Source organism: Bufo gargarizans, chromosome 1, assembly GCF_014858855.1.
Source record: "Bufo gargarizans isolate SCDJY-AF-19 chromosome 1, ASM1485885v1, whole genome shotgun sequence".
Taxonomy (NCBI): Eukaryota; Metazoa; Chordata; class Amphibia; order Anura; family Bufonidae; genus Bufo; species Bufo gargarizans.
Window position 1 is genome coordinate 629677591 of NC_058080.1, and position 72089 is coordinate 629749679.

Consider the following 72089-nt stretch of genomic DNA (forward strand, 5'->3'; position numbering starts at 1 on the left):
TCAGATGGAAAAAAAAAATGACGAATATTCTAAAAAACTAATATATAGCACTATATTCAATATAGTGCTATATATTTGTTTTTAGAATATTCGTCATTTTTTTTCCATCTTAAGTAATGCTTCCTCCCTGCTTAAGTTGCTTGTGGGCAAATGACTCATTGGCCCACAAGCAAGATGCAGGGGGAATTATGTGTTCAGATGGAAAAAATGACGAATATTCGATATAACGAATATATATAGCACTATTTGACGAATATTCTACAAAATATTTGAGAATTATCACAAATTTGAATATGACCCCTGTCGCTCATCACTACTGAGGCAGGGAACACCCGGGATGGAGTATGGGTATGACTTTCCCACCCAAGTTTTTCAGCAACAACTAAATCCCAGACCCAAAATCCAGTTCTAACATGTGGACTTTTTTAAATGTAATCTACTGTGACACCAGATATGAGTGGTGGCACTGTGCAGGCAACTGCAATGGAAGCCTCAGTGATACATACATGGAAGCCTCAGTGATACATACTTGCCATCAATTACCTTACCCCTTGAATGTACTATATATATATATATATACACACACACACACACACAGTACAGACCAAAAGTTTGGACACACCTTCTCATTCAAAGAGTTTTCTTTATTTTCATGATATGACTATGAAAATTGTAGATTCACACTGAAGGCATCACAACTATGAATTAACACATGTGGAATTATATACATAACAAAAAAGTGTAAAACAACTGAAAATATGTCATATTCTAGGTTCTTCAAAGTAGCCACCTTTTGCTTTGATTACTGCTTTGCACACTCTTGGCATTCTCTTGATGAACTTCAAGAGGTAGTCACCTGAAATGGTCTTCCAACAGTCTTGAAGGAGTTCCCAGAGATGCTTAGCACTTGTTGGCCCTTTTGCCTTCACTCTGCGGTCCAGCTCACCCCAAACCATCTCGATTGGGTTCAGGTCCGGTGACTGTGAGGGCCAGGTCATCTGGCGCAGCAACCCCATCACTCTCCTTCATGGTCAAATAGCCCTTACACAGCCTGGAGGTGTGTTTGGGGTCATTGTCCTGTTGAAAAATAAATGATGTTCCAACTAAACGCAAACCGGATGGGATAGCATGCCGCTGCAAGATGCTGTGGTAGCCATGCTGGTTCAGTATGCCTTCAATTTTTAATAAATCCCCAACAGTGTCACCAGCAAAGCACCCCCACACCATCACACCTCCTCCTCCATGCTTCACGGTGGGAACCAGGCATGTAGAGTCCATCCGTTCACCTTTTCTGCATCGCACAAAGACACGGTGGTTGGAACCAAAGATCTCAAATTTGGACTCATCAGACCAAAGCACAGATTTCCACTGGTCTAATGTCCATTCCTTGTGTTCTTTAGCCCAAATAAGTCTCTTCTGCTTGTTGCCTGTCCTTAGCAGTGGTTTCCTAGCAGATATTTTACCATGAAGGCCTGATTCACACAGTCTCCTCTTAACAGTTGTTCTAGAGATGTGTCTGCTGCTAGAACTCTGTGTGGCATTGACCTGATTTCTAATCTGAGCTGCTGTTAACCTGCGATTTCTGAGGCTGGTGTCTCGGATGAACTTATCTTCCGCAGCAGAGGTGACTTTTGGTCTTCCTTTCCTGGGGCGGTCCGCATGTGAGCCAGTTTCTTTGTAGCGCTTGATGGTGTTTGTGACTGCACTTGGGGACACTTTCAAAGTTTTCCCAATTTTTCAGACTGACTGACCTTCATTTCTTAAAGTAATGATGGCCACTCAGTTTTTCTTTATTTAGCTGTTTTTTTCTTGCCATAATACAAATTCTAACAGTCTATTCAGTAGGACTATCAGCTGTGTATCCACCTGACTTCTCCACAACGCAACTGATGGTCCCAACCCCATTTATAAGGCAAGAAATCCCACTTGTTAAACCTGACAGGGCACACCTGTGAAGTGAAAACCATTTCAGGTGACTACCTCTTGAAGCTCATCAAGAGAATGCCAAGAGTGTGCAAAGCAGTAATCAAAGCAAAAGGTGGCTACTTTGAAGAACCTAGAATATGACATATTTTCAGTTGTTTCACACTTTTTTGTTATGTATATAATTCCAAATGTGTTAATTCATAGTTTGGATGCCTTCAGTGTGAATCTACAATTTTCATAGTCATGAAAATAAAGAAAACTCTTTGAATCAGAAGGTGTGACCAAACTTTTGGTCTGTACTGTATATTTATATACAAAATGATTTGCTGTTACTTTACTATATATATATATATATATATATATATATATACACACACATACTGACCAAAAATATAAACGCAACACTTTCAGTTTTTCTCCCATTTTGCATGAGTTGAACTCAAAGATCTGAAACATTTTCTACATACACAAAAGACCCATTACTCTCAAATATTGTTCATAAATCTGTCTAAAATCTGTGTTAGTGAGCACTTCTCCTTTGCTGAGATAATCCATCCCAGCTCACAGGTGTGGCATATCAAGGTGCTGATTAGACAGCATGAATATTGCACAGGAGGGCCTTAGACTGCCCATGATAAAAGACCACTCTGAAATGTGCACCGTTTTGCCTTACTGGGGGGGAGGGGGGGGTCAGAAAACCAGTCAGTATCTGGTGTGGCCACCATTTGCCTCACGCAGTGCAACACATCTCTGTCGCATTGAGTTGTTGAGGTTGTTGATTGTGGCCTGTGGCATGTTGGTCCACTCCTCTTCAATAGCTGTGCGAAGTTGCAGAATATTGGCAGGAACTGGAACACGCTGTCGTATATGCCGATCCAGAGCATCCCATACATGCTCAATGGGTGATATGTCCGGTGAGTTTGCTGGACATGCAAGAAATGGAATGTTTTCAGCTTCCAGGAATTGTGTACAGATCCTTGCAATATGGGGCTGTGCATTATCATGCTGCAACATGAGGTAATGTTCTTGGATGAATGGCCTCATGATCTCGTCACGGTATCTGTATGCATTCAAAATGCCATCAATAAAATGCACCTCTGTTCGTTGTCCATAACATACGCCTGCCCATACCATAACCCCACCTCTACCATGGGCCACTCAATCCACAACATTGACGTCAGCAAACCGCTCACCCACACGACGCCACACACGCTGTCTGCCATCTGCCCTGAACAGTGAAAACCGTGACTCATCCGTGAACAGAACGCCTCTCCAATGTGCCAGACGCCATCGAATGTGAGCACTTGCCCACTCAAGTCGGCTACGACGATGAACTGCAGTCAGTTCCAGACCCCGATGAGGACGACGAGCATGCAGATGAGCTTCCCTGAGACGGTTTCTGATTGTTTGTGCAGAAATTCTTTGGTTATGCAAACCAATTGTTGCTGCATCTGTCCGGGTGGCTGGTCTCAGACGATCATGGAGGTGAACATGCTGGATGTGGAGGTCCTGGGCTGGTGTGGTTACACGTGGTCTCCGGTTGTGAGGCCGGTTGTAGGTACTGCCAAATTGTCTGAAAAACCTTTGGAGACGGCTTATGGTAGAGAAATGAACATTCATTGCACGGCAACAGCTCTGGTAGACATTCCTGCAGTTCAGCTCATGCAAAATGGGAGAAAAACCGAAAGTGTTGCATTTATATTTTTACTGAGTGTATATATATATATATATATATATATATATATCATAAGCCATTTAAGAATAGTATTTTCCTGGCGTAAAAATGTAAATACTGGAATTATTGCTAAGCTGCTCTTATGAAAAAGGACATATATTTTGCTAAGTGTGCAATATGTAAATACATGTGACTTAATTCATGAATCAGGACATATGGAGAGACAGCAGGACCTGTCATTGTCATTGCCTCAGGGCACACAAGAATAAAGGGCTGACACAAAACTGTCATTTATACAACAGGGACCAAGGAAATGCCCTTCAACACGGCACTGTGATACTCTGATAGAAAGTACATTTCTCTTTCTATTTATCTCTGTCAGCGTTATACTATATTATATTGTATCAGAACCAGAGATACACAAACTCCCATTGGAGTGTTTAAAAAGTTATATAGATTTGTCTAAAAGTTCTGTTCTCAAGGAATCAATCACTTGGAGTAAAGGCTTTTACAACTGAGCACTGAAGCAATACTGTCTAGAAAAGTTTTATGCTACATGCTAGCGTTCCTGTTAGGGTTAATGGTACGGCCACACGGTTAGGTTTCCTGATGCAATTTTGGAATCCATAAAAGGAGAGAAATTATAAAGGACAGATACAACTTCTCTGCGCATGTGACTGTACCCTAAGCCTGCTCCATTATACATGTAGTAATATCTGCAGGCAACACAAAGAGGAAGCTAAACAGATTTATATCTAGTTTTCAGTAAAAATGTGTAGCTTATTGATTACAATATGTGTTCTCTCTGTGCTTAGGAGTCCTATTCCCAGAATGAGAATTAAAGAACATCTGTCAGCATGATGAACCCTATTAAATCATACTGCCTTTTAGGGTTGATCTTGCTGAATTAAACAATCAACTTAAAGGAAACCTGTCATGTGGATATTTGATTATAATCTAACTAATTATATACAATAATTAACTACTAAAAAGTGCCTTAGATGTATTCACTTACTGGTGTGACAGATGGTAACCTCATAATATACACACAAAGATGCTGCATGCCGCATGCTAATGAGCTGATTTGAGTCCAGCGTGATGTCATTGAGTCCAGCATATATTTAATTCAGAACTATAGCCACTCCCCTGCCCACCTACTGCTGATTCATATGGAAAAAAAAACTGTCATTCAGCAGCAGGTGGGCGGGGAGAGTCAGGAGCTCATAAATATTCATGACTCATCATTATGAGCTGGAGCTTTTCAATACAAGATGTTGGCAGATTGACTGGGTCAATTAAAGAAAGTGACTCAGCATTTTGCTAAGCAAATCAGTCACTTATTTATGTTGCCCTTAGTTAGGACACCATAAAACTGGTGACAGGTTCCCTTTATTGGTTGAAATCAGTGGCTCCATTGTGGAGATATATGCATTTTCATTTATATGCTAATTAGGTATTCAGAGCACCGAAAGGCAGGCCTACCCCCTTAGAGCACTGCTTTACCACCACCTTTCCCCCTTAGCTGCTCTCTACGGCCCCTGGATTGACAGAGCCAGGCATCCTCACTGTTTTCCTGCCTGACCCCGTAATCCCACACATGTGCTGGTGAATTTTGAGCCAGCACATGTGTAATACCCCAGAGTTGTGGGTATTACGATTTTGTACTTGTTTACTGTATTGTACATATTTCTTAGGCAATGTGAATATAATGACATGTTATGCACTTGGTTCACCAGCAGATGGAGTATGGTTGGCAATGTTGTGGGGAGGAATGAAATTCCAGTTACCTTTCAGTAGAAGCAGGATAGGTCGATTTCCTGCTAAGGGTGGGGCTGAGATAGGGTGAGTCAGTCTAGAGTTGTAGTTAGGAAGAGAGGGGATGTTTGATGGCACGCTCCTGTCTGGGAGTGAGGAAGTGGTTCCTAGAGCACCCACTCCCCAGAACTGAAGTAGGACTAAAGTACAGTCTTGGAATCAGAGACAGCATGCTACATCCAGCTTCTGCTGACCCTGCTGTGAGGTGAGGGAAAATTGGCTGAAAGACACACTCAAACAACTAGCACTAGGCCAGTATCTAAGTAAGAGATAAATAAACCTAAGAGCTGAATCAACCAACCCCTCGAGGGGTAGGGAGGTACCTGAGCAATAAGGTCCCTAGTTTGTTAGTTCCTTGCAAAGGTGTTGTTACTGTTGTCTGCCCATGTACTGACCTCTGTCCATTTCTTAACTCTGACCCCCTGCTGCCTAACCAGACCGATGCCTGATTTACCGTACTGACCCTATGCCTGACCTGTGTTCTGTTTCATGTATTTGCGAGAACTTTGTCTTCCCTGACCTGGGCCTGTTACTGACTGTGAGTTTTGTCTGTCCCCTCAGTACTACACGCTAGTGTCTCTTGCCCCTTATGTCAGCAGCCAATAACATAGAGACTATTCCAAGAGGCAACAGCATAGTTGGTCCCCTGCAGCAAAGTCCAGATCCCTGTATAGGGATTAAAAAGTTAATACAAGCGACACCCAGGCAAAAACGCATTTAGGTTTAGCTCTAACACAAATTCAGTGGTTGGCACAGTGGTTCCACACCCGCTGCCATAACAAGCAGAATATAAAACTAAGTGAGTTGTCAGTCCCTCCCTCAAAACTATTTCACCTCCCTTTCTACTCCCTAATGCCTCATTCCCACATCAGTGTTCGGTCAGCGATTTCCATCAGTGATTTTGAGCCAAAACCAGGTGCAGCTCTAAACACAAAATAGGTGCAGATATTTTCTATATACCTTATGTCTGTGGAGGCTCCAATCCTGGTTTTGGCTCACAATCACTGACGGAAATCACTGACCAAAACACTGATGTGTGAATGAGGCTTAAGACTGTTGATCACAGTGATTAAGGAAAAAGCTGCTGGTAGAGTTTGACCCCCTTGGGTCCCAAAATGTTTGTGGGCACTACAGGTGTTGTGGGTGGAAACACTGCAGTTGCACCAAATTTGTCCTCCTCACTGAGAAACACAAGATTCTGGCAGCGCAAAAAAAAATCTTCTCTGAAAGCCCGGGACTGAATAAAGGCTATTTTCACACTAGCATTTTCATATCCGCTATTGAGATACATATAGGATCTCAATAGCGGAAGAAAACGCTTCTGTTTTGTCCCCATTCATTGTCAATGGGGACAAAACTGAACTGAACTTAACTGAACCAAAATGCATTCCATTCCGTTTGGTTGTGTCCCTAGTGTTTTTCTGTCCGCGATGGGGTGCGGAGCAAGACGGATCCGTCCTGGCACACAATGTAAGTCAATGGGGACAGATCCGTTTTCTCTGACACAATAGGAAATGGATCCATCCCCCATTGACTTTCAATGGTGTTCAAGATGGATCCGTCATGGCTATAGAAGACATAGTACAACCGGATCCGTTCATGACGGATACATGCGCTTGTATTATTGTAATGCAAGCGTTTTTTGCAGATCCATGACGGATCCGCAAAAAACACTAATGTGAAAGTAGCCTAAGGTGGGAAGGTTAGGACTTCCTGGTTCCCTAAGGAACCTCAAATGCAATTCAGAGCTATTCTTTGCAAAGTCTATGTATACACATCAAGGAGACATCATAGATTAGTGATATCATGGCTTGGGCAGAAAATGACATCACTACATGATTGCTGAGGGTGTCCACTGTGACAGTATGACAGGCATTTACTCATATATAGTACAGATTATATTAATGGTGATACCGTATATATGGTTCTATTCATGTGTGGTTTTCTTTATAGTGATGTGTCAGCAACAGTTGTCACCAGTGATTGTTAAATATTATGTTCTAACTGCTGAAGTCACTTATTTCCTGGATGCTTATGTAGCATATTGCCCATTTAAATTGTGAAAACTATGCTACAAAAAATATTACAAAATTGCATAAGAAGCAACTCCATAGCTTATACAGGGTGGCCCATGAAAAAGTAGCCCACTACCAGTGATAGTATCACAAGATGAACGAGCAAGTGGATTGTATTTTTAATTACCCACAAGTCCCAGAAGATGCTGAAAGTGGTCCCTGTTCACGTCTCTGCATCTTTGGGTGCATCGGAATATATTGACTGATACTGCTTGTGATGCTATGGATAGGGTTTGTGATGTTCTCTTTCAGTTCATCAAGGGGAGGTGGATTGCTAGCGGACACTTTTAGTTTTAAATTTCCCCACAGTTAAAAATCTTGTGGACAAGTCTGAGGAACACGGTGGTCATATCCCCTTACCCACAGTTTGCTTCTCCATAAACAGTTCATGAACCCACACCAGTGAGTTCCATGAGGTGTGGCATGTTGCCCCATCTTGTTGGAAAAACAGGACATATTTTCTTCTGCAGCATCACTGTTGTTAGGGAAATATCCCTTCACCTATAATTGTTGGCATCCAAATAAAATGGATACGAGCACTTGGGGAAACTGACACAGTCATTGGATAGAGCTGAATCAGATTTCTCTTCAATTCAAAGACAAGCTCACAATAATATAGGCTTGAAACAGAAAAAAATACCATATTAAGACAAAAATGACATTTGCGGTTATAAGATATAGATCATAAGACCATACGTAGGTTTCCATTTCCCCCCACCTCCCCCCGCACTTCTTGGGACACAGACTGATAGCTCTGCTAGAGAGGAAACTGTAGGGGGGGGGGGGTGCACCTTTTCATGCCTTGTTTTAGATTAACCCTGTAAGCTCCATTCAAGACACTGACCTCCATCTCCCACAAATCCCCCATTTTGAGATATCTTCAGTTCTGCAGCTGGCGCAGGACAGAAGATTTTCTCAATAGTCTCTATAATCTCTTCTCTTGGTACATACTTTGTTTGTGCACATAAACAGTAGCCTAAGCAATATATATGCTATAAGGATAACTATGGCGACTTTGACAATCGTGAAAGACTTTGAAAAATTCCCATGGACCACCCTCCCAAAGTTTTGAACCAGTTGGCAGGGTTGAGGAAGGAAAAGGTGCCTCCCCACCATGAATCTTTGCACTATTTTCCTGTAACCATTTGTCTCTCATGGCTTTCACCTTTTCTATTCCAGCTTTTACCTGTAGGTTACCTTGGGGATCTATATAATGGCAACAAGCAGGTCCTACAACGTGACGCATACCTTCTTCCTTTGCTGTCAGGTAGTCTAAAACCAAGGTGTGTTGATTGGTGACAATGATTATCTGGTTCTGGACAATGTTAGAGGTGTTCATGAGTCTTAACACCTCCCATATCTGATCACCCAAATAATCAGATGCCACCACTAGCTTGTCCCACATCTTCATTACCATGGGGCACACAAAGTACTATAAATCTTATTGGAGATGCTCATCTCTACTACGTGAGGTTTACCATTTGGTCTGGGTGTACTGTCCTTGGCCCTTCAATACAGAGTATGTTTAGGTACAGTGTTTATACTGTATCTATGTAGGAATTGGGTATTATAAAGGTAGCAGGAGCGAGCTGAACAATTGTACATAGACCAGTGACATTTCTGTGCAAACACTTGTATGCCTTATACCCACAGACCAGGAATATATCTTCTGGGATTGTAGCCACCGTACTATTATTATCAATTTTGCAAGTCGGACACCTTCTGCCAGTTTTGTCCCTTTTCCTGACCATCTGAGGAGTTAAAGGTTATTCCAGCAATTAAATCAACTAAAGTACGTTTGTTGCAGGCCAGATTCTTACCTTTTACAGGATCTATACCACTGCACCAGGTTGTTTGGGTTAGAGTCATTGCAGCCAAATTTGTTATGAGGACTAAAAGACATACCTTTCAACTGTATTTGCAAACAATAACAGAATAGCAGTGTGACCAACTTGGAAAGCATGACACATTGCACCACATGTTCTCGTTCCAGGGGGTAGAGCTATAATCAACTGGTGGTAAGGTTGCTTCCCTGTCTCTACTTTTAGACTTAACCTGCTTCATGCCTGAGAAAAAGATAGTAGATGTGGCCAGTTCAGTCAATTCAGAGAAATTCAGGGGCACGGCAAAATAGGGCATACTGGCTGAATCATTCAGTCCTTCAAACAGCACCTTATGGTGCCATATCAAAGCATTGTCCCATTCATCATTCATTTGTCACCACCCATACTCCGGGCTGCAAGCTGTGAGTTCCTTCTACTGAGTCAGGATCTGGAAGTGAAGCAAACACTTGTTTATGAGTACATTCAAGCCATTTTGTGAGGGCCTGGACATACCCAGCAAGATTGTCATTGCTCATCTGTAACTGCTGGGGAAAGTACAACCCAAGCCTGGGAGCACACCCAAACAAAATCTCAAAAGGAGACAGCCCTGTTTTTTCGTTGGGAGTGGACCTAACAGAATATAGGGCGAGGCGCAGGCATTCTGGCCAAGGTCCTTGGGTTTCCTGCATAGCTATCCTGATCTTTAACTTCAATGTGGCGTTGCTTTGGGGATGGTAGGCCGTGTGAAATGCTTGAGTGACCCCTCATTACTTCTCCTGTAAAATGGGACCCCCTATCTAACTCAATGACTTCAGGAATAGAGATGGCCTTGCGGTTCGCCCGGCGGTCATTTTGCGGCAAAGATTGCTCGTTCGCGATTCGCAGAATATGCGAACATATGGCGATATTCGCACACGCCATATTTTTTTGCATAGCGCCGAACTTTGACCCATGACACACCCATCAGGTTGGACAGGACAGCCAATTGAGACATTTCAGCACATGGACACCCCCCCAACCCTATAACAGAACCCGATCTGGCATCCATTTTACATTATGTGTTTTGCCAGTGTAGGGAGAGGTTGCATTTTGAAACAGGGACAGTTAGGGACACCAAACGCTAGCTAATATGGCCACAAAAGTCTTTTTAAGGACTGGTATAGTTGTGCTATCGATAGGTGTGATATACTTATAATATACTTTATAACATGCAAATTATATTATAGTGCAGAAGTTGTGTGCGGTTCTGCTGCGATACTGCAGCTATACAGAGGGACAAACGCTATTGGAGTAACTAATTGCAACGGGTGTGATATATCTATTGCCCCACAAAAAACTGCTTGAGGGCTGCAATATACCTTTTTCCACAAAATCCTGATTAAGGGGTGCTATATACCTGTTTCCGACAAATACTGATTGAGGAGTGCTATATACCAGTTTCCACCAAATACCGATTGAGGGCTGCGATACACCAGCTTCCACAAAATACTGATTGAGGTGTGCCATATACCTGTTTCTGCCAAATACTGATTGAGGGGTGCTATATACCTTCTTCCATAAAATTCTGATTGAGGGGTGCTATATACCCGTTTCTGCCAAATACTGTTCGAGGGGTGTTATATACCTTCTTCCACCAAATACTAATTGAGGGGTGCTATTGCTATATACCTTCTTCCACCAAATACTGATTGAGGGCTGCAATGCACCTGCTTCCACAAAATACTGATTAAGGCGTGCCATATACCTGTTTCCGCAAAATACTGATTGAAGAGTGCCATATACCTGTTTCCGCGAAATACTGATTGAGGGGTGCTATATACCTGTTTACGCCAAATAGAGATTGAGGGGTGCTATATACCAGTTTCCGCTGAATACTGATTTAGGGGTGCTATATACCTTCTTCCACAAAATACTAATTGATGGGTGCTATTGCTATATACCGTTTTCCACCAAATACTGATTCAAGGCTGTGATACAACTCCTTCCACAAAATACTGATTGAGGGGTGCTATTGCTATACACCTTCTTCCACAAAATACTTATTGGGGGCTGTGATACACCTGCTTCCAAAAAATACTGATTGAGGGGTGCCATATACCCTTTTCCGCCAAATACTAATTGAGGGGTGCCATATACCTGTTTCCGCCAAATACTAATTGAGGGGTGCCATATACCTGTTTCCGCCAAATACTAATTGAGGGGTGCTATATACCTTCTTCCACAAAATCCTGATTGACGGGTGCTATATACCTTTTTCTGCCAAATACTGATTGAGGGGTGCCATATACCTGTTTCCACCAAATACTGATTGAGGGGTTCTATATACCTGTTTCCGCCAAATACTGATTAAGGGGTGCTATATACCTGTTTCCGCCAAATACTGATTTAGGGGTGCCATATACCTTCTTCCACTAAATACTGATTGAGGGGTGCTATTGCTATATACCTTCTTTCACCAAAAACTGATTGAGGGATGCAATACACCTGCTTCCACAAAATACTGATTGAGGGGTGCCATATACCTGTTTCCACCAAATACTAATTGAGGGGCGCTATATACCTGTTTCCGCCAAATACTGATTGAGGGGTGCCATATACCTGTTTCCGCCAAATAGTGAATAAGAAGTGCTATATACCTTCTTCCACAAAATCCTGATTGAGGGGTGCTATATACCTGTTTCTGCCAAATACTGATTATGGGGTGCTATATACCAGTTTCCGACATACTGATTGAGGGGTGCTATTGCTATATACCTTCTTCCACCAAATACTGATTGGGGGCTGTGATACACCTGCTTCCACAAAATACTGATTTAGGGGTGCCATATACCTTCTTCCACTAAATACTGATTGAGGGGTGCTATTGCTATATACCTTCTTTCACCAAATACTGATTGGGGGCTGCAATATACCTGCTTCCACAAAATACTGATTGAGGGGTGCTATTGCTATATACCTTCTTCCCTAAATACTGATTGAGGGATGCAATACACCTGCTTCCACAAAATACTGATTGAGGGGTGCCATATACCTGTTTCTGCCAAATACTGATTAAGAGGTGCTATTTACCTGTTTCTGCCAAATACTGATTGAGGGGTGCCATATACTGTACCTTCTTCCACTAAATACTGATTGAGGGATGCTATTGCTATATACCTTCTTCCACCAAATACTGATTGAAGGCTGCAATACACCTGCTTCCACAAAATACTGATTGAGGGGTGCTATAACCTGTTTCCGCCAAATACTGATTGAGGGGTGCCATATATGTACCTTCTTCCACCAAATACTGATTGAGGGCTGCGATCAGTGGCGCACCGACAGGGGTGGTTCAGCAGGTCTGGACCCCCTTTTCCCAAAACAACAAGTGAATATATATATATTTTTTATCCCTCAGGGCCGCACCGCCGATCACCACAGGCCCTGTGGTCCTAGTTGCTGACGGCGGTGGGGGGGCAGTAGGAAATGAGAAGGGCTCATCTCCATATTGATTTGTATCGCCGTACTCAGGACAGCAATACAGATGGCTGTGCTGCAGCAGTGCAGGGGAGGGAGAGGCACCTCCCTTCCCTGTTCTTCAGATAGGCCGCAGGCACTAATGCCTGTGGCCTATTAGAGGCCAGCTCAGGCGGCGCGATTTTTTTTTTTTTTTTGAGGGGGGAGCTGACACTATGGGGGCATCTGGCATTTCTTACAGCCCCATTTTTTTGGGGGTGGCACTCTGGGGGCATTTATTTTTGCCCATTTTGGGGGAGGGCACTATGTTGGCATTTCTTACTTGCACATCATGGGGGGCACCATGGGGGAAAGGAGCACTATGGGGGCATCTGGGGGCTCTAAAGGGGCTTTTTTTGACACATTATGGGGGGCACTATAGGGGAGAGCGGCACTATGGGGCATCTGGTGGCACCATAGGGGCATTATTTGGGGGCGCTATGGGGAAGTGGGGGCTCTAAAGGGGTCTTATGCACATTATGGGGGGGCATTATGGCATCTGGTGGCACTAAGGGGGCATTTTTTATTGGCACATTATGGGAGGCACTATAGGGGAGAGCGGCACTATGGGGCATAATTTGGGGGCACTATGGGGGAGAGAAGCACTAATGGGGCATCTGGTGACACTAAGAAGGGGCATTTTTTACTGCCACATTATGGGGGAGAGGAGCACTATAGGGGCATCTGCTGGGGGCACTAAGAAGGGGCATTTTTTTTACTGGCATATTATGGCGGACACTATGGGGAAGGGGGTAGGAGCACTATGAGGGCATTTACTGGGGCACTATATAGGGGTATTTTATACTGGCATACATTATGGGGACATTAGCTCAACTGTGGGCACTAAGCGGGGGTATTTCATGTACTGTCATATTATAAGGAGAATTATTTCTACTAGGGGGTATTATGGGGAGCTTTACTACTACTGGGGGGCTATGAGGAACATGATTACTATAACAATAGCAAAGACAGGTGCACTCTGCGGTCTTACTAACCCTCATACTGGTGTAAAATTAAGAGATTAGCCAACATATCCTACTTGGAGGACATGTCTGAGCCCAAGCAACGTGCCAAGGTTTGTCAAGTAGCTCGGGACCTACCTGTGTCGTATGGGCAATACCAGGAGCCAGTGGGCGAATTACAGGAGCGCAAGGTCCGACTCACAGCAATCTCCCAGTGACCTCCAGCATGTGACCATGCATACAATGGGAGGAGGGAGAGACCTCTGAGCCCCACCCAAGACTGGCTGATATAGCCGGGCCTCACACCAGAATGCTGCCTGTGGATGGAAATAAAGAAATAAAGGCACATTCAGACTAGGAGTTTTTACACCTCCAAAAAATTCAATATACAAACTACAGATTGGCGTGGTATTAAAAAGCAGGAAGTGCTCAACCCCATATGCAGTGGTGCATCCATACATGCCGGGTGGGGCAGATCCTGCACTTGTGGTCTGCTGCTAGCACCAGTCTTTGTTAGTGTTATATTATTTTTACTGTTTATCACATCCACACATTTGTTATCCTGTATAGGATGTCCATTGTGGCACTTGTGGTCCGAATACAGGATCTGCCCCCCCCCCCCCCCCCCCCGGATAGATGCACCACTGCATATGGGGTTGAGCTCTTCCTGCTTTTTAATACCACGCCAATCTGTAGTTTTGAACATGATTACTAGTATGGGCACTATAGGGGCATTATTACAACTAAGTGTTGGACTGTTATCTTTATACTATTAGTGCCTGGACACAGTTATTTTTTAGAGCACTGTGTGCCAATAATTGTTGAAGTGGGCACTATCTGTGTGGTAGTAGTATTTCCAAGGGGACTGTTTCTGCAGTATAGTATTGAGTGTGGCAGGAAAGGGAGAAGATGAGGAAAGAGAACGTCTACAACAAAGGTGACATCACTGGATGTAAGAGGTATGTGGCGCTATGTAGGAGAGGAGATGCTCTGGCTCCCCCCCTTCCATTTTCAGAAGGAGGATTAAGAGCTGGGTGAGGACAGCCAAGGTGGGCAGAAGCCCACGGGCGGGTGGCAGATGGTGGGGGGAACCACAGGCCTTGAGCAGAATCTGGGGAGGGAGGGGAGCGGAGGAGCTTCCTGGCTGTAGACTGCTGTTGTTTATTGTATAATGTGAAGCAGGCAGTGCACCCAGGACAGGGGTTCCCCTCTCCGTATGAGACAGGCCTCAACAATAGAATTTCAGTTGTACAGTGTATGCAGTAGGGGCTTTTAATAATGGGCGGGGCTACACGCGTCACATTTTTAAATATGACGGGAACTTTGAAAAATGGGCGGGCAAAAGAATTGGCACAGCACACTACACATGCAACTTTTTTTTGCCTTTCAGACCCACCCTAGACAAAATTCCTGGGTGCTCCCCTGGCTGCGATATACCTTCTTCCACAAATACTACTCTTCTCTACGGACTTAGGCAGAGGGTCATTTAGAAAATGACAGGCAGAGGAAGAGGCAGACCATTCCGCAGGGATGGTAGGGGTCTGTTAGGTGCCCCAGGCCGGAGCCTAAGTGGGAATTTAGAGAAGGCGCATGCGATTACTTCAAAGGACGCACCTGAGTTGGTTGAGTGGCTCATTCCGCTTCTGCACCCTCCTCATCTTCTGTATCTGCACCCTCCTCACTCTCTGCTGTGTGCACCCCCAAAGACACCACCACCATATCCCCTCCACTCAAGTCAGAGGAATTATTTTTCCATCCATTCCCAGACCTTACCGATGCACAGCCATTCTTGGCATCGCTTAGGAAGAGGAGGTAGCAACGGCTGCCACCCAGCAGTCTGACGACAGTACCCAGATCAGCCCAAGGAAGGTGGTCCCTGCTGTTGCTGCCTACTCCGAGATCTCTAATGTCAGTGGTGGTGAAGGTGACGATGATGACGTGTCAATGGACATGGGTGCCCACAAGAAAGGAAGAGGAGGGGAGTTCAGAGACGGAACAGCAGATAGGGAGGAGAAGGAGGAGAAACAGGCAGAACTTGCAGTGCACAGCAAACTTCAAATGTGTCTGGAGCGATCTATCCACCATGTACAGTTACATCTTGCGCTCCCAGGACGCTGGCACATGGCTCCGCAGTGTGGGCTTTTTTTAATGTGTCAGTTGCTGACAATAGTGTTGCCATCTGCAGCCTGTGCTCTGCGCATAAGTTGCGGCAAGCCCAACACTCACCCAGGGAACTGCAACAGGATCGTGCTATGCTATGCCCCTGCATTTCAAAACAAAACAAACAAAAAGGTTTGCCATATTTTGGAATGCCCAGAGCGATGGCAGACCTTATGCACAGTTTCAAAGTATGAAAGTTACCGTATTAACAGCTTCTTCTGTAAGATGAAAGGGATCAGAAGACAAACAGTCATAGAGGGGCTGCATTAACATAGATGTGTGCCTTATCCAGGGACGGCAGTATGAGACAAGACCCCAAAATACTCTCAAGTTCTATGCTTCTTTGGGCAACTGTATCTTTTCCACTGCCTCTTTTTGTTCGGGGGTGAGGCCGGGCATCGTGTGACAGGCAGTGTCCAAGAAATATCACCTTGTCTTTACAAAAATGCAGTTTATGCCTAGAAGCTTAACACCCATTTTCTTGGAGAAAAACTAAGAGTGACAAAGTGGCAGCTTGACAGCTCGTCTCCATTTCAGCACACAATAGTAAGTCATCAACATATTGCAATAAGACCACAGTTCCAGGAGGGGACCAGTTGGCTAGAACAGACTGTAGGCCCTGACTGTACATGGTGGGCAAGTTCTGGGCCCCCTGGGGTAAAGAAGTCCATGTATACTGGTTCCCCTTGAAAGTGAAAACAAAAAGATACTGACAATCTGGATGCAGAGGTACACTGAAAAATGCATTTGCCAGGTCAATCACAGTGAAACAGGCAGCTGTGGACGAAACTTGGGACAGCAGAGCGTGTGGATTGGGCACTATTGGGGTTTGTAGGACTGTGACTTTGTTGACCTCTCGAAGACCATTTAATATGTGACTGGCTGACCCTTAATGGCCTTCTTCTTCACTGGAAATAGGGGAGTGTTTGCCGGGGACACAGTCTTGATGAGAAAACCTGCTCGGAGAAAATCATCTATTTGGTTGGACACTGCTATTTCCTGAGCGTGACTCAATTGGTACTGTTTAACTTGCGGGGGGTGACACCTGGGCTTTAGAGACACCATCACAGGGGACACAGGAAATTTGCCTGTGTCTGTCTTTGAGGTGGCCCAAAGGCTCTCGGGGAGACCTGGCTGAGTAGACTTTTTTCAGATTCTGTCCAATCAGGAAGGTTTATTTCAGCCACCGTTATAGGAGCCATCATTGGGCAGAGAACTTCTTCTGGGGCTACAAAGTCTACATGACCAGTCCCATCTGGGTGTAGATGGATACTGGCCCCGAGCGCTTGGAATACATCAGTTCCCAGAATAGGTTCAGGGAGATCATCTTTTACAAAAATTTGAGTGATAACAGTACTGTCTTTGATTTTTAGTTTGACTGGTTCAGACTCACCGAGAAACGCGGTTTCCCCAGTGAAACCCATGGCTGGGACATGGTATGGACTGAGTTGATAGGGTTTTAAAAAGTTATGGTCAACAACAATTTTGGCTGCCCCCGTGTCAACCAGGAATGGTACTGCCTTTTTATTTCCTAGGGATACCGGGATATGTATTTGGGGGCCCATGGACTCTACTTTTACAGGCAGAACCGTCACAGGGGTACTGGTATCCTAGTCCGAACACGGTGGTGATTGTGGACTAAATTGGCCACCGTTGTCTCTAGGTTTCCTGGGAGCCCTGCAATCTCTCTTCATGTGACCTGTTTTGCCGCAATTGTAACATCTAAAATCAAGTTTGGGTTTGGGACTGGTGCCCTGCCCCATGTATTTACCAGAGTAGGATTTTTCTTCATGTCTAGTTCTAACCCTTTCGCTGCAGCAATTATTTGGGTTAAAGGGGTTACATGCCATTCAGGTTTACAAGCTTTCAGCTTAGCCTGGACAGTGGGTCGAATCCTCTTGCTTGATCCCAACCCATGTCAGTCCAGATAGTCTTTATTCCGGCAGCATAAGTCTCCTGAGGACCCTGTATTACATCTTTAACACTTTGGGCACTTTCTTCACCCTTGTACATGCCCATTCTGTAAAGACCCTGACAAATTCAGTCCCACACTGTAAAGTCTTGACCCAGTCTCTAGTCATAATATCCATGGGGACATATCTGTGTTCGTTCATATAGTCATTTACCATTAGATGTTGTGACTCGCCCATCTTCAGCAACATCAGATCCTTCAAGTCAGTCCACTTTGCCCCATAAGTCACCTGTATCTGTTCAAGAGTCCTAGAAGTAGGCATAGGTCTTGTCAGAGGGTCGGGCAGTAAGGTCAAAAGTCAGAGTTGGTCCAGGGGTGGTACTCAGTCACACTGGCGTGAAGAAATTCAGGTTCCTGATTCCGACTGGTCGCTCCAATAATCTGTCCGTGTGGTCCTGAGGTTGTATCTGGTCCTCCTCCCGTCACCCGCCCCCCCCCCCCCCCCCACGTTGTCCTGTTGTGGGTCTGGGTAGGAGTCTTGTCTTAGTCAGAACAGGGTAGAGTCCTACAGGTCTGTGGGTTCGGGGGGCTCCGCAGGCTCGGCATACATTGGCCCAGTCTGGATTCTGATTGCCACAGACATTACAAGTCCATCCCTCCAGTCCATTCCCTCTTGGAGGTCTAGGAACAGATGGATATGGGGGAGGTCGTTCGTCAGCATCATTGTCTTTTGATTTCTGAGCATACAACAGTCTACCTCTGACTACTTCTTCTCTCCACCTCAGCCAAACACTAATTTTGCTCGAGCATCGCGGTGCTCGGCACATCACGGTGTTCAGCCGAATACCGCGTGGGCTCAAGTGCGATGCTCGAGTCTCCTCTCTGCTTATTTGTTGGCTGCTACGCAGCCCAAAAAAGTGCGAGTAAGTACTGCCACTCCCTGTAATGCCGTAGCCAACTTGGCTACTGGCATTACAGTGTTTGGCTGGCCGGAACGCGTCATTGGGTGCTATATAATACCCAATGACACGTGTTCGGCTCAGTCTTAGTCAGGGAGAGCTGGAGAGCAGAAGGGAGATATAGTAATATTTTAGCTTTTATACTTGTTATACACCCAAAAGTCCTTTTAAGGACTATTGTTGTGTGCGGCAGCAATATATATTTCTAGCGCTACCTGCGCTAAATTGCTAAAACTTGTTAGAGATCCAAAAGTCCTTTTAAGGCTACATGCACACGACCATATGTGTTTTGCAGTCCGAAAATTGCGGATCTGCAAAAAAAACGAATGACATTCCGTATGGCATCCGTTTTTTTTGCAGATCCATTGTAATAATGCCTATCCTTGTCCGCAAACTAGAAAAAAATAGGACATGCAATTTTCTTTTGCGGGGCAATGGAACAGACATACTGATGCGGACGTTACACAGTGTGCTGTCCAGGTTTTTTTGCGGACCCCTTGAAATAAATGAGGCCGCATCCTATCCACCCAAAAAATGGAACGGACGCGGAAAAAAACAACGCTCGTGTGCATGTAGCCTAAGGACTATAGTTGTATCTGGCAGCAATATATATTTTTAGCGCAACCTGCTCTAAATAGCTTGCAATTGTTTGGCCTCTGCAGACAGCGACATTATCTGCGCTACATCTCCTGTCTAATGTGTGAGCAGCCTAAAAATATCTGTGACATCCAGTGTACTTTTTCCATAGATGGTGTCCACTGCGGACAGTTAAATTACCTGCGCTACATCTCGTATATAACGTTTGCGTATCCGAAATATCAGTGAGATTCAGTCAAATTTTTTTGCTGCTGGTGGCAGCGACATTACCTGTGCTACATCTCCTGTATAACGTTAGCGCATCCGAAATATCAGTGACATTCAGTGTAATTTTTTTTGTCGCTGGTGAAGGCGACATTACCAGCGCTACATCTCCTGTATAACGTTTGCCCATCTTAAATATCAGTGACATTAATTCAGTGTCATTTTTTATTAGCCACTGGTGACAGCGACATTACTTGGGCTATACCTCCTGTATTATGTTTGTGCGTCCTAAATATCAGTGACATTCATTCAGTAAAAAAATTTATAAGCCGTGGTGACAGCAACATTACTTGTGCTATACCTCCTGTTTAACATGTGCGCATCCTAAATATCAGTGACATTCATTCAGTGTAATTTTTTATTAGGTGGTGGTTAGGGTTGAGGGAACCTGAACTGTAAAGTTCGGGTTTGTACCGAACTTTAGGATTTTTAGAACCCGGACCTGAACTTCGGTGTTCGGCAATTTAATGGCGCTTTTTGCAAAGACACTACATTTGGGGCCTTTGCTGCTTTTGTGACAGTCCAATACAAGTTTTAAATACTGCAGTTATATTCTGGTTTTAAAAAAACACCCATTTTGTGCAAGATACTAGATTTGCCGCCTTTGTTCCATTTGTGACAGTCCAATACAAGCTTTAAATACTGCTGTTATATTCTGGTATTACATTATTTTTTGTGCAAGATACTAGATTTGGGGACTTTGCTGCATTTGTGACGTCCAATACAAGCTTTAAAGGGACACTGACAGGGCCAATAAGCATTTTGAGGTATATATATGGCAGTACAGGTCTTATAATGGGTATTACAATCATCTAAGTATCCCCCCTGTCCACATTATACATACAGTAAACTTAAGTTTTATAACCTGCTCCCACGGTCTTCAATCTGCCCAAGCCAGCCTCCCCCAACTGCCGCTTTGAAGCGCCGCCCAGCTCATGAATATTCAGTTTGCTGGGCGGCTTCTGCGGTCCTCGCTCTGAAGCGCTGCGCTTAACAGTGCCCGGCGCATGCGCCGGATCTTGTGAAGTCCGGTACAGTAAGCGCCGCCCAGCTCATCAATATTCACTTCGCTGGGCGGCGCTTACTGTCCCCGACTTCACAAGATCCGGCGCATGCGCAGGGCACTGTTCAGCGCAGCGCTTCAGAGCGGGGACCGCAGAAGCCGCCCAGCAAACTGAATATTCATAAGCTGGGCGGCACTTCAATGTGGCAGTTGGGGGAGGCTGGCTGGGCGCAAGAGAGGTGAAACGCCTTGAAGACCGTTGGAGCAGGTTATAAAACTTAAGTTTACTGTATGTATAATGTGGACAGGGGGGATACTTAGATGATTGTAATACCCATTATAAGACCTGTACTGCCATATATATACCTCAAAATGCTTATTGGCCCTGTCAGTGTCCCTTTAAATACTGCAGTTATATTCTGATTAAAAAAAAAAACACCCACTTTGTTCAAGATACGACATTTGCGGCGTTTGCTGCATTTGTGACAGTCCAATACAAGCATTAGATACTCCTGTTATATTCTGGTATTAAAAAAACACCCATTTTGTAACACCCTCTTCTGCTGTGCCGGTGGCTTTGTGCGACCACCGCCTCTTCCTCCGAGCTACATCAGTCACTCGCATGACCTTGATTCCATGTGGTGTCGAGGACCTCATCATCCTCCGCATCATCTTCCACCCAGTCTTCACCCCTGCCCTCCTTGTCGGTCTGCACACTTTCGAAAGCCCCAGCAGTTGGCACCTGTGTTTCGTCATCATCTGAGACGTGTTGCGATGGTCCTCCCATGTACTCATCTTGAAACATAAGTGGTTGGGTATCGGTGCACTCAATCTCTTCCACTTCTGGGGCAGGGCTATGTGGATGGCACTGGGAAACCGCTAACAGAGTCATCAAAAAGCAGAAGAGACTGCTGCATGACTTGGGGCTCAGACTGCTTGGCTGATTTGCAAAGGGTGAGGTGAAAGACTGATGAACATCGGCTGCAGGTGCCAACTGTGGTCTTTCAGCAGGAGACTGGGTGGGAGACAATGTAAAGGAACTGGAGGCACAGCAACCCAATCTACTATGGCCTGTACTTGTTCATGCCTCACCATTCGTTGAGCTGCATTAGGCCCGACCAAATACCGTTGAAGGTTCTGTCGCCTACTCGCACCTGAGGAAGGGGTTTCACTTGTGCTTGTAGCTGGCACAGATCGACCACCAGTGTTGGACTGCGGTACCTAGGGCCCACCACTAAAATTTATTTTGGGGGCCCACCATACGGATACTTTCAAATATAATAAATAATCTGGGGGGGGGGGGGTTCAGTCAGCACTCTCTAGATATAGGGACCAGGGCGGGTGATCGGTGAGGTGCCCTAGCGTGCCTGTGGGAAGTAACAGTGGCACACCGATTGTTAGGAGGAATAATGGAGGTACACACGATTGTAGTGAACTAGAATTCTTCTTTACTTAACAGTTTAACTATGTACAAACTCCAGACAATTCTATATGAAGAATATTTGGTAACAGGCAGGCTTTACAAAGGTGGCAGGTAAAATCTTAGCAAGGTGACTCAGAGGGAAATAAAACTCACAGATCAGGCTGTACTTTCTGCAGAATCCAGGGCAGGTTCTAGGCGAAATGAGGCCCTTGGGCAAAAACAATAAGAGGGCCCCCCCCCCCCCCCATGACACTTGCTGACTGTATTGACTCTGGAGATTTAATTTGTGGACGTTCATACAGAAGAAACTGTATATTGTGTGGCAGAGTGTATGCTATATGTGTATAACAAACATATTTCACATGAAAACTTACAATTACTTGGCTTGGCACTTGGGGATCTCGGACGCCACTTCAACACTTGGCCGGGGGCTCGGCGGAGCTGATGTTGTGTTTTATCCTAATGAGAACGATTTCATAATAAGGATTTGGAGAAGGGGCAGAGGGATAGCAGAGCAGGGATAGGCTGGTGCTGCTACTAGGGGGCTCGTACCATGGGGGAGTAATAAAGCCCACCATAATGCCCCCCAGTAGAAATAATTCTCCTTATAATGTGACTGCAAAAAATACCCCCTTGTAATGCCCCCAGTTGAGCTAATGTTCCAAATAGTGCCCCCATAATGTGCCAGTATAAAATACCCCCATATAGTGCCCCCAGAAAATGCCCCCATAGTGCTCCTCTCTCCCTTCCTCCTAGTGCCCCCCATAATGTACCAGTATAAAATGCCCCATATATAGTGCTCCTGTAGATGCCCTCTCCCCCTCCCTCCTAGTGTCCCCCATAATTTGTAAGTATAAAATACCCCTTCTTAGTGCCCCTGGAAAATGACCCCATAGTACTCCTCTCCCACCTTCCCCAAAGTACCCACCATAATGTGTCACAGTATAAAATGCTACTGTACAGAGCCTCCCATATCAAATACTCCTTCTTTGTGCCCCTATAGTGCCCACCAATAATGTGCCAGTAAAATGTACCACCATAGATGCCCACCAATCATGTGCCAGTAATAAGAGCCCCTCGCCATCTTGTCCCAGTAACCAGAGCCCCCTCATATCATGTGCCAGTAGCCAGAGCCCCCCCATATCATGTTCCAGTAGCCAGAGCCCCCCCATATCATGTGCCAGTAGCCAGAGCCCCCCCATATCATGTGCCAGTAGCCAGAGCCCCCCCCATATCATGTGCCAGTAGCCAGAGCCCCCCCATATCATGTGCCAGTAGCCAGAGCCCCCCCATATCATGTGCCAGTAGCCAGAGCCCCCCCATATCATGTGCCAGTAGCCAGAGCCCCCCCATATCATGTGCCAGTAGCCAGAGCCCCCCCCCCCATATCATGTGCCAGTAGCCAGAGCCCCCCCATATCATGTGCCAGTAGCCAGAGCCCCCCCCATATTATGTGCCAGTAGCCAGAGCCCCCCCCCCCATATCATGTGCCAGTAGCCAGAGCCCCCCTGTCTGGCTTTCTCCAAGGCCCGTATGCCTAATGCCTCATTCACGCGTCAGTGTTCGGTCAGTGATTTCCATCAGTGATTTTGAGCCAAAACCAGAAGCGGATCTAAACACAGAACAGGAGCAGATCTTTCCCTTATACCTTATGTCTGTGGAGGCTCCAATCCTGGTTCTGGCTCAGAATCACTGATGGAAATCACTGACCAAACACTGACTGTGTGAACAAGGCATAATAGCTTGGGTAGGGAAACCTCCTCTGGTAGAAATCCTCTTGCTGACAATAAACTTCTGCCCCTCAGCTTTCCACTTGGCTGCAGGATAACCTCAAGAGGAAACGTCTCCTGGACCATCTAGCTGCATGTTAGAAGCTGATACTCAGCTACTACCTGACTAGTGAACACTGGCCTCTAACACACTCTTCCTGTACTGGACCTGTCTATATATACACTAGACTAGGGGTTCCCTAGCTCCCTCTACAGCTTAGGAGGAGACACTACACCCCTAGCAGGCCTGGTACACAGGAAATAACATGAAAATATACATTACAATGCAATAAAAATACCATGACCATGTTCCACAGGAGGTGGGAAACAACATGACCCAATTGACCTTTGAGTAGTGCCCACCTTTACGTAGTGGGACACTACAACAGTTTTTGGGTTTTGCACATTATTGATGATTGTATTTCATGACTACTCTTCTAAGGGTATTGCCTTCCTTTATACTGCAGTTTTCCTGTACCAGTCTGCCTGCCACTTTTAGCAGTTTAAGGCTACTTTGACACTGGAGTTTCTGGGCCCGCTTGTGACATCCGTTTCAGGGCTCTCAGAAGCGGCCAAAAACGGATCAGTTCAGACCCAATGCATTCTGAATGGATAAGGATCCGTTCAGAATGCATCAGTTTGCCTCCATTCCGCTCTGGGGACGGACACCGAAACGCTGTACAATGTAAGTCAATGGAGACGGATCCGTTTTCACTGACACAATATGGTGCAATTGAAAACGGATCCACCTTCCATTGACTTTCAGTGTAAGTCAAAACAGATCCGTTTGCATTATCATGGACAAAAAAAAATATTTTTTTTGTTCATAGTAATGCAAACTGATCCGTTCTGAACGGATACAAGCGTTTGCATTATAGGTGCGGATCCGTCTGTGCAGATACCAGACAGGAAAGTAGCCTAAGCAGTAATTTATGACTTTCTTTTGCTCTCAATAAATCGTGGGTTAAGCATAACAAAAAAATAAATAATACGTGGTGAGACTCTTCTGATATGATTTCATCGAGCAGTTTTGATGGGGGGGATTTTTTTTTTACACTCGCCCTGAGAGAAATCTTACCAAGAAACTGCACTGTCAGAACCTATGGTACCACATACCAGTTTGAAGGTGCTCTGCAGAAGAATTCTCCAATCCAGTCATAAACATCCACAGCTTTCTCAAAAGAAGGACAGTTTATTAATCATGGCATGTGAGAAGCAGATGTGATGAGCTGTGTTCTCTGCACGTGATGAAGGGCGAGGGGGCAGCTATTAGAACATGTACGGTAGCAGGAAGTGAAGCTTTTCCCAGTGATCCTTCAGCAGTCCAAGGATTCAGCTGCTTCTTCGGACACTCAGGTACTGACCGGCCTCCGACACCACAGCGTACCCCAGATTGGGATTACAGCCACACAAAAGGCATTCTGGGATTTGTAGTTCTCACTATCGGACTAATGATGCTGTACACAGATACATTGTTGCACTGTAAACATGTAATACAGGTTACATAACACAATGCAACATATACAACACCTGTAACATAGGATGTAATACAATGCACCGCATGTAATAAGTGTAGTGTGTGCAGCACATGTAGTACATGGAACATGTAAGGCTACTTTCACACTAGTGTTTTTGCTGGATCTGGTAGGGTTTAGCAAAAACGCTTCCGTTACTGATATAATACAACCGTCTGCATCTGGTATGAACAGATCCGGTTATATTATCTGTAACATACCCAAGACAGATCTGTCATGAACTCCATTGAAAGTCAATGGAGGACAGATCTGTTTTCTGTTGTGCTCCGCATCCCAGGACAGACAACAAACCGCAACATGCTGAGGTTTAGGGTCCATTCACACGTCCGTATGTGTTTTGCGGATCTGCAAATTGCGAATCCGAAAAACACGGACACCGACAACATGCATTTAGCATTTTGCGGACCGCACATCGCCGTCACTCTCATAGAAAATGCCTTTTCTTGTCCGCAATTGCGGACAAGAATAGGACATGTTCTATTTTTTGTGGAACGGAAGTGCGGATCCGTAAATGCAGATGCGGACAGCAAATTCCGGCCCCATTGAAAATGAATGTGTCCGCCCCTGTTCCACAAAATTGCGGAACGGATGCGGACACATGAATAGACCCTTACTCTCCGGTATGAGAACGGAACGGAATGCATTTTGGTGCATTCCGTTCTGTTCAGTTTAGGGTGGTTTCTGGTATCGAGCTTTCGATACCCAGTCGATACTTTTGTCCCGGTATCGATATGATACCGGGATTTGCCTTTTATCAATACTAAGCTGCGCTACTGCACAGTATCAGAGAATATGGATTGCGCTGCTCTCAGCATGCGCCATGTTCCCTCAGCAGCATGGGGAGAAGGAAGCAGTCTCTCCCCCTGTGCTGCTGCTGCCGCTCCCACCAATGAGAGCGCAGAGGGGCGGAGGATGGGAGGGGCTGTGGCCACTGTGCCACCAATGATAATTAACGTTTAATATACACACAGAAACACATTGCCGTCACCCGACCTCTGACAGGGCGTTGCGTCCGCGACAATTAACCTCTCAGGTGCTGCTGATCGCAGCGCCCTGCCCTGTCAGAGGTCGGATGCTGGCAATGTGTTTCTGCCGCCGGCTGTATTTGTATTTTAAACGTGAATTATCATTGGTAGTGCAGTGTGCCCCCCCCCCCCCGCTCCCCAGTATTAAAAACATTGGTGGCGCAGTGCCCCCTATTAAAATCGTTGGTGGCAGTGGGGGAACATGCGCGCTTTTTCTGCGCAAGTCCAAAACATTGTAATGCGTTTTGCACTCGCGTGAGAAAAATCGGCATGTTTGGTACCCAAACCCGAACTTCTTCACAGATTTCTTCACAGGTGTTCTGTAGATTGTATTATTTTCCCTTATAACATGGTTATAAGGGAAAATAACAGCATTCTGAATACAGAATGCATAGTAAAATAGCGCTGGAGGGGTTAAAAAAATATATATTTTTTTTTAACTCGCCTTAATTCACTTAATCGCGCAGCCGGCATCTCTTCTGTCTTCTTTCTTTGCTGTGTGCAGGAACAGGACCTGTGGTGACGTCACTCCGGTCATCACATGATCCATCACCACTGTAAAAGATCATGTGATGGATCATGTGATCACAGGAGTGACGTCACAACAGGTCCTGTTCCTGCACACAGCACAGAAGACAGACAGAAGAGATGCCGGCTGCGCGAGCAAGTGGATTAAGGTGAGTTAATCCACTATATTATTTTTTTTTTAACCTCTTCAGCGCTATTGTACTATTCATTCTGTATTCAGAATGCTATTATTTTCCCTTATAACCATGTTATGTGGGAAAATAATAATGATCGGGTCTCCATCCCGATCGTCTCCTAGAAACCGTGCGTGAAAATCGCACCGCATCCGCACTTGCTTGCGGACGCTTGCGATTTTCACGCAACCCCATTCATTTCTATGGGGCCTGCGTTACATGAAAAACGCACAAAATAGAGCATGCTGCGATTTTCACACAACGCATAAGTGATGCGTGAAAGTCACCGCTCATGTGAACAGCCCCATAGAAATGAATGGGTCGGGATTCAGTCCGGGTGCAATGCGTTCAACTCACGCATCGCATCCGCGCGGAATACTTGCCCGTGTGAGGGGCCCAAGGGGGGAAATAGTTATTAAATAAACTGTAAAAAAAAAAGTTACAAAAATACACCAAAATAGTATAAATTACCCCCTTTCCCAATTTTACATATAAAATATATAAACAATAAATAAATAAAATATTACATATCGCCACGTCCAAAATATAAAAAAATCTCTCTTATGCTGAGAACACTGTAAAAAAAAAAAAAAGAACAGAAAAACTGCGTGATTCGGCATTTTTTTTGTCACCTTGTCCCCCCCAAAAATAGAATAGGATTGTTCTATTATGGGCCGGACGTTCTGTAAAATGCTGGAATGCACGCTGCTTTTTTGGGCATTTTATTTTTTTCGAGTGGTATCGAGTATTGCAATACTTTTTTATGGTATCAAAACCGAATCAAACTTTTGGTATTGAAACAACCCTACGTTGGCAATGAACGTAGGGTACAAAATGAATGAATGGGTACAAAACGGAAGTGTTTTTTTTCCAGTATTGAGACCCTATGACGGATCTCAATACCGGAAAATAGAAACACTAGTGTGAAAGTAACCTAATACAATGTAGTACGTGAAGTAATGGGGTACTTGTAATGTGAAATACCTGTAGCATTTAATACAATGCAGCACATGTAATTAATAATACAATGCAATACATGTAATATGTACAAAAAGGCAGCACATATAGTAAATGTAACATGTAATACAGTGTAGCACATGGGTAATGGAGTACATGTAATAATACAATGCAGCACATATAATACACGTAATATGTAATAAAGTGCAGCATGTATTAGACATGTAATTAACATAAATGTAATACAATGTACCGTATGTAATACATGTAACGTAATACAAGGCAATATATGTAACACTATATAACGACTATATAAACTGACTATGGTCTCTGCTGCACTGTACCATATTTTTCGCCGTATAAGATGCACCTAGTTTTAGAGGAGAACAATAAGAAGAAAATATTTTTCATTACACCTCAGGTCAGACCAGCAATCAGACCCCCAATGTTAATCAGACCTCAGATCAGACCCCCAATGGCTCAGATAAACCCCCAAACCTTTAGCCATCTATCAGCCCCCAATGTCAGCCATAAACCTCCCCAATGTCAGCCAAAAACCTCCCCAATGTCAGCCAAAAACCTCCCCAATGTCAGCCAAAAACCTCCCCAATGTCAGCCAAAAGCCTCCCCAATGTCAGCCAAACCCCTCCCCAATGTCAGCCATAAACCCCTCCCCAATGTCAGCCATAAACCCCCCCAATGTCAGCCATAAACCCCCCAATGTCAGCCATAACCCCCCCCCCCCAAAATGTCAGCCATAACCCCCCCAATGTCAGCCATAACCCCCCCCCAATGTCAGCCATAACCCCCCCCCAATGTCAGCCATAACCCCCCCCCCAATGTCAGCCATAAACCCCCCCAATGTCAGCCATAACCCCCCCCAATGTCAGCCATAACCCCCCCCCAATGTCAGCCATAACCCCCCCCAATGTCAGCCATAAACCCCCCCCATGTCAGCCATAAACCCCCCCCCAATGTCGGCCATAAACCCCCTCTCCCCAATGTCAGCCATAAACCTCCCCAATGTTGGCCATAAACCTCCCCAATGTCAGCAACAGTGGGGACCTCCCTTCTTGGGCTGATCTGGCTATTGTCGTCAGACCGCTGGGTTGCGGCCGTTGCTACCTCCTCTTCCTCATCCGATGTCAAGAATGGCTGCGTATCGGTAAGATCTGGGAATGGATGGGAAAATAATTCCTCTGACTCGAGTGGAGGGGTATGGTGTTGGTGGTGTCTTTGAGGGTGTACACAGCAGAGAGTGAGGAGGGTGCAGATGCAGAGGATGAGGAGGGTGTAGAAGCAGAGAGCTGAATGAGCCACTCAACCAACTCTGGTACGTCCTTTGAAGTAATCGCATGTGCCTTTTTTCAACTTCCCACTTAGGCTCAGGCCTGGTGCTCCTGCCCGACCCCTACTACCCCTGCAGAACGACCTGCCTATTCCTCTGCCTGTCATTTTCAAAATGACCCTGTGCCTAAGTCCCTAGCGAAGAGCAGTATTTGTGGGAGAAGGTTTATCGCAGGCCTTAATCAATATTTGGTAGAAACAAATTTATCAAATCCCTTAATCAGTATTTTGTGGAAACAGGTATCTCGCAGGCCTCAATCAATATTTGGTGGAAGCAGGTATATCAATTCCCTTAATCAGTATTTTGTGGAAGCAGTTAAATATCGCAGCCCTCAATCAGTATTTTGTGAAAACAGGGATATCAAACCCCTTAATCAGTATTTTGTGGAAGCAGGTATATCGCAGGCCTCAATTAATATATGGTGGAAATAGGTATATCGAACCCCATAATCAGTATTTTGTGGAAGCGGGTATATCTCAGCCCTCAATCAGTATTTTGTGGATGCGGGAATATCAAAACCCTCAATTATTATTTTTTTGCCACAACAGTTTTATCACACCACCCTGTTTATTTGGGGCAACAGGTATATCACACCCGTTGCAAATAGTTGTTCCAATAGCGCTTGTCCCTCTATATAGCTGCTGTATCGCGGCAGAACCGAACACAACTGCTATACAATACAAATGCACTATAATATACTTTCTTTGTTAGATAGTGTATTATAAGTATATCACACCTATCGATAACACATCTATACCAGTCCTTAAAAGGACTTTTATGGTCCTATTAGCTAGCGTTTGGTGTTCCTAGCAGCCTGTCCCTGCTCCACAAAGCAACATCTCCCTACACTGGCAAAGCACAGAATGTAAAATGGCTGCCAGATCAGGTTCTGTTATAGGGTGGAAGTATGTCCATGTGCTAAAACGTCTCAATTGCCTGTCCTGTCCCACCTGATGGATGTGTCATGGGTCAAAGTTCGGCGCAATGCAAAAGAATATGACGCTGGTGTACATCGCCATATGTATGTTTGCAGAATCGCGAACGTGCAAAGTTCACAGCGAAACGACCACTGGGCGAAGTGCAAGGCCATCTCTAGTCCTGACTACATCCAGAATAAAGGTACATACTTCACCAATTGAGTTAACATCATCTGACCGCGACATCAGCTGGGAAGCCGCTTCAGTGAAAGCCAGTCAAATTCTCGATCAGGAAAACACTGATTAGGTCCCTACACCATGCGACCCCCCCCCCCCATAGGATGAACTTCTGACTTCTTTTATGAAGGGGTACAGCTTTATGCAGATTAAACAAAAAGCTCAATTCCCTAGTAAACGTAGCCAGCACATGCGCTCCAGAAATGTCACTGTGTATGTGTTGTTCATCTTCTCTCATGTGGCCAGTTCCCAGGTGTGCAGCGAGTCAGAATCTGAAAACAACCTTGGAAAAATATGTAGACAAAGCCTTACTCCCTGCATCTGCATTCACAGGCCTTAAAAGGAAATTTAAATAAACAAATACAAAATGGAATTCAAATGATCAGAAACTACCACTTCACACTTTAGGGTCCTACACCCCGCATCTGCCACCAGCTGTTCTGCGGGAGCTCTGGTGCCAGAACTGCACTGTTCACTGTGTATTAGATGGAGCTGGTAACTGCAGCACTGCTCCCAGAACAACTTATCGGCAGGGGTGCTGGTTGTCGGACAATTCTCCAATCCGATATTGATGGCCTATCCTGAGGATAGGCCATCAACATTAAATCCTGGAAAAACCCCTTTAATGGGTCTGTCTCACCAAAACAAGTTGTCCATCAAAGTACTGCAATGCTGGACAGGAGATGGGCCAACTGCCTCCTGAGGTGTGATAGGGAGAGAGCTACCGCAGAAAGGACACACTCCCTCAGCAGCCAGCTTGATGTAAATTTGGAGCAATGAATGGTGAAATCTCTAGCTCCATGTGAGGTACAGGGATGGTTTTAGCTTTGTTAGAATATGATTGTCATGATGTTTGATTTTCATTTTTTACATTGACTGACTGCAAGACTGCTCTGCATCCCAGGATGGATGCATACTGCGGTTTTCTCTCCGGTATAAGAACGGAATGCATTTTGGAGCATTCCGTTTTGCTCAGTTATGTTTAGTCCCCACTGACAATGAATGGGGACAAAACAGAAGCTTTTTTTCCGGTATTGAGACCCTATGACGGATCTTAATACTGGAAAATATTAACGCTAATGTGAAAGTAGCCTTAGCGACTTAGTGGGGGGAAAAATTGGGACATTGGTCGGACTTGGGACAAATTTTCACGTGTGGTCATTTTGTCCAATCTGACATTCATAATCATATTCGCTTGCATTGTGCAGCGTGGATCTGTACAAGGGTTGTGTTCGGTTCTAATACCTGTGTCTTAATGCCTTTCAGAAATGCAAAATCCCAAGGAAGAAATGGTTGCTCAGCTGCACAACTTGTGTGCTCTGGGCGATACTACTAAGCTGTTTGCTCTTCTAAGTCATTCATCCTCCATCATTAATGAAACCGCTGAAAATGGATGGAGTGCTCTTATGTACGCAGCCAGGAATGGCCACTTTGATGTAGTGAAGATGCTTTTGGAGAAAGGGTAATTACATGTATCTTTCTTTTATATTTGCTTCATGCTGGCTTTTTAATACAATTATAGAAAAATTCAGTCTTTTTCTCCTTTTCAACTTGCAGCTCCACATCCCTAATTTACACTGAATAGTTTACATTAGAAGATCTCAGCATCAGTGCTCCAGGTGCCCAAGTGTGACATATTTCAATTATACCAGAGTACCAATTCTGAAACTAAAATGACTAAGCCTTACTTATCTGTGTCCTTTATACAAATGTCTGTAATCTGGACGCAGTTAAAACGCTTATCTGCTGCTCTGTAATGGGATAGGCAGTAAAGTGGCTGTTAAAGAATAGGCACCGATTCAAAAGACAGTGTTCCCAAAACTGATTCTGTAGAAAACTACATGGTCACCCTGGTACCATATATAAAATAAAAAATTGTGAATAAGACTGAAAGGAGGAGAGGTTAAGAGTGTTTTGGGGGTTTTCTGAACCGTTAGATATTCAGCCATATTGTTTACTTGAATTTTTAAAATATTCAAATATGAGATATGGTCTTGCAGTAAAATGTTGCTACTGCCTATACACAGCACAAAAAAGGTGTGAATGCAGGGTTTTTGGTTGACTCGCCTACAGTATCTTAGACTCCTGAGAGTCAAAGACCAGCCCATCAAATGCCATGTATACTGGAGTGTAGGAACCTGGCCTTGCACATCATAAAAGATTTAGCCCTGCCGGTAAATCACAATAAAGCTTCCCTTAAAGCAGGCATCCTCAAACTGCGGCCCTCCAGCTGTTGTAAAACTACAACTCCCACAATGCCCCGCTGTAGGCTGTTCAGGCATGCTGGGAGTTGTAGTTTTGCAACAGCTTGAGGGCCGCAGTTTGAGGATGCCTGCCTTAAAGGGAACCTGCCACCAGCCTCATGCTGCCTGAACCACAAGCTGCAAACACTGTCTTCTCTCCACTGCCTTCTCCAGGCCCTGACTTAACTTGATTGACAGGTTTTTCCCTATTTGTATATAGGATGAGACCTGTCTATTAAGCCAAGTAAAAACATGAGAGGAGACTTATTAACCCCCTACACCACTCGTCCTGCAGTTTTGTGACTTTTTAAATGCTATTGCGCCTAAATCTAGTTGCAAGGGCAGTTTCTATGTTGTCCTCACCATTTTCTGAAAAGGGGGCAGGGACAACCAACCTCAACACATTTTGTATCGTTTATGCCTATTTTCTGGCTTAAATGATGACTGAAATCTATGCCAGCTACTGCCTGGCATAGATCTCAATCTAGGCACACAGACTGCTGCAGTACTTGCTTAATTTATGCTACAGCTTGCGCCTCGTTATGATAACTGACCCCCATAAACGTTTCTTAAAATTGGAATCTGTCAGGATTTAATGCTGCTTGTGGTTTGGGTAGCATGAATCTCCAGACAGGTTTCATTTGAAGGGGTTATCCATGAATTTAAAAAAAATGTAAATACTTAAATATTACTTTATTACACTTCTATCCCCAAATATCTTTCATTAGTTATAATGGCTTGTCTTGTCTAGGGAACAATCATCGGGGGGGAATAAAATGGCCGCCGTCCTATTTCCTCCTATGATCCTGAATAGAAATATGATCTTTAGCTGAATCTCTGTAGGAATGGAGTTCATGAGGAGACATGAAGTGCAGAGAAGGGTGGGGGATGTGGCTAATGAGCAGCACCACTTGTATGGAGTCTACTACATTACCACAGTCTGTCCAGTCCATCCTCCATGTAATTCAGCTGTCTCCTCATGACCTCCATTCCTACAGAGATTCAGCAGATCCTATCATCTGTATTCAGGATAAAAATTCCTGACAACAGAGAGGAGGATGATGCAGCATCCTCCTGTGTGATTAGGACAGGTTTTCTGTGGACTAATAGGATGCAGGCCATTTTATTTCTCCTAATGATTGCTCCCTAGACAAAACTAGCCATTATAACTAATGAAAGGTATTTGGGAATATATTTATAATAAAGTAATAATTAAAGGAGTATTCCCATTTCAAACAATGGGGGCATATCGCTAGCATATGCCCTCATTGTCTGATAGGTGCCAAGAACAGAGCAGAGAGGGTGATGACCAGAGGACCCCGGGTTTTCCGGGTCCAACCACCTCCAAGCGCTCTCCCCACAGAAGTGAATGGAAGCGCACCGTGCTTGCTAGGTCACTGATCCCATTTCTATGAGGCCGACGGAAAAAGCCACCCTCCACCACTTTCAGGGATCCGTTCTCGATGTAGGTGCGGGTCTCGTCCTAGCGATATGCCCCCATTGTCAGAGATGGGAATACTCCTTTAAGTATTTTCATTTTCTTAACCACCTCCCGTCCGCCCATAGACTATAAATGTACGGGAGGTGGTTCTCTATTTCTGAACGGACGTTCCAGAACGTTTCCAAAATGGGGTCACTTTTTGGGAGTTTCTACTGTAAGGGTGCATCAGGGGGGCTTCAAATGGGACATGGCATTTAAAAACCATGTGGAGTTCCTTTTCTTCTGCGCCCTGCCATGTGCCCATACAGCAGTTTATGACCACATGTGGGGTGTTTCTGTAAACCGCAGAATCTGGGTAATAAATATGGAGTTTTGTTTGGCTGTTAACCATCGATGTGTTAAAGATAAAATTGGATTAAAATGGAAAATCTGCCAAAAAAGTGAAATTTAATCTCTATTTTCCTTTAATTCTTGTGGAACGCTTAAAGGGTTAACAAAGTTTGTAAAATAGGTTTTAAGTAACTTGAGGGGTGTAGTTTCTACAATGGGGTCATTTATGGGGTTATCCACTATGTAGGCCCCACAAAGTGACTTCAGACCTGAACTGGTCCTTAAAAAGTGGGTTTTGGAAATTGGAATTGCTTCTAAACTTCTAAGCCTTCTAACGTCCTAAAAATATAAAATGACATTTCCAAAATGATGGCAACATAAAGTAGACATATGGGGAATATTAAGTAATAAATATTTTATGAGGCATCACCTTCTGTTTTAAAAGCAGAGAAATTGAAATTTAGAAAATTGCGAATTTTTCAAGATTTTTGGTAAATTTGGGATTTTTTCATAAATAAAGGTGAAATATTTTGACTCAAATTTATGACCATCATAAAGTACAATGTGTCACGAGAAAACAATCTCTGAATGACTTGGATAAGTAAAGGCGTTCCAAAGTTATTACCACATAAAGTGAGATATGTCAGTTTTGCAAAATTAGGCCTGGTCAGGAAGGGGGCAAATGGCCCAGATGGCAAGTGGTTAAGGTAACCCCCTTTAGGGTAAACACAACAGTGCTTTCCCCTCTAGTACTGTAATTTGTGTCCCCTATTCTCCTGCCTTTTAGCTTCTCCAATATTCACATAACCCTCCCACCCATGTATTCATATTGCACAATTTCATACAATGCGCCATCTGCTGGAAGGAACTACATACAGCAGCCTAGGCTTTGTTCACATTTTGTGCCAAATACTGCCACTTGCCCACCCGGATCCCATTGACTATAATTGAGTTCAGCAAAGGTCATATATGGCAGGAATCGGCTGGACAGAAAACCCTGCATGCAGTGGTTATTGTCTGCCCGATCCTCGGCATTCTCTGCCAGAACAGCCTGTCGCAGATGTAAAAGTAGCTGAAGTTGGAAGGACTCAGAACCTCCTTCAGTTAGTCAGTGGTGCAAGAAGATACATCAACTATAACTCATTAAGAAGCTATACAGCTGATGAATAAAACTTTCTTAAAGCATTGTGCCAGTTAGACCTCCCATAACTGTACTTATAAATATTCCTCACCCATGTATACCTGCGCTTTAACTCAGTTGCTGACATGACAAGATAACTCCCACACTTATACCCTTTATATTGAATGCCTGTAATGAATATCTTTCTTTGCAACCCTTTGCATTAGTTATCACATAGGAATACCTGATGTCACCTTTATGCCCCACTTTTGTATGTTTTCCTTTCCTCTTGCGCCATTTTTGTAATTAGTGGTACTGTATGTGTACTATGTACCTGATAAACACCCATAGCAGTGCTTCCCTAATTAACCATCATTATCACCTCTCATGGTACCTTTGTCAAAAACTTTAAGTGATTCCATCACCACCAAATGCAGTGCAATCTGCAGGCCGCAGGTTATGGATCAGGAGGAGCTGCGCAGGTTCATATATAGTTTTGTGAGAAAAGATTGAGTAAAACTAGTAATTTATTCATAAAAATCTCTGGTCTTTCTGAACTCTGGAGCCCAAGTAGGCATCTTGTTAATGATTGGCAGCCCTCCCTGTATACGTGTGTAAATATGAACAACCATTAATCATTGATTAACTCAGAAAGACCATTGACTTACCTCTTGGGGGACACATCATGGTTACTACTGCGGTCATTCATTCACTGCAGCGCCACAAGTGACCCCAGTCCATTATGAAAGTTTACAGTCTTGGACAGGAGCGCGTAAACACATTGGTACACCAAAGGAACCATAACTTACTTCCCTCCACATGCCCAGTGGGAAGATGGGGCTGCCCAAAAGTGTTTGAAAGCTGGACAACCCCATAAAGGCAGCCAGCTCAGACCCAGGTAAGAGTCTAAGCTAAAGAATTTCATAGCTCAACTGGTAAAATATTAAAGAGACATTTGGAGGTGAGCTATGTTGAGCTTTTGGAAAGCTATGGGTCCATATAAGGTTCTTGCATGTGGCCCTGCCCTGTGTGATGTAGATTCAGGGACAGTCAAACCTTTAAGACTTAATCAATCCTAAGCAGTGATGGCCAGTTCGCCATGTTTGCCAGTGAACACATGCGGACTGCCATCTTAACTCACAAGTCCGGCGAGGCACAGGTCACCGGGAGCAGGCAGTTCCGAGAACAGCCTGATGAAGTCCCCCGGTGGCTGTTCTCAGAACTGCCTGCTCCCGGTGACCGCATTTGTTTCAGACTGGCTCGCGCACAGGTAAGGACTTACCTGTGCATTGCCGTGTTCGCGGGCGAACACGGTGAACTGGCCATCACTGATCCTAAGTACAATTTCGAAAGAAATGGCTCAGAACTCTAAAAAGCAGACTTCTTTTAACTCAGTAAGAAAATGTAACATTTATTACGTATGAGACACAGGGCCAGAAGCTCTGTAATTCGCTTTGCTCTCTTACATATTTTTATCACCATCACAGGATGCTATAAATCTTGTTATTTTTTTATCTTTAGGTGTGACAAGACATTAGTGAACAAATCCCGGCAGACTGCTTTGGATATTGCTAAGTTTTGGGGTCACAAACACATTTTTACCTTGATCTCGAATGCTAAAGGTGGAGCCAAGCCTTATTTCTTGTCGGACGCTGACGAGAAGCCTGAGAATTATTTCTGCAGTACATTTCTGGACAGAAGAAGTGATAAACGCACAGACACTAGCTGGTTGCAATCCAAGCACACACATGGCAGCTCGGTATACATAATTTTCTCCAACCTGAGTCCCCTCGTATCACTAATTGGTACAAAAGATGGCACACAAGAGCCAGAAATCAAGCTTTGCAGACTTCGGCACGATGATGTGAAGGAATTCTTGTCAAAGCCCGATGAGATCTCATTAATATTTCTTGGAGTGGAAAACCAATTAAATAATCCACGTTCAGCAGGACAGGAAGACGGACTGGTGGCCTGGTTTGCCCTCAATGTGGAAAATTTATCTTCAGATCAGTTTGAAAGAAAATTTAAAGGCTGCTATTTTCTTCAGCCTCCGATGCCAGCCTTGTTGCAGCTGGTGAGCACCGAAGCAGGTATCTAAGCTTATTTTCTGCTGTGTCTCCATATTATCTGCAATACAATTTCTTTAAATGGATAGTTTAGACCTCTAAAATAACAATAGGAGTCATTTTCATCTTACCAGTGCCCTTGGACCTCCTGTGACAACTCTACCTTGTGTCCCACCAGTGTAGAGAACATTCATGAAGACCAAAATATATACTAACAATCAAATATCAGATTCTAGATTTTGAGATGCTAGAATGAAAGGTTTGTTAGGAGAACCAAATTTTTTGTAAATATGACCAGGATGTGTTAACCTATTCTGGCTCTTTTTTTCAAAAAATTTGTTCCCTTGGGCAACCCCTTTTAGAGAAGTTTCATTGTATTGTATTTTCACTCCATGTGAGAGTCTGATTACTTTAATGGGGTTGTCTGACTTCGGCAAATGGCATTTGTCATGTAGAGAAAGTTAATAAAATGCACTTACTAATGTATTGTAATTGTTCATAATGCCTCCTTAGCTGGCTTGATTCATTTTTCCATCACTGCTTGCATCCTTGGGTTGTTGTCCTTGTACACCATAGGAAAAAGCCCTGCCCTATGTGCACACCTGCAGTCTCTGCCACCAGAGAGGCTGTTGGATCGAAGGGTGGTCGTAACCCCCTGAAAACGAGCAGTGTATAATATGATGGAAAAATGAATCCAGACAGGAAAGGGGACAATATGGACAATCTCAATACATTATTAAGTGCCGTGCATGAACTTACTCTACATGATAATTGCCTTTGGTGAAGTGAGGCAACCCCTTTAACTGTACAAAAGTTTATATCATTATTGGGCAGACTAGATGGGCCAAATGGTTCTTATCTGCCAACACATTCTATGTTTCTATGGTGTTTTCCTATAAATCTATGCCTATGCATTGGGAAAATAAGGGTCCCCTGGTATGTAAGGTACAATGACAGGTAGCATCTGCATCTAGGTAGTTGTGGCTGCCCATGTCTGTGGCTCTTCCCACTGATGTCTTCTTCAGTTACAAATACAGCCAAGCAAGCTTCCTTTTATGGTGGCTTTCCCAAATGTGGGACCCTACTTATCAGACATTAATTAAATGTTCTGTAAGTATTATACAAAGGTATCTTTCCTTGCCTTTATCGCGGCTTAACAAATACCGAGATGTGTAGCATGAGATGACCAGATTGAGAAAAAAATATATTCCATGATACTGTGTCATGAGATATCTATCCTACATATGTCTATATGTGGCCACCCAGTAGTTGTGTTGTGCGTTGTCAAGGGTTTTTCTAGCAGGGCAGGATATTGTGTTGAATTTTTTTGCCTGAGAAATTGGAACCCTTAAAGGGGTTGTGCCAACATTAAATATTATTTTAATATATATCCGCATAAAAAGCGAGTTGCTTTTATATCTTTGTTACAAAAATGCTCCAGTTGGGAGATATGTTCTTTCCTCCATTATAATGGTGCCCCCTGGTGTTTAATATGTATTTAATTATGTATGTCTACCTACTGATAAGAATAAGAAAGGTCACGCATGCTCAGTTTCATCCTTTGACTTTCACCAAATATATCTACTGTTAGAAGCTAGGACACACGCCCCTGAGCCATGGTAGTAAGAGAGCTGTAGCATAATGGAGACAACTCTTAGAAAGGAGATGCCCCTGATCTGTCAGCCTGAACAAAATCTAACAGAGCAATTGGAACAATGAATGGGGAGATCTCTGGATCCATGAGAGGTACAGATTGGTTCTAGCTATTTTAGAGATTGCCATGTACTATACAATATCAGATTTTCATTTTTTAAATCAATCGTGGCCGTACAACCTTATAATCAAATTTGTGTAAAGTTAAGGGTGGACATATCTTTAGATGGGTCTGATAAACACAGCTGTTGAAAATTAGGTCATCTTTCATTGTAGACAAACTTTCTTTTGTAGTCCATGGACCTGTAGTGTTATCGTTGATACCTTTGTTTTACTGTATGTTGTACTGTGTTTGTTCCTCATGGTATCTGCTTTCTCTTTCTAGGGATATTGGCACAAGCACGATCTGTCCTGGCCTGGCACAATCGCTACAAATTCTGCCCGACCTGTGGTGGTAAGACAATAATTGAGGAAGGTGGATACAAGCGGACATGTGTAATAGAAGGGTGCCCCAGTTTACAAGGGATCCACAATACATCATACCCAAGAGTGGGTGAGTACGTACAGCATTAGGTAAAGGCCAAGACATGCTTCATAATGGAATACGGTTTGATAGGCTGTTGGATTGGTTCGGTAAAGTCTCATCTTGGATGAGAACATGGAGCGTTTTGATCTTTTTTGCACACATTGAAAATACCTTCTCTCATCCTGACATGATAGAAGATCTGCTACATGTCTTAGTGAAATCTTCAGCACACAGCTTGTGGTGTAATAACAAGAAGCTCGCTGAGCTTTAGTTTTGCAGTCAAAGCGCCTACTACCGTATATGTCGGGAAGAAAGATTTTTATGTCAGACAGCTGATCTTATAAATTGCATACAAGATATACGGTATATATTGTGTCTATCTAAAACAACATGGCTGTTTCTTGAAGAAATAGTTAAGAAGTCAACAGTGTTGTTCTGACGTAAGCTGTCTGAATGATGTGGTTCTTCTTTCATCTTTATGGCTTTCTCTTGGCTTTGGCTTCCTAATTTATTTAGCTGCAGGTATTTATAATCTGGTACTCCCTGTCAGATGCTCTGAAAAGTTCATTAACAAAATACAGGCTGAAAAAAATGACCGTTTTTTTTCTGGTGACGCCACCTGCAGGGCAGTGAGGTGGGAATGTAATATTCTCCTCTGCACTGTTATTGGCTGTCTTTCATGTAATAATAATATGCAATTGAATTTCCTTACTGATAATTTAGTTGCTGGATTAATATACTAACATTCTGAACTACACTTATAGAGCATTGGAGAGAACTCTTTTCGATTATTTTTTTTTTATTCCTTTTTTTCTTTGTTCTTTTAAATATTACATATTACATTATTGTAAGCTGTATATAGCTATAATCTACATACAGATGTATAAATGCTTCTACATGATTCTTATGGAACCTATGTATGCCTAAAGACATCTACATGTTGAATACTACTTGTCAAAAATATTCAATAAAAATACATATATATATATATACTAACATTCATGTCTAAGGTACAGCCTACTAGGAATTCTGGGACAAAGGGCTTGGCTGCATTTGCTAGGCCTTCGCTATCACCTCCCTAGACTCATCTTTGATGCCAATCATAACAACAGGTGTGCAGCCGTCAGTGACACCCGCTCACTGATTGCTGCACTCATGCGGGCAATCACGTGGGCACAGCTGTCATTGCTTTCTGACTCTCTTCTCCCAATCTCTACCATCTGCTCCCTCCAAGACCCAGATGCTGCCACCACTCTATATAACACCATAATAAGTACAGCTCTGGACACTGTTGCCCCTCTCAAACACACATCAAAACCCGAAATATCAACAGACAACCCTGGGACACCAACTTGACCAAAAAACTCAGACAAGCTTCCAGGGTTGCTGAGCGGCGATGGAAAAAATCCCATTCTAAAGATCAATTCACTGCAATACAAGCAATTCCTCCTCATATTCAAATCCTCACTCGCTGATGCAAAACAGGCCTACTGCTCATCTCTCATATCTTCCCTGGCCCACAGCCCTAAACAACTTTTTAACACTTTTAACTCCCTTCTCCGTCCCCCAGCGCCCCCACCCTCTCCTCTCAACTCAACTGAGGACTTTGCCACATACTTCAAACAAAAGATAGTCAACATCAGAGAAAGCTTCAGTACACAGTCCCCACAGACCCTCTACACAATTACAGAAGAAAACAGCTCCACTCTACTCTCCAGATCATATCTCACCACCTGTGCACTTGACCCAGTCCCACCCCACCACATCCCTAACCTCACCACAGTGTTTATCTCAGCCCTAACTCATCTCTTAAACCTATCACTAACCTCTGGTGTCTTCCCCTCTACTTTTAAACATGCTACCATTACACCCATCTTCAAAAAGCCTTCACTTGACCCATCTTCTTTGTCCAGTTATCGCCCCATATCACTTCTTCCGTATGCCTCAAAGCTACTTGAACAACATGTCCATTCGGAGTTGTCCTCTCACTTCTCCTCCTGCTCCCTCTTTGACCGGCTACAATCTGGCTTCCGATCCCACCATTCGGCTGAGACTGCCCTTACCAAAATCACCAATGGCCTACTAACAGCCAAAACCCCAAAACTCTACTCTGTCCTCCTTCTCCTTGACCTGTCCTCTGCCTTTGACACTGTCGACCACTCCCTTCTGTTGCAAACTCTCTCATCTCTGACCTTGCCCTCTCCTGGATCACATCATACCTCACAGACCGGACGTTTAGTGTCTCCCACTCTCACACCACCTCCTCGTCTCATTCCCTCTCAGTTCGTGTCCCGCAAGGCTCTGTCCTAGGACCCCTGCTCTTCTCTATTTACACTTTTGGCCTGGGACATCTCATAGAGTCCCATGGCTTTCAGTATCACTCTTATGCTGATGACACACAAATCTACCTCTCTGGTCCAGACATCACCACCTTATTATACAGAATCCCACAATGTCTATCTGCTATATCATGCTTCTTCTCCTCTCACTTTCTAAAACTTAATATGGATAAAACAGAATTCATAATCTTTCCGCGATCTTGCTCAACCCCCAACAGACCTATATATCACGATCAATGGCTGCACACTCTCCCCGATCAACCAAGTCCACTGCCTTGGAGTGACCTTGGATTCTGCCCTCTCCTTCCAACTGCACATCCAAGCCCTTTCCACCACCTGCCACCTCCAACTCAAAAACATCTCCCGCATCTGCGCTTTCCTTAACTTTGAATCTGCAAAAATGCTTGTACATGCCCTCATCATCTCCCGCCTAGACTTCACACCTCCAATCTATCCTCAACTCTGCTGCCCGACTAATCCATCTCAGCCTGTTACTCCTCTGCCTCTAACCTCTGCCAATCCCTTCACTGGCTCCCCATTGCCCAGCAAATTCAGTTCAAAATACTAACAAATACATACAAGGCCGTCCACAACCTGTCCCCTCCATACATCTCTGAGCTACTTTCCGGATACATCCTCACAAGACCTCCTTCTCTCCTCTTCTCTTATCACCTCTTCCCACAATCGCCTCCAAGATTTCTCCTGTGCATCCCCCACACTCGCTACCCCAACACATCAGACTCTCACCTACAGTGGAATCCTTCAAAAGAAACCTGAAAACCCACCTCTTCAGACAAGCCTACAACCAGTGACTCTGCTGCCTCTATACCACCACGACCAGCTTCACCCTCTCCGACTGTGTCCTTCTCCCATTCCATGTAGATTGTAAGCCCTCACGGGCAGGACCCTCTCTTTCTGTACCAGTTTGGAACTCGTCTTGTTCATGCTTAGTGCAATTGTTTCTATTATGTATGTATACCCCTTTTCATATGATAACTGTGTTTTCCTATTTACCTTGTCAGATGGGCATGTCTCTGCACAATAATTAATTGTTAGGACCAGTTAGACAGTGCATGACTGTTTAAGGACACAGCCCTAAATTGACAACTGGGTGTTACCAGTTATTCAAAAATTGCTATAAGGAATAAGAGAGGAACAGTACAGCTCAGGTTTCTAAGAAAAGATGCTCCAGAATAGTTGTTTCATGGGGAATACAAAAATTTACAACAACATACATGCCTGTGCAGTACCCCAGACCCCATGTGCTTTCCGCATGCGTATGTCCATTCCGCAAAAGAAAGAACATGTCCTATATTTGGTTTCAAAATGGGCACCAGAGACCCATTAACATCAATCAGTCTACTAAAAAAAATGGATGTAACACATGTCAAATGGACGTCATCTGTATTTTGCGGACCGCAAAATACATACAGTCGTGCGCATGAGCCCTTAGAGTGAAACGGTGGTGAGAAAATGAAGTCATTAAGAAATAACATATTGTTGCTTTCTTTATTATACAGATCCCGTGGTGATAATGCTCATCATTCACCCTGATGGAAACCACTGTCTTCTGGGGAGACAAAAGAGATTTCCTCCTAGTATGTTCTCTTGTTTAGCAGGGTTTATTGAACCAGGTAATTACACTCTAAGGAGGGAAGTTATCAAGAGGGTAATATTTAAAGTCAATTTTGGTATGTAACATACTTTGTGCCAAATTTATCAAATGCCCCTTGTTGTTTGATAAATTTGTCTCATTCTTAAACCTAACACTTTTTTTTTCTAGAAAAGCCAGTTTTCCTAATCCACTGTCCTACTGCAGTGAGATTGAGACTTTTTAGAAAATTTCTGTGATAAATCTGGAGTGAAGCTCATTAAAAGGGTTTTCCTCAGGATAGGTGTCACGAGGGTGTCACCACCTATTGCTGACCCTGTGGTGCCTGGGGTCAGAAGGTCTCAGCAGGTGGCTACTCGCCCGATTTTTCAAGGGATCGCTCCTTGACCTAGTTGTATGAATGGATTCCGGTCCAGGTTTTCCTGTTTTGGTTTACTACCCTTTTTGTCCTATCTAAGTATCGGTAGTTTTTCTTTCATCTATTCTGGGTCTGCCACTCCCAGACGCTGTTTAGTCTCTCTTCCTACTTCCCTTGTTGCTAGATATAGACCTTCCTTTTAGGTTATCTATTCTGACCTCAGGTGGTGTTGCTATGGAGTTGCTGGATCAGTTGGAACCAGTGCGGTTGGATCTCCGGTCCTCTTCAGTTTGTTGTATACTGTTTGTTGTCTCCCTTCTGGGATTATATGTGGTGTTTGTATTGTTTGTCCACTCCCTGTTGTTACCCTAGGTGTCAGTGGTGAGGACTATTGCTCCCACTTCTCCACTCACTACCTAGGGCTTCTTCCAGGATAAGTCAGGGACCAGGCATGTGATCAGTGTACGGGTGAGCAACCCATCTAGTGACATCAGGGTAGCCAGGTGCCAGTGCTAGGTGAGTTAGGGGTCAGCACTCCTCCCTTTCCCTTGTGTTAGGGCACCCGGTTTCCTTTCTCTCTGCACCGCACGTCTGGTACCTGCCATACCAGACGTGATAATAAGTCATAAGTATCTGATAGATGTGGTCTGATTTCTGTGAGTGCCGCAGCCTTCTCTGTGCATACCAAGCACAGCGTACAGCGACTGTGATTGGTATCGCAGCTCAGCCCCATTCACCCGTGCCAGTGATTGGCTGAGGGTGCATTTCCTGTGTGCAAGAGAGGCCAGGAAACACAGACCTGCAGGCTAGCGTAGGTACAGCGTCTGTGAGTGCCACCCTTTTAAAAAAAAAATTTATGGCATTCTGATGCTTTTTTTGGGCTGGACAACCCCTTTTCAAGGAATCTTAAACTTGCCGTAGAAAACTGCCTAATTTGCAGCTTTTAGGAAGATAAAGTAGTGACATTGGGCAGATCATTTTCAGGACTTCCTTTCAGTTATCTTTTGACAATGCAGTCAACATCTCTCCAGCTGACTACAGAGAGCAATAGATTGACAATGTCTGTAGACTTCAGGCTTTCTTCCCATTCCTCTCATTGCTTTGGACTGTGACTAATATACTAATACTAATATACACGGTACTCACCTTGGCTTTCTCTCTAATCCAAAGGGGAAACAATAGAAGACGCTGTCCGTAGAGAGGTGAAAGAGGAGAGTGGCGTTAAAGTTGGCCACGTTCAGTATGTATCGTGCCAGCCCTGGCCAATGCCTTCCTCCCTTATGATTGGTTGCTTAGGCGTTGCAATATCTACAGAAATTACAGTCGACAAGATTGAAATAGAAGATGCTCGTTGGTTCCCTAGAGAACAGGTAAAGTTCAATTTCATTTCCTTCTGGTATTGATTCTTTTCTGATTACTCCGGTTTGGTAAGACACGGGGCAATGCTTAGATGCTATGACTTTACTGTAATGATGAAATGCATGAATGTAAAGAAAGGCAGGTTTCATGAGGATCGGGCTATTCCTCTGCAGGCTCCAGAGACTTGGTGGAGTGTGTACAGTAAAACAATCCTTTTCATTTGCTAGCTGAAACATTAGAGCCAGGCTGCCAAGCCGCAGATGCTCTAGTGCTTGAATGAAAGCTTTGCTTTAGGCAACATTTTGTTCATATAGGGACTTATTCAAGTCGTGCTAATGTGTAACATTGTATTCTTTGGTCTGTTTCCCAATTTACAGTAGGTATAAGTCTTGGTAACCACAGGGATTAGTTCACTTAAAAACATAGGGGGGACATTTATTAACTGTGTGGCGTATTGAAGTTGGAGATTTTGTCACATGCCATTTTTGCGGCAAAATCTTTAACTTCCCCCAACTTCCCCCGGGCCATGTAGTGGGTGGGGAAGCGGGTAGACAGGCCTGGCTCATTTATCGTTTTCCACATCGGTTTTTGCCATGGAAAATGGTTCAAAGCAGGGATGCCCAACCTGTGGCCCTCCAGCTTTTGCAAAACTACAACTCCCAGCATTCCCAGACAGCCTACAGCTATCAGCCTACAGCAGGGCATGATGGGAGTTGTAGTTTTACAACATCTGGAGGACCGCAGGTTGAGCATCCCTGGTTTAAAGGGTACCTATCATTTAACAAACTTTTAACCAAATTTAGTTACTTGGTAATAGAGACTTGTCAGCACCCAGACCCCCACTGATCAAAACTTGACATATATTTTGGTAAAATTATAGGTAGGCAGCAAACCTCTGATTCAAAATACAAGGATGCATTAGAGACTCTAAACACCAGTGGATCTGGAAAAAAACATTTGCTGATCCACCATTGCAACCATTTTGCAATCAAAATATCTTTGTAAATAATCTCGGTTAAAATTCCTCCATGGTAACAAACGACATCCTGCAGTCACACCCCTCTTCCATCTGTCCTTTTCATCTTGCTGACATATTTGATAGGTTGTCAAGTAATGTGTGAAAACACCTCTTTTTGATCCTGTAAGAAATCTGAGGCATACGGTGGTACAGGCTATAGGTCCATACTGCACTAAACTGTAATACGCATATATGCATTAGGCTTTATGTCAAACTGAACCTAGTGATCTACATAATTTTACCTACCTGTTATTTGAAATATGTGCAACTTGCCGTTCCCCCAAGGCCAACTGAGTCCCAGAGTTTTAGGAATTGCCGAGTGGTGATGCAGCCTTAATAGTTTTGTGTGTCATGGTGCTCCCCAGGGTTAGGCTCCGTAGCATGTAAAGGAGCTGTAGTTGGAGGAATATGTCGAGTCCAGACTTGATAACGTTCAACAGTTTTACTTGAATAAACTTGCATTCAGACAATGCTTGATCTTTCTATTGGCTCCAGCAGGCTAAGGGTAGACTGGCAGGTGAACTTGAAAACTTTGCTTTATCTTTCTTTGCTGCTGTGCTAATCTCTGGCTTCCGTATGGTTACTGGACTTTCTGACAGTTCTGGTACCTTTTGAGTAGGGTGCCTTTGGCCGTTGTCCCCCTCGTAATATTCAATCTATGAACTGCAAGGAGTCAAAGTGCTCTACGAGCTTCTTTCCCTGGAAGACTCCTGCAGCAGGAGGGGCAAACGCTCGCCTCACTGCGCCATGTTGTCTCTTCTCTTTCCAACTCTCAACTTCACGATAGCTTCCTGCAACCTGTCCCTTAGTAGGAAGAAGGACTAGCCCACTTCTGCCCAAAAGGGGGAGAATGGAATGGTAAGTTCCATTCTATCTAAACATCTGCCACTGCCAGATACACTACCACCAGCTGGACAACCAGGCAAAGTGCATGAAATACAATACATAAGTTACATAGCAATACTAATAAGGCACAATATCAAAGGACCTGGAAATAAATACAGAGATGACATTATTCACTAAGCATTAGAGACCGTAGCTAGATGTAGAAATGGTAGTGCCCCCTCTGGGGTACTACATATGCACATCACTACTCCAGATTTGGACTCCAGATGTTGGTGGAAGTTGTCGTTAATATACAAAATCTAGAATACTGAGACTCTAGGTAAACAATAACTTTTTCTTTTTTCACATTTAGGTTGTAGAAGCCATAGTCAAAGGAAACCATCAGTACCTCGTAGTGCCACCAAGGCACGCCATCGCTCACCAGTTGATAAAGCACTGGATTGGTATGAATGCTAACCTATAGTGTCAAGAAGAAACAGGCTTTATTATATATAGATCACAATGTAATCGGCATGTCAATTTATACAGCTGAAAATCTGCTGTCTCTGATTCTTTTCAAATGAAGACACATATGATTTCCCAGAATCCTAGGCACAGGGATGACGTGCTGCCGTCTGAATGTGAACTCCTATGTCACTTTTCCCAGTTTGCACCTTCTCATGGATCTGCACTGGGGCTTCACTTATACAAGACCTTTGTTTTTTTACCTACGAGATCTGGGCATTCTGACTGGATAAAACTATTACTAGTTCAGAATCACGATTATTGGTTAAACATGATAAATGAGGTAATAATGTATAACTATAATTACTATATACCACATTTCTATTAAATGGCATAATTAACCTCAATACCCCAGGTTATGTTATGTTACTTTTGTATTTAGATAATGAAGGAGATTTATCAAAACTGGTGTAAAGGAAAACTGACTTAGCTGCCCACAGCAACCAATCAGATTCCACCTTTTGTTTTTCAGAGCTCCTGAATCTGATTGGTTGCTTTTGGCAACAAAGTCAGTTTTCACCAGTTTTGATAAATCTTCACCACTTTTGTCAGGTCCTAGATAAGTCTGTACACCATTGAAAATTACTAGAGCAATATCTGTTGTGTGCAGGCAGTGAACAAGCAGGGAATGAGTACAAGATAAGTAATGCATATATAGGTGGACATAGGCTACTTTCACACTAGCGTTCGATCGGATCCGTTCTGAACGGATCCAATCATATTAATGCAGACGGAGGCTCCGTTCAGTACGGATCTGTCTGCATTAATAACTTAGAAAAAATTCTAAGTGTGAAAGTAGCCTGAGCGGATCCGTTCAGACTTTCAATGTAAAGTCAATGGGGGACGGATCCGCTTGAAGATTGAGCCATATGGTAACATCTTCAAGCGGATCCGTTCCCATTGACTTACATTGTAAGTCTGAACGGATCCGCTCGCCTCCGCACGGCCAGGCGGACAGCTGAACGCTGCAAGCAGCGTTCAGCTGTCCGCCTGTCCGTGCGGAGGCGAGCGGAGCGGAGGCTGAACGCCGCCAGACTTATGCAGTCTGAGCGGATCCGCTCCATTCAGACTGCATCAGGGCTGGACGGAGGCGTTCGGGTCCGCTCGTGAGCTCCTTCAAACGGAGCTCACGAACGGACCTATGAACGCTAGTGTGAAAGTAGCCATATACTGTAATATATATGGAAGCTCACTGGAAATCTTGAAGGTCTATCAGTCTGTATATTTACCATGGTATTTGAGATACATATTTCATCACCCTTCTCTCCAGGTATTAAACAGCCACCGGAACTTCACAAGGAGTCTTCGGTTTAGGTATGGCCATAGTTGGTGGCAGAAGTGAAAACTGGTGGTACATGTGGGGAGAGGGTCGGCAGTTGATTTAAGATACAGGTCTTGGGCAGCAAACAGACCCCATTTATTAGCTAAAAAATGGACAGAGCTGCTCTTGCTGTGTCTGATCTGGCCTGTGCGTTATTACATGGATTTGAATGGCTGCCATGTAAAGCTACTTTCACACTCGCGTTTGGTGCGGATCCGTCATGGATCTGCACAGACGGATTCGTTAAGATAAAACAACCGTCTGCATCCGTTCAGAAAGGATCCGTTTGTATTATCTGTAATATACCCAAGATGGATCCGTCTTAAACACCATTGAAAGTCAATGGAGGACGGATCCGTTTTCTATTGTGCCAGATTGTGTCATAGAAAACGGATCCGTCCCCATTGACTTACATTGTATGCCAGGACGGATCCTTTTAGCTCAGTTTCGTCAGACACCAAAACGCTGCAAGCAGCGTTTTGGTGTCTGCCTCCAAAGCGGAATGGAGGCGGAACGGAGGCAAACTGATGCATTCTGAACGGATCCTTATCCATTCAGAATGCATTAGGGCAAAACTGATCTTGGACCGCTTGTGAGAGCCCTGAACAGATCTTGCAAACGGAAAGCCAAAACGCCAGTGTGAAAGTAGCCTAAGGCTACATATCCCTTGAATGGGCCAAAATGTCTTGCCAATTTTCCCCCCTCCCCTTCACTTTCATAACTAATTGCTAGTAGTTTCACAAGCCAGACCTGCGAGGATCATATATTGTAGAAAAGGGTCGGCACTGCCAGAGTGATTGCGGTGCATGAGTCAATGAGTAGGCGTCCCAAACTTGCGATGAAGAGAAGGAAGACCGGCACTCGCGATGAATTTTCAATGCTGTAATTACAGCATTGAAAATTCATCGCGAGTGCCGGTCTTCCTTCTCTTCACTGTGAGGATCAGTGATCTCCCGACCAGCTTCAATGTGATGAGACAACTCCTTAAAATAGAAATTGCCCAAAATGGCGAAACTGTGCAGCGCACTATAGGTGTGTTTATTTCTTTTATACCTACGTGTAGCCTTCTCTATCTGTAAACATGCTGATGGCCAAGCTGAAAAATCTAAAAAGGTACACCATGTAAAAATATCATCTTAAAGTTAGACTTAACTTTTAGGGCTCATGCACACAACCGGTAGCTGTTTTGCAGTCTGCAAATTCTAGATCCGCAAAACACGGATAGCGGCCGCCTGTGTTCCGTATTCTGTGGAACGGATCGTCCGGGGTAGAATAGAATAGTCCTATCCTTGTCTGTAAAACTGACAAAAATAGGACATGTTCTATATTTTTGCAGATGCCACGGAATGGACATACGGATGCAGACAACACGCGGTGTGCTGTTCGCATCTTTTACGGCTCGTTGCAGTGAATGGGTCCACATCCGACCCACAAAAAATGCGGATCAGATGCGGACAAAAAATATGTTTGTGTGCATGAGCCCTTATGGAAACAATTACTCAAATCTGGAGAATAAACCTGTGTAGCATTTTGCAGTATTATTACCAAAATACCGTTGGGTCTTTTGGGCTCCCAACCATCTGTGAGAATCTTTACATCAATGGATTATTTGAAGGGACAGTCTAGGCAAACCTCCAGGGGCAGATACACTGTGTGCCTAGTGCCGAGCCTGCGGGGGGTGAGTGAGGTGGTAATATCTTTTGGTCATGCATCACCACTTCAGGCACTGTACAAGGCAGAAAATAGTTTATATGTTTTACCTGGAAGAGGGGGCACGGGGACATCGTGACTACATATTGTATGTGGCACGTGTTACATTAATGAGGACGAGTACAAGCAGGAACAATTTTGTCTTGGAAAAAAATGCAGAATCTAGGAATAAAAATCTTGTTAATGCTTCACTACGAATAGCGAGACGTGTATGGGATGTACATTATAGGAGACCATGGTGGCATATCATGCCGGCAATGTCTGATTGGCATTAGTCCAACCACAGTGATCCTCGCCAATTGCTAGAACAAAGTGGCACTAGGAAAATGTCTTGTAGCTTCAATTGCTGTTAAGTCTGGCCAGTTTTTTTTTTTTTCTTTTTTTTTCTTTTTAGTCAATGGCCAGCCATGCAGCAGCTCTAGACAGAGCAGAGTTGGGACTCATGCACTTGGCCATTGCTAGGCTGTTCCATGCATTGGGGACCGTGCAATTTGGGCAACATCCGCGCGGATTCCACAGACGGATCACGGACACTTACCTGTCGAGTTTGTCCTCTGCTTACTGTCTGCTCCTCTCCTTGCTGTTAGGCCTGCAGAGACTCCTGCTCTTCCGTGTCTTAGAAGAACAGGTCATCTCTGGCCCTGACCTTACTTCCAGGGATCATCAGGGTTAGTAGGGCTCTAGGTTTCCTGAGAACAGGGCCGTCCTACCTTCTAGGTCCACTCATGCAGTTAGGAGTCAGGGCGAGGATTAGGGATGTGCTAGGAATTGGTCCAGCTCCCTTATCCTTGGTTTCAAGCCTGGTGGCATTCCTTTCTTCCCTGACAATGTACGGAGGGGGTTTACCCCACTCCCCATTGTGACACTTTATTCTAGTAATTGGGTCCTCCGCTGATCAGATATTGGCATCAAACTCAGCATATTCTTCTAGCGCCTTTTACAAGACAACCATCTTAATCATGCGAGGCTGAGAACACTAAAATAATATATTGATTAAAGGGGTTTTCCAGGAATTTGATATTAATGACCTATCCTAATGCACCCATCTTACTTACGGCACTGCCACCGTTCAGCTGTTTGAACAGCGACTGTGCTTGGTATTGCTGCTCAGCCCCATTCACGTAAATGGGACTATGCTGCACCTAGGCCACATGACCAATGTAGAGTGACATCACTGGCCTAGGAGGACACTTAAAGGGGTTGTCCAGGTTCAGAGCTGAACCTGGACAGCCCTCCATTTTCACCCCGGCAGCCCCCCTGACATGAGCATCGGAGCAGTTCATGCTCCGATGCTCTCCTTTGCCCTGCGCTAAATTGCACAGGGCAAAGGCATTTTTCTGAGTTCCGGTGACGTACCGGGGCTCTCTATGGGGCTGACAGGAACCCCGGTGACGTCACCGGCACTGATGGGCGGGATTTGGCTCTGCCCTAGCCAGTAATACGGCTAGGGCAGAGCTAAAGCCCGCCCCTCAGAGCCGGTGACGTCACCGAACACACCGCTGGGCGGAAGTTACCGCCCAGCAGTGTGACGAGTACAAGCAGGAACAATTTTGTCTTGGAAAAAAATGCAGAATCTAGGAATAAAAATCTTGTTAATGCTTCACTACGAATAGCGAGACGTGTATGGGATGTACATTATAGGAGATCATGGTGGCATATCATGCCGGCAATGTCTGATTGGCATTAGTCCAACCACAGTGATCCTCGCCAATTGCTAGAACAAAGTGGCACTAGGAAAATGTCTTGTAGCTTCAATTGCTGTTAAGTCTGGCCAGTTTTTTTTTTTTCTTTTTTTTTCTTTTTAGTCAATGGCCAGCCATGCAGCAGTTCATGCTCCGATGCTCTCCTTTGCCCTGCGCTAAATTGCACAGGGCAAAGGCATTTTTCTGAGTTCCGGTGACGTACCGGGGCTCTCTATGGGGCTGACAGGAACCCCGGTGACGTCACCGGCACTGATGGGTGGGATTTGGCTCTGTCCTAGCCAGTAATACGGCTAGGGCAGAGCTAAAGCCCGCCCCTCAGAGCCGGTGATGTCACCGAACACACCGCTGGGCGGAAGTTACCGCCCAGCAGTGTGTTATTGAAAACACAAGAGCCAGTGCCCTGCGCGATCTAGCGCAGGGCACTGGAGCGCATCGGAGCATGAGATGCTCCGATGCTAGGCTCAGGGGGGCTGCCGGGGTGAAAATAAGGGTATGTCCGGGTTCAGCTCTGAACCCGGACAACCCCTTTAAGCACTAATACTACTCTTCTAATAGATGTTAGTGATCCTGAGGATAGGTGATCAATATGAAATTTCCAGATAACGCCTTTAACTATAGAGGTTTTCACAAAGCACAAATATGTTTTTAGCCTTGTATATTGGCTTCTACAGTATATATTGTGATCTCCGATGCCTTTATGTCACACACTGAAATGGTTCTGTTCTCTGTGATTATTGTTTTGGCTCAATATGTTATTTTCAAATAAAAATAAATCTTCTAATTGTAAAACTGAAAAATTATTCTTCTCCTCAGTCTTTTGTCAGTTCTTAAAGTGAAAATGAGACATGTTGTGCTGCAATTCTGTTGTCAGAAGGGGCTGCCTGAGAGTGGTCTGAAACCCTGGGGAATTAAAAGACTTGCCTATATTTCGAAAACACTCATTTTAGATACCTTATTAAAAAAATCAAAGTCTAAGGGGTCATCTTTTGTGGATCATTCGGCAGACCAGCCCTCCCCTCACGGCCGGACGTTTGGAGGGAAGCAGCTCCCCAATGCTGGTTCCCGGCCCCTTTGCTCCCCTGCAGCGCTCGGGTACCCCGCTGTCATTATCTGGTTTTATGTCACTGCAGTATATGACTGGCCGCAGCGGTGACCTGCTTCCCCTGCATAACATCATTTGATTACATGACTCAAAGGGGCAAGTTACCTCTGCGGGCAGTTATTAGCTTCAGCGCTGTCAAACCAGATGTTGACAGCAGGAGACCCTAGCACTACAGTGGTGGCGGGAGAGCAAAAGACCCCAGACCCAGCAGCAGGGACCAGGTAAGTATGCTTCCCTCTGCAGGTCTGGCCACAAGAAGGGGTCTGCCGAAAGACCCCCAGAAGATGAACAACCTTTTTAATAGAGGAGAGTCCTCTGCTCAGGAGCCTCATCTTCACCTGTTGATCACAGTAGAGAGTGATTACTAAGAGTCTGTTAATTTTAATGAACTCTGTGTAATGCTTGATTTCACCTGTGGTAGCGCTGTATGGAAATTGAACACTTATTGCCAGGTTCCCCCACAGAATACAGCTGATTGCTAGAAGTCCTTGTAAGAGGCACTTTGTGATCAGTTTATTAGGACCGCAGTTTAAAGGGAACCTGTCACCGGGATTTTGTGTATAGAGCTGAGGACATGGGTTGCTAGATCGCCGCTAGCACATCCGCAATACCCAGTCCCCATAGCTCTGTGTGCTTTTATTGTGTCAAAATTTTATACATATGCACATTATTCTGAGATGAGTCCTGTCCCTGACTCATCTCGCGTACAGGACTCATCTCAGGGTAATTTGCATATGTATCAAATCAGGGTTTTTTCCCACAATAAAAGCACACAGAGCTATGGGGACTGGGTATTGCGGATGTGCTATCAGCCATCTAGCAACCCATGTCCTCGGCTCTATACACAAAATCCCGGTGACAGGTTCCCTTTAACCCTTAGGATACAGGAGGCTTTTTCGTTTTTGTGTTTTCATTTTTCTTCCCTATCCTCCTTGAGTCATAACCTTTTTTTATATTTCCGTTCACATAGCTTATTTTTTGCGGGACAAGTTGTACTTTCTAATGCCACAATTTATCATTGCATACAATGTAGTGGGAAGCAGTAAAAAAAAATTCAAATGGGGTGGAATTGGAAAAAAAAATTCAATTCCTCCACAGTTTTAGGAGTTTTGTTCGCACGTCGTTCTTTTTGCGGCAAGACTGACCAATGCCCTTCATTCATTGGGTCAGTACGATTACAATGATACCCCATATGTATAGTTTTTTTTAATGTATAAATAGTGTAAAAATTAATTTAAACTTTGAAAAAAGAATCACCATATTCTGACCCCCATAACTTTTTTATAGTTATATCTACTGAATTTTTTATTTTATTTTTTCTTACAAAGTCTCATATTCCACTAACTTGTGACAAAAAATTAAATCTCACAAACCATACCCCTCACGGAATCCAAATGCGTAAAAATTATTTGACATTTATATTCCAGACTTCTTCTCACGCTTTAGGGCCCCTAAAATGCCAGGGCAGTATAAATGCAGTGTCCCAGGGGGTCAGTAGTGTATGCTGGGCTTTGTAGTGCAGATTGACCACTAACCTGGGATCCACTGTCGTCTTCAATTGGGGCAAACACTGGAACAGGCAGGTAGTTAAAGAGTTCGTGACGCCAGTGTCAATTAAACGGTGACACGCCGTGTAAAGTATTGTGGAAGAATGAAGCAAGCACAGGATAGCCAACAAAAACTGGAACTTTTACTGAATATCAGTCAGGATAATACACGGACACTGGATAGTGCACAGTTCCATAAAAGACGGTTGGTTTTAGAAGAATACAGATGGTTCTTGACATTACAGAAAGGCCGGTCTTAGCGATGAATTATACAGAGTGTTAATTACAGGAGATGCAGTACAGGCGGCTTGCACACTATTCCTGTCTGGTCCCGCTATATGTGAATTTCTCCAAGGTCTAATGCCCTTTATCTGGCGTACCCTTGAAGCTGTCCTTATCTAGTACCTCCTCTGTTATCTTGAGTACCTCTCGCTTTATCTGATCGGCCTCTGTGGTAATCTGTGTCTTGGCTTGTGGCTCGCTTATGCTGCTTCAGCTGAACGGATGGTGACTCAGGAGGGGAACCTTTTCCTTGGATCCGGAACCCGGTTACAGGGCCTTTACTACCCTCTCCTAGCCGACAGGCTTCAGGCCTGCTATGCTCTCACAGGCCCATAGCCTGGCTTTCTCTCAGACACAGGATCATTTCTGACCTCTGCTCCCACTGTCTGTCTCCTCCAACTTCCTGCTACTACTTCCTGACTGGGCCTTATATAACCTAGGGTTCCCTAGCTCCCTCTAGTGACTCAGAGCTGGAATGACACCCTAGCCGGCCTGCATAAGCACGTTTCACAGTAACAGGAAAATACATAGCATGACATTACAAGATGTTTTTACCAACCTCCCCTTAAAGGGGGAACGACAACACCCAAGTGACCCTTCTGTAGTGACGGGGTATTACTCTCCCGTACACTACATACCCCGTTGCTTTAAGCTGAGTACGACCTCGTACTCCATCAGGGCCCGCCCAACTGGAATCATGACCTGAAATAGAGGAAGACACATGCATACATACATATATGTCAATTACACTCTTATCAGACCCAATTGGAAATGGCGAAGTCTGGTGACAAGGGGCGTCGTTCTCTTTTTCACAGGATAGTGAGTGGAACGGGGGCGCTGACCTGGCACAGCGGATGTTGAAAGAACCAGGATAGTCCATGACAATAAATAAGTCCATAGCATAATTAACCTCTCAGAGGCTTGCACATAGGAAGTCCATCTCTGGGCACATATACTTGAATAGAAAAACCGGTTATTAAATACTGTCAGCATCACATATATAAAATGACAATACAGGACTCTGACAATACCAGGGCCTTGTTATCCTGGCAAGTCCTGCTTACCCTTTAAAATATTGCTGACATAAAAATGTCTTTTCAACCTGAAATGGGGGTGAAAAGGGATTAAATTTGTGCAAAACTTCAAGGCACAACCGGGAATTCAGCAGCAAACCGGATGTCCCAAACAAAACAGAGGCAGCTGGAAGCCTTGGTACACAGTGGCACGTTATAGAATTAGAATGCCACCGGCCGTGGGTAACTGGCAGCGAGCTACACCAGCTCTGCCAAACTGGAGGGACAAACGGCCATTAAGGAAAGGAACAAGAGGGCAAAAGTACTCACAGATGCGTATCATAGTCTTCTTCAGATAAAGATTCAATGTCGTATCCCTCTTTTGATGAAGAGTCGACGTCGTCCCCTTCTCCTGATACAGAGTCAATGTACTGGACTTGCAACAATTGTTCTGGCAAGGCCGGCCACATTTGAAAACCGTCACCTCTTACAATCTTCAGAGGGGGAGGCTTGTCCTTTACGGCCTCCATTTCGGCTTCCGTCCTCGGGAATGGAAACCATCTTATGCCTCCTGCGATACCGAGGTCCGCCACCCAATACACCCTCTTTCTCAGAGCCTTTAGTTCTGCCTTGGTACAGGTGGTCGGATTCACCGGAGGTTCAGGGGGTCCGGCCGCTGGGGGAACGATGGCAGCGGCTGCTTGGCGCCGGGCCTCAGCACTTTCCTCGGCTCTCCGGTAGCTGTCATGCCGCTCCTGCTCTTCCTCTCGTTTCACTGCAGCCGGAGGGGGATACCGCTCCTCCAGGCCCTGCAGCACGATCGGCTCCCAGAAGACATCTGTATTGAGGTATGCCTGATTTTGCAGATGGGTGGTCCGGCCCTTGTCCACATGCGCTCTCTCTATCGCAACTGGCTCTGACCTTTCTTTCGCCGAGTCCCAGTTCTCAGCCGGCGCCTTCGGGCGAGTCACTGCGGTGGCGTAGGGGCCTCTTAAACTTTCAGCGGGAGTGTATTCCACTATTTCCCCTATGGTGAGATTGTGGAGATGTTCTGGGAGGTAATGCCTTTTTACCGATCGCCGGTTGACATAAAAGTCCCGGCCAGTCCCCAACTCCTGGATAAACCCATAGCCTTTTTCCTTGTCAAAGGACACCACGATCCCGCGGCGCCTTTCTAGCTGGGGCTTACCCGGAAAGGAGTCTCCCTGTATGGACTTAGCCATCTCCTCGAACCGCTTCTTCCGGCTGGTGTTCTTTGTCGCCACCGCGGCTCTCAGCTCCTCCATAATAGCCGGCCATTCTGCATGCCGGCGACGGATCGGTGGGGACTCAGGTCGGGCGATGCTTAGATCCATGGCCTGGGCCCAGGGGGTCGCCGTCCAGGCTAGAGGATCCCACGGCCCCAACTCCGGAAAGTCCGGTGGAGTGGCGCCCCACTCGCACGTGGTCTCAGCCTCTCTCTCTGCAGCGCACGCCATCTCTTCTCTTCCGGATTGCTGCATCGACTCTGACTCCTCCCACGCACTGGGCCAGTCTATCTCCATCGGAGCCCCGCCTCCCAGGCGTAACTCTTCAAAGTAGTTAGCCGCTTCGCCACTCCTCAAGGTGGGCGGCGCTCCAGGGCAGTCGTCTCCTCCTTCTTCTTGGAAGGTTTCGGCGCCAAGTTTTCGCGCCTCTGCACATCCTGATGGCGCAGTAAAAAGCCTCATGGCGCCGGCGGCCATTTTAGATGTCCTGATGCTGCAATTCACTGACAGCAAGCAGGATGATGAAAAGTCCAGTAAAACACAGTCCACAAATGCGATTTTCTCTCTGGGGGTAGCGCAACACAGTATAGCGTCTTTGATTCCTCCCAGGCGCAATTGTAATCCACAAGTTAGGAATAAAGGTTACAGTCTTTGTAATACGGTGCTGGAATAGGTTAAAGCACACAGTTCACACTTCTCTGCACTGTAGAAGTATGCAGTATCCTGTTCGTGACGCCAAAAAGAGCGATGCAGTGTCCCAGGGGGTCAGTAGTGTATGCTGGGCTTTGTAGTGCAGATTGACCACTAACCTGGGATCCACTGTCGTCTTCAATTGGGGCAAACACTGGAACAGGCAGGTAGTTAAAGAGTTCGTGACGCCAGTGTCAATTAAACGGTGACACGCCGTGTAAAGTATGGTGGAAGAATGAAGCAAGCACAGGATAGCCAACAAAAACTGGAACTTTTACTGAATATCAGTCAGGATAATACACGGACACTGATAGTGCACAGTTCCATAAAAGACGGTTGGTTTTAGAAGAATACAGATGGTTCTTGACATTACAGAAAGGCCGGTCTTAGCGATGAATTATACAGAGTGTTAATTACAGGAGATGCAGTACAGGCGGCTTGCACACTATTCCTGTCTGGTCCCGCTATATGTGAATTTCTCCAAGGTCTAATGCCCTTTATCTGGCGTACCCTTGAAGCTGTCCTTATCTCGTACCTCCTCTGTTATCTTGAGTACCTCTCGCTTTATCTGATCGGCCTCTGTGGTAATCTGTGTCTTGGCTTGTGGCTCACTTATGCTGCTTCAGCTGAACGGATGGTGACTCAGGAGGGGAACCTTTTCCTTGGATCCGGAACCCGGTTACAGGGCCTTTACTACCCTCTCCTAGCCGGCAGGCTTCAGGCCTGCTCTGCTCTCACAGGCCCATAGCCTGGCCTTCTCTCAGACACAGGATCATTTCTGACCTCTGCTCCCACTGTCTGTCTCTCCTCTCCCTGCTACTACTTCCTGACTGGGCCTTATATAACCTAGGGTTCCCTAGCTCCCTCTAGTGACTCAGAGCTGGAATGACACCCTAGCCGGCCTGCATAAGCACGTTTCACAGTAACAGGAAAATACATAGCATGACATTACAAGATGTTTTTACCAACCTCCCCTTAAAGGGGGAACGACAATACCCAAGTGACCCTTCTGTAGTGACGGGGTATTACTCTCCCGTACACTACATAAATACCCCATAAGTGACCCCATTTTGGAAAGAAGACACCCCAAGGTATTCCGTGAGGGGCATGGTGAGTTCCTAGAATATTTTTTTTTTTTTTTGGCACAAGTTAGCGGAAAATGTTTTTTTGTTTTTTTTGTTTGTTTTTCTCTTAAAAAATAATTTTCTGCTAACTTGTGCCCAAAAAAAAATATTCTAGGAACTCGCCATGCCCCTCACGGAATACCTTGGGGTGTCTTCTTTCCAAAATGGGGTCACATGTGGGGTATTTATACTGCCCTTTAATAAAGCTTGTTGAAAGACTGCAGAGCAGCCAATCAACAGGCTTTTCAGCTGTGGGCACTTAGAAGCCATCATAGCCATGCCTAGTAATGGCATGGCTGTGATTGGCCGGTGCATCATGTGACCCAGCCTCTATACAAGCTGGATCACGTGTAGCACCGCCCATCAGCTCTGAGTAGTGCAGGGACAGGAATAAGGCAGCTGAAGTGAGGGAGAGTGTTAGGAATCTCATCTGGCTATTTATTCTGTGGGTGACCTATAGTGATTTTTTTGTGACTGCAATACACCAGCTTTGTACCCCTGACACAAAAATTCTATAATTAATCTGTCTCTTCGTTCGGTGGGTGACATATATCCATTTTTGGTGTGAGGTACACCTGCACTGCATACGTGACAGAGAAATTAATATAGTTAATTTGTCTATTTGGTGGGTGACATATATCCATTTCTGATATGAGGTACACCTGCATTGCATATGTGACAGGGAAATAAATATAGTTAATCCATCTGTTTGTTCGGTGGGTGACATATGGCCATTTTTGGTGTGAGGTACACCTACACTGCATTCGTGACAGGGAAATTAATATAGTTAATCTGTCTGTTAGATTGGTGGGTGACCTTAAAGAATGAGGAGAGCATCAAATAAGGGACGTGGCCCTGGTCGTGGTGTTGGTGGAGCTCCTGTTGCAGGGAGAGGACATGAGCGATCTGTGCCATCTACACACCCAAATAAAACACCTTCTTCAGGTGCACGTAGGCGACAGGACGTTCAGCGTCATTTTGTAGGCCCAAATACTGGTGTAAGCATGGTGAGGCCAAAACAAGTAGAGGCAGTAGTAGATTGGATGGCTGACAGTGCCTCCAGTTCCTTCACATTGTCTCCCACCCCTTGCACATGCTGGAGAGACTGTACGAGCAGCAGCAGGTGATAGTTTCAGCTGCAGCACACCCGGTTGAGTCGCTCTGCAGAACAGCACCACTTCACCACCAACGAGTGGGCCTCCATGTGGGACCTGTGTGCCGAGTTGCACTGTTTCGAGTACTCCACCAAAATTGCCAGTGCCGATGACGCCATCCTCAGCGTTACTATCCCACTTCTATGTCTCCTTGAAAAAACACTGTGGGCGATTATGGAATAGGATCTGGCACAGGAGGAAGAGGAATAATTTCCACGGTTATCAGGCCAGTCATTCACAAGTGGCTCGGAGGGTCGGGTTCTTGCACCAACAGAGGCCAGGTACACAACTGTCCAGCCAGGGCACAGTTCTGGAGGAGGAGGGTGAACCATGTTCACAGCATGGTGGCACCCAAAGCAGCTCATGGGCATTACTGCAGTGTGGCTGTGGGGATACAGATGAGACAAATGATACACCTCCCACAGAGGACAGCTTGTCGTTGCCTCTGGGCAGCCTGGCACACATGAGCAACTACATGCTGCAGTGACAAGCCTGTGCAATGACCGCCGAGTTGCCCACATTCTAACCAGTGCTGATTACTGGGTGGCCACACTGCTGGATCCCCGCTACGAGGACAACGTGCCGTCCTTAATTATGTCACTGGAGCATGATCGTAAGATGCTCGAGTACAAGCGCACGCTGGTAGATGCACTGCTGATGGCATTCCCACCTGACAGCAGGGGCACAGTGGAAGCACAAGGCGAAGGCAGAGGAGGTGGAAGAGGTCGCCAACGCAGCTGGGGCACCACCAGCACCAGAGAAGGCAGGGTTAGCATGGCCCAAATGTGGAAAAGCTTTGTCAGCACGCCACAACAACCAGCACCATCAGCTGATATGGAACGTCTTAGCAGGAGGCAGCATTTGAACAACATGGTGGAGCAGTATGTGTGCACACGCCTACACGTACTGAATGACGGGTCTGCCCCCTTTACGCCTTGGAGGTGCTGGCCTGCCCTGCAGCCTGTGTATTGTCTGAATGTGTGTTTAACACGGCAGGGGGCATCATCACAGACAAGCGCAGCCGCCTGTCCACAGCCAATGAGGACAAGCTCACGTTCATTAACATGAACCAGGCAGGGATCCCACAGGACTTGTCCGTACCTTCTGCAGAATAGATAAGTATACCGGCCTCACCCAGCCATTGTTATACTCCAGCTTTCTCTTTGCGTTCTCTTTTCCATTTCCCAATGTTTTGGGGCTTTCCCAAATTTATTTAAAAAATAAAAATTAAAAACAAAAAAAATAAAACAGTGTTGGCTACCTCCTCCTCCACCGCTGCTTCCACCTACACGTCCACGTCCACCGCCTCCTCAACCTCCTACCCCACTTTGACCTCCGCCTCCTAGTTCAAGATTATTATAATTTTTAATTTTTTTCTATTCTGATATTTTGTCATTTCCCTATCCACATTTGTTTGCAGGGCAATTGTCCTGCTCTACCCCCATTTTGCTTCCTTTTGCAGCCCTCTAGCCCTTACTACAACTATTTTACAGCCATTTTAGTGCACTAAAGTTAGGGTCCGTATTGACTCCAATGGGGTTCGGGTTGACCCGAAGTTTGGCCGAACCCGGCGAACCTGAACATCCACGGGTCCGCTCATCCCTAGTGAGGAGCTGTATGCCAGCTCAACAAAGAAGACCCTCTGCCTCAGCCAGGGTATTTAGCAGGGTATTGACCAGTGAACTTATTCTTTTGCTCTGGGTTAAGGAAATCCTCTGAAACGCACCATGAATCCAATGTACTATTAAATACAAATCCTGCTCAGGGTGATAACACCTGTATACAGCAACTTTTAGCTTTAAGAAAATTTTATTTTTACAAAACAAAATATATTTTTTCATCAATTTTTCAATCCATGTTAATCTCATTTAAAATCGAAACATGAACCTGACCTCCAGAAAACTGTGGAAAAAATAATTGGATCTGCACAGCCTGTAGTAAGCAGTTGTTGACAACAGATGGCGCAGGTTTCCTAGACATGGCCCTGCACATCCTTCATTTACTCCTTGCATGTTCAAGACCCGCAGATGTCAGGTTGCAAACGCTGTATAATGATTTCTCTGCAATAAAGTTAATTAATTGGCCACTAACCCTTGGCAAAATCATGCCCCAGACTGTGTAAGCTTGAGAATAGATAAAAAAAAAAAAAATAGGGCATGCTTATCTATTATAGTTACTCTTTCTAATTGCCTGTTAATGCTTCATTGTGTTGAAATTGAACATTATTTTCCCAATTAAAAATAAAGATTTAGTACATTCAACCAAGCACTTGTTTCATTTTCACACTGCTTTGGTAAAGTGTAAAACTCCTTCCAAATGCAAATGACTGTGATAAGTCCAATTAGTGAATAATGTAAATGGTGATAAAAGCTGGCACGTCGGTATATAAATATATAATAATGCTCCAAGTTTCATTTACTTACATGGAGACGTTGTCTTAATAGCTCATGAAGTAGACTAATTCTCTTGAAGCCATTGTATCTTTGAGCTTGGGGCTGTAATACATGAGAATGGAAAACTCAGTAGCATCTTAGGAGTAATTAGTGCTGCCTCCACATTTACAAATTAATTCTGCTGCCAATTGAAGTTGGCACTTACTGGAGCAGCTAACACAACGGCTGACATGGTGAATGGAAGTAGAAGATGTAGGAAATTGTTTACCCAGGCCATTAGCGAGATATTTTTTATCTTGCTCCTGAATTAGTAACATTTCAGTTCAAAAGCGGCCGCTTGCCTAAAAATGCATATTCGCAGCTGTTTATCAGTGAATGCAGCTTCGTAACCCCTTCCACAGTGGACTTCTGCCAAACTGCTACATGAATAAAATGCTAAAAAAAATGTTTGAATTCTGACAGCTGCCATTTTCGTGGGCATATAATTGATTATCATTAGGGATGAGCGAAACGACTTCAGATGAAACATCCGAAGTGAATTTGCATAAAACTTTGTTAGAATACTGTACGGAGCGAGCGATCTGTACAGTATTAGAATGTATCCTATGAGCCGAAGTTATTACTTTGCAAAGTCTTGCAGGACTTCGGGTAATATCTTCAGAAATTCATTTCCACTGTAAAAAACCTTTTACCGAACTCTGGTTCAGTTCCAAGGTACCACTTGGAACCGAACCGAGTTCGAGTTTGCGAGACAGTATTCTAACAAAGTTTTAATGCAAATCGACTTTGGATTTTTCATCCGAAGTCAATTCGCTCATCTGTAAATATCATAAAAGAGATATTGTGATGCTGAGGTCTACTAAACATGATGTATCAGAACTTTGGCGCAGTATACAAAAAACAAACAAAAAAAATGGTGTACATGCTTTACACCACATTTCTTAAAGGGGTTGTCTCACTTCTGCAAATAGTATTTATTATTTAGAGGAAGTTAATACAAGCCACCTACTAATGAATTGTTATTATCCATATTGCTTCCTTTGCTGGCTGGATTCATTATACCATCACATTATACACTGCTCGTTTCCATGGTTACTGCCACCCTGAAATCTATCAATGGTGGTCGTGCTTGCACAGTATAGGAAAAATCACTAGCCTATATGCGCTCCCACGGTCCCGGACCCCAAAGGCTAGGTCTACACGACGACATTTGTCGCGCGACAAAAAGTCGCACGACAGATAGGGCGCAACAGTTGTCGCGCAACATTTTGTTGCACCAATGTCGCGCGACAATTTTTATAATGGCAGTCTATGGTGTCGCACTGCAACATGCAACATGTTGCGACTGCGACGCGGCAGTCGCAGAAAAATCCATCTTGAATGGATTTTCTGCGACTGTCGCAGTCGCAGCATGTCGCATGTTGCAGTGTGACACCATAGACTTCCATTATAAAAATTGTCGCGCGACATTGGTGCAACAAAATGTCGCGCAACAAATGTCGTCGTGTAGACCTAGCCAAATAGGCTGGCGCTTTTTACTATGGTGTGCAAGCACGACCACCACTGCTGGATTGCAGGGTGGTCGTAACCATGTAAATTAGCAATGTATAATTTGATGGAAAAATGAATCCAGCCAGCAAAGGAAACAATATGGACAATTACAATACATTAATAGATGGCTTGTATTAAAGTATAACATACAAAATAAATGCTAGTTGCTGAAATAAGACAACCCCTTTAAGTATAAGACACTTTGTTTTTTAGATTTTTCTGATATGAGGTCAGGGCTTAGTGAGAAATTTACATAGCTTGTCAGGAAGGGACATAAAGGTGGCTTAAATGGAATCTGTCCCCATGATTTAGCTCTATAACCTGCAGAACTACATGAGTAGTATGCAGATAGGGAGTTTGGATCAGTATTTTGTTTTTAGGTTCATAGTCCTTGCCCCCCCCCACCCCCCTTTTGCCCTTTGTGTCCTCAAAGCCCCACTAAATTACATTGTCCAGACTGCTCAGCCACACACACAGGACAAGCTGAGCCCAGTCTATATAATACAACAAAGCCATAAGGGTGCACAGCCCCAACGAGGGGGGGTTGCATTTAAGAATGAAAAATAACGTTCTGGGCTCCCTATCTGCAGTACTACATGAGTTAAGATGGTGACAGACAGGGACGTAGCTAAAGGTTCATGGGCCCTGGAGCAAGACTTCAGCTTGGGCCCCCCATCCCTCAGTGCTTTGTGGCCAGGGGCAGGGAAGTACATAGCGTTTCTGCTGCCTGAGGCAAAAATTAAAATGGCACACTAACCCCCCTTCTCCTCATAACAAATTTTTGACCTTACCCCTTCCCTCCATCCAGAGGTCTAACTTGACCAGCATGCGCTTTCTATAATACCAGTGTCTTCTTATGCACCGCAAGTAGTGGCGTCCCTAGAGGGGGGCAATCGCCCCCCTATGTTGTTCTTTGCCCCCCGCTGATTCCCCCAGGTGAATACTAATGAGTGCTTCCATTATGGAAGCGCTCATTAGTACCGAAGGACCAGGAAGCGGTAAACGCTCTGTACTTACCACTTCCTGGTCGTCGGCTGTGCAGGGCTGTGCAGGGCTGTGCACGGCTGTGCACAGCGTGAGGGCGCTCTGTCACCTCACGCTGTGCGCGCCAGTTCAGAGCACAGTCGACTGAGGAGAAAGAAAGTTGCAGGCGGCGTCCAGGAGCAGGAGAGGTAAGTGTTTTTTTTTTTGTTTTTTTTTATAATGGGGGGGCTAATCATGAAAGGCATAATGCTGGGCTAATCATGAGGCATAATGGGGGGCTAATCATGAGGCATAATGGGGGGCTAATCATGAGAGGCATAATGGGGGGCTAATCATGAGAGGCATAATGGGGGGCTAATCATGAGGCATAATGGGGGGCTAATCATGAGAGGCATAATGGGGGCTAATTAGAAGCATAATGGGGGCTAATTAGGGGCATAATGGGGGCTAATGAGGCATAATGGTTTATAATAGGGGCTAATTAGGCATATGGGAGCTAATTAGGCATATGGGGGCTAATAAGAGGCATAATGTGGGCTAATAAAAGGCATAATGGCTTATAATGAGGGCTAATTAGGCATATGGGGCTAATTAGGCATATGGGGGCTAATAAGAGGCATAAGGGCTGATATGGGGGCTAATGAGGCATAAGGGCTGATATGGGGGCTAATGAGGCATAAGGGCTGATATGGGGCTAATGAGGCATGGAGGCTATGGGGGCTAATGAGGCATGGGGGTGATAAGAGGCATAATGGGGGCTAATAAGAGGAATAATGGGGGCTAATGAGGCATAAGGGCTCATATGGGGGCTAATGAGAGGCATGGGGGCTGATATGGGAGTGATGAGAGTCATAATGAGGGCTAATGAGAGGCATAATAAGTGTCATCCACAGATGCCCCCATAACAGTGTGTCTTCCACAGATCCTACCATAACAGTACACCTGCGCACTGACAGAGAGACAGAAAGAAGGGGAAAGAATCCATGCGGAAGCAAGCAGAGGACGGCACAGCAGACGACTGAATAGCTTCTTTTGCATGTTAATTGTTTTATTATAAATGTATCCCTGCATACCGCAATTCTCTCGTATTTTGTAATCTTATTTATATATACTTATTTTGTTTTTGCCCCCCCCCCCCCCCCATTTTTGACTGTGGTATCTTTGTGCCCCCCCTATATATTGTTCCTAGAGTCGCCACTGACCGCCATGGTCTTTGGGCCCCTCAGGCTCCTGGGCCCGCTAGCGACTGCTACCACTGCACCCCCTATAGCTACGCCCCTGGTGACAGACTCTGTCATTGCAAAGTAGGCCTACTGATAAGTGACGTAAACTTGGACTAGACAAACTAAAGATGCACCAAATTTATCATCCAGTCCCAACCACTTTGATAATTTTGGCTAATCTGTACACTGTCTTAGTTTACACTGTCTACATCTTAGGCATTAGTAAATCCGTCCCATTGATTACTGGGTAACACATTTCATCATGGAGCAACACAAAATATATCATTAATATCTGATAAATGAAGGTTCCACCTCTAAGGCTTTCACCTGTTGGGTAACAGGGGGCCCTTAACAAGCAGGTGGCAGCATCCCGCCACAGACCGATGAGTGGGCTGTACACGTGCACATCTGTCTCCATTCAAGTCTATAGGAGTTATGGAAAAAACCATCAAACTTGGTATGCAGCTCTTCATGTGTTCCAACAAGTCTTCCTCCATACACTACTCCTCAACGCTACAATTCATATATCTAACCTTTCTGCTGCCTGTGGGGAAACGTGAAATGCCCCATCCTCAAGTGTTGCAGAAGGGGTTTATGGTCTATGGTTGATTTAAGTAACTGATTTATTCACTTCCTCATGCTCCAGAGCTGTCTTGTGACCCAATCACTGGATGGGTCCTGTTATATGGACTGCCAGAAATAAGCATATGGTTGCTAATACCCTGAGGTTGTATTCACACAACACACGGCTGTTTTTAGAACTGATTAAAGTCTATAGGGCTATTCACATGGCCGTTTTTTTTATTGTTGGCCTTTTTATGGCTAATGTTAGTGCACTCTTCTAATGACTTTTTAAACTGGCACACTGTGGTCTTTCAGGAGATAAAATAAAAATAAAAAATACCTCATCTACGCGTGGAGACACCAGCTCCTCACAGGATGTAGCAGGAACTGCATGATGACGTCACCACACTGCAATTTCTCCAGTGAAGAACAGATGTCCCCACCCGTTCAATTGGATGAAGGGGGTATGTTATTTTTTTTCTGCACAAACAGAATGGGGACCACTACAGGATGGTATTATTCCTGCTGGGAAGCACTAAGTGGGGGCATTATTCCTACTGGGGAGCACAAACAGGACCATTCATCATACTGGGGGCACTACAGGGGCCATTTAATGTCCTGAGAGCACTATGGGGGATTATGTACACTGGGGGCACTGCAAGGGATTGGGGTGTATTACAAAAAAAAAACTTGGAATTCATCCATTTTTCATAGCCGTTTTTATTGTCCGCTAAAAATAGATAGGTAGCAGGAAAATGGAAGCACACACGGATGCAAAATGACCATGATAAACAGACAGTGTGTTCGTTTTTATGGCCATTTTTTTCATTGTCATGTGAATGTAGCCACAGGGACAATCATGGACTGGCTTACACTTGTAACAAGAGCACACAAATATACATACAGTCCTGATCAAAAGTTTAAGACCACTTCAAAAATTGCAAAAAATCATATTTAGCATGGCTGGATCTTAACAAGGTTCCAAGTAGAGCTTCAACGTGCAACAAGAAGAAATGGGAGTGAGACAAAACATTTTTTGAGCATTCAATTTAATGAAAACAACAAATAAACCGAAACAGGCTGTTTTTCAGCTGATCAAAATTTAGGACCACACCTCTGAAAAAAACCTAAACCCCCCCAAAACAGAAATCCAACTTCCAAACATAAACTCAGTAGCTCCGCCGTTATTGTTTATCGCTTCCATAATTCGTTTTCATACACAGCATATACACACACATACAGTATATATACAAATACAGCATGTACTGTAAATAGCCTGCATATACATACAGCATACACTCATATAATCCCTATTTTCCATTTTGTTATGTTGTGGAAGTTTTCTCCCATATATCTGCACTCAATACCCCATAATGAGAAAGTGTGAGCAATTTTAGAAGTGTTTGTTTATAGAAAAATTGTCTCACACGGTAAAGATACTTAGGTGTACGTTCACTTCGAAAATATATGTATCACTGCCTAAACAACGTATTTAAAAGAAAATAATAAAGTATTTATTAATAACTGATTAAAATGGGAAAATCTGTGTATCACTTTTGTGACTTTCAGGCACCAGACTGAGCTGGTGTAGTCAGGGATGATTATTGACCTGCTACACGTAAAACAGTCTGGACTAGATCCTCATCCTGCTAGCACATTGATGCTAATTAATTGCAGGACAAGGAATAAGGACACGGTCCATATATTTAAAGTAGGCTAAGGTGCACTAATTGCAATCCTTCAAGTATCTGTGCAGCCTAGCAGCTTGCAGTGTATTAATGGTGGACGGCCTGTTTTGAGTCTTTAGTCTGTATCGACACCAAATCTCACACTCTGCTATATATGGTATTATCCACATGTAGCAAGAGGGCATCCATTCAGCATACACTTCAGTAACAGCTACACATTCAAGTGCACGCTAAGCTGTCTAAGTCTGCACCCCCCCTCTTGCATAATCCGCAGTTGAACTAGGTCTCAAATCGCATCCACACTTATGTTCTGACCAGCTATTGAGCTGCCTCAAACATACATGCACACTGCCTAAAGAACCGTGTCCTACATAGAGATCAACGGCTCAACGCGTTTCTACGTTACGTTATGCCCCGTGTCATCAGGAGCAAAAAGTTTCTCTTTAAATAACCTGTAAAGAGGAAAAAATGCCCCACACTGTTGCGTGTTAAGGCTCCGGCGCTATGACGGCCGTGCGTGGCCGAACGAACGCCGAGATGATATCACAAAAGCCCCGACTAGAGGGGGGGGTTATGCTAGTTTCTCAGCAAATCATGGAAGAGCGCGTCAGCTGACATCCGCCCCCTGACCCGTCGGACACCCAGGTAAGCTATGACACTCCCTAAAGGTTGCGCACATAACGCTACTGTATGGGGGAAACGAAAACTGTGGCGATATGTCTGTCGCCCAGTGCCGATGTGGATATAGGTATAAACCCATCAAAGGAGATCAATCAAATATCACATCTATCGGAAAGCTGTAACACGTACAGCCACGACATTTGTCCACACCACTCACTAGGTGACATCAGACAACGTCTACATGAAACTCCACTCTTACTTCCCTCGGTCAGTTTTTTGGTCACAGAGAGGGAGGGAGAAGGGGAGGAGCGAACAGTCATGTTTTTAGATCACCTCTATATGTGCATAGAGAACGTATTATAGAGAAGTGGCTAGTAGGGCACTAACCCACAATACCTGCTCAGATATAATATTAAATGAAGCAAGCCTATGAGATGGCCTCATTAAGGCCCTTCGGATGAACAGTTTGCAACTTGAAAATCCACATCGCTTCCTTGCCGAGTAAGAGTGTATCAATATCTCCTCTGCGAATGGATCTATTAATCAGTACAATCCCTTGGACTCGCAAAACATCAGGGTTCCCATCATGCACGTCATGCACATGATGTGCCACAGTTGTGTCCCGCAAATTGCGAATATCGGACAGATGTTCCCCTATTCTCCTCAGCTCACGTTTGGTCTTGCCTACATATTGCAGGCCACACCTGCAGGTAATAAGGTATACTAAGCCCACTGAGGTACACCTAATAAAGGAACGGATGCTGAATCTATCACCAGTAAAGTGAATAGTAAAGAATTCTTCTTTCATGATGTTGCCATACATTATACAGGAGCCACAGGGAAAAGTTCCTTTCAGTGTATTTTTTAACCATGTACCAGACGTGGGACGTGTGTACAAGCTGTACACCAAACGGTCACACAAATTGGAGCTGCGCCGATACGTAATGGATGGATGGTCTGGTATAGATGACCCAATATCTGGATCAGACTGAAGGTTTGACCAGTGACTCTGCAGAATCTCACAGACCTGTTGGTGAGCTTTATCAAATGTGGCTATAATCCGAGGGTTGGAGTCAGCTTTGGTCCTGATGGCGGCGACAATGTTCTCCTCTTTGTTGGGGGAAGGCCTCAGCAGCCTCACACCCCAAATCATGGGGTATAGAGGTATACAGGGCCTCCACATCCAAACTTGCCAGCCATACACCCTCCTCGCATTGAATGCCATCTCTGCCGCTGCAGCACATCCATAGTGTCCAGGACATAAGATGGCAGGCTTACCACAAATGGACGCAAAATTGTGTCCACATACGTACTAATATTTGCAGTGAGGCTGCCAATGCCCGCGACAATGGGTCTGCCCTTCAATTGAGTTCCCTGTTTATGTAGCTTGGGCAGACTATAAAACGTGGCAAGAACCGGGAACTTAGGTGACAAATATTACAGTTCTGCCTTGCTAGTAAGTCTGTCTTCATATGCACTATTGAGTAGTGTCAAGAGTTGGTCTAGGGGCGTAGCTATAGGGGGTGCAGAGGTAGCAGTCGCTACCGAGCCCATGAGGCTGGGGGGGCCCAAAGACCCTTGTGCTGTATAGGAAGACACTTGTATAATAGAAGATGGGCTGGCTCTGTTATATATTTTGCACTGGGTCCCAGAATCTTCAAGTTACACCTCTGGCTGTAGGGAAGGGGTTTGGTCAAGAATTTGGCATGGGGGGCAGGCCGTTTCAGTTTTTGCCTCAGGCTGCAGGAGGGCTATGTGCTTCCCGGGCCCTGGCCACAAAGCGCTGAGGGAACAGGGGGCTCAAGCTGAAACCTTGCACCAGGGCCCATGAGCCTTTAGCTACGCCCCTGAGTTGGTCCCTATACATCGGTGTAGGGTCAGTGACGAGACAAAAACAATAAAGTTCCAAGAGAACTGAGAAGTCCGATCCTCGCAGCAGCAGCACGTGTACGCTCAAACGATTTCCTCCAAAAATGGGAACAAGAGTCTAGTATTGCAATTAGTGCACCTTAGCCTACTTTAAATATATGGACCGTGTCCTTATTCCTTGTCCTGCAATTAATTAGCATCAATGTGCTAGCAGGATGAGGATCTAGTCCAGACTGTTTTAGGTGTAGCAGGTCAATAATCATCCCGGACTACACCAGCTCAGTCTGGTGCCTGAAAGTCACAAAAGTGA

General features: G+C 44.7%; 1 protein-coding gene across 1 annotated transcript; it reads left to right on the forward strand.

The window, feature by feature from the left end:
- The first annotated feature begins 25170 nt into the window (after nt 1-25170).
- NUDT12 (nudix hydrolase 12) lies at nt 25171-48719 on the forward strand. Its single transcript, XM_044291253.1, has 7 exons — nt 25171-25214; nt 31845-32040; nt 37234-37802; nt 39817-39984; nt 43817-43930; nt 45437-45636; nt 47842-48719. The coding sequence occupies exons 2-7, from the start codon at nt 31847-31849 to the stop codon at nt 47950-47952; spliced, it is 1356 nt and encodes a 451-aa protein (XP_044147188.1). The 5' UTR covers nt 25171-25214; nt 31845-31846; the 3' UTR covers nt 47953-48719.
- Nucleotides 48720-72089: the final 23370 nt, after the last annotated feature.

Bases quoted from the DNA above. Each gene is read 5' to 3' on its own strand.
- NUDT12 (XM_044291253.1), top strand. From the start codon at position 31,847: ATGCAAAATCCCAAGGAAGAAATGGTTGCTCAGCTGCACAACTTGTGT. The intron at 39,985-43,816 runs GTGAGTACGTAC...TTTATTATACAG, and splicing joins TACATCATACCCAAGAGTGG to ATCCCGTGGTGATAATGCTC. The intron at 45,637-47,841 runs GTAAAGTTCAAT...TTTCACATTTAG, and splicing joins GTTGGTTCCCTAGAGAACAG to GTTGTAGAAGCCATAGTCAA.